Source organism: Megalops cyprinoides, chromosome 3 (assembly GCF_013368585.1).
Source record: "Megalops cyprinoides isolate fMegCyp1 chromosome 3, fMegCyp1.pri, whole genome shotgun sequence".
Classification (NCBI taxonomy): domain Eukaryota; kingdom Metazoa; phylum Chordata; class Actinopteri; order Elopiformes; family Megalopidae; genus Megalops; species Megalops cyprinoides.
The window spans coordinates 26,498,207-26,570,295 of record NC_050585.1 but is presented as its reverse complement, the minus strand read 5'-3'; the positions used below and the strand labels follow the sequence as shown (position 1 = coordinate 26,570,295).

Sequence of the window (72,089 nt, the reverse complement as noted above, 5' to 3'; positions counted from 1 at the left end):
GTGACGGCACTCCGTCACAGAGACCTTGCAGTGATGTTCATAACTGTGTGAGTGTGGTCCATTTTGTGAGCTGGCTGTGCTGCTGTGGTGGGCCAATCCTCCCTGATGTGTGGCTATGTGGGTGTGTGTGGTTGTGTGCGGGCTCCCCAGTTGCTATACCCTGCTCTACCAGCAGGGGGGGAGTTATGTGATGGTGAGGAAGGTGTCTGGGGAAAACCTGGTTTGTATTGCTGAGTAGAAATGACACACTTTGCAGCACCAGTGTGTGTAAAACGGAAAGTCGTAGTGGTGCGCAGTGTGTACGGGTTAGGGTGCACGCTTACCAGTGGCGGCTCGTCTGGGCAGTGATGGAGCTTCCAGGGAGGGAGAGAACAGAAGGGGCAGGGTCAGCAACAGGGACATCCTTCCTCGTAACAACTCTGGTCCTTTAAGAGCTTGTCATGAACCTATAGTTGTTTGTTCAGTGGTTCTGTATTTGAGTGAAAACTGGGATGATTTTGTTCAAAGGCAGACCCATTTTATATACTGCACACCTTGCTCACCCAGTCTGTTACAAGCAGCATCATCTTTTTTTACTTGACTAATTAAATTTTTAGGAATTGGGAGAATACTTATAAAGGAAATGTCCTGGTATCCACGGTAAGTTCTGGTTAAAGATCAGTGTTGAGAAGAATTGTCCTTCTCCACATTAAATTGTTGTTTTAGGAGTAGGGTTTGTCAAACTATGAACACCTAACCCTTTGGAGTCAGCATTTTCTGTGTTAGATGAACATTGTGTTGGTATTCAGCTACTATACCACTGTTTGAGTCAATATCTTCTTTCATGACCTACCTGAATGTGCCTGATGAAGTGTGCTAATTACCCATTCATAGCACTGTGGGGGCATAATTATGTAATTGGCCACAATAAACATCCCTCATGAATACTCAGTTTATTCTTCTGCACAGCATATGGTTTTCAGTTGTTTTCACTGACCCATTTTGGCCACCCATTTACAAAGGAGTTGTGACACGATGTAACTATGAAATGTGGCCAGATTTTCCAACAATAAAACTTCCCCAGCCCAGGCACAGGAACAAAATCAGACTGTAGAATCAGAATTTTGTGGACTCAGCTGGATTTCACCTTAGCCACTTTACCTTTGTGAATAGCAAACATGCACTTTTACGTTTCAATGACACCACTACCAATGCAGACTTGTAGTGTCCCACCAAAAGCACTGTGAACCCTGTCTGTCAACACTGTAACATCTAAACTAGACTGGAGGTTTCTTCATACCTCACTCTCAAGCTCTTTCAGTGCTGCGTCTGGATTGTTTCCTCCCCCTTTGTCAATGCTAGAGACAGGCCATTCTAATATTGTGCTCTCCAGACCTCTGCCTATTTAGGTAGGTAATTGGTAATGTAGTTGGAGATACTTTCTAACTATGTCAGCTATTTCACCATGCTGTGTGCTGTTGGAGCTAGCTTTGCAGAATTGCAGAAACTGAGTTGGGTTTAAGAGGGTCTATGCATGACAACTGAAATACTGAAAATGTTGCTGCACGCAGCAATCTTGCAAAGTGTGTCAACCTCTGGAGTCTTCCTAAGGGGCAATCGTTCCATTTTTGTTCAAACAACACATGATTAAGATGTCACTTTTCCAGAGACATGTTATACCCATTGCAAAAACACAAAACACAACATAATAGTATGTAATGATACGGTACCATGCCACAGAGCAGTCTGAGAAAATTCTGTGAATGGACCCACGGGCATATTTTTCTAAAATGAAATATATTGCTTAACCGCATTTAAACTAATTTTTTTTTTTCAGTAGAGTTTACCATTCAGAAGAAATCCAAACCAAATTGGAATCTCACCACCCACCTTACAACAACGCTATCTTACAAAGAACACAGAACACAGATCCACAAAAGAGCGAGCAGCAGATAAGCAAAATCCCCTCGCTTAGCAACCACTGCAAAAGGGAAGCAAGCACTCCAGAACCATGCACTTCTAACAACTGAATTAAGAATGAGCTGAGATTGATCAGATTTCCATGTTGAATGGGATGCAGGCTCTAGTTTCTTGGAGGATAGCCTATGGCAGTGGAAGACATGCCTAACACCAGGGATCGGAAAAATTGTCAGATTAAATTTATTCTGCAACACAAAACACAATTCTGTCTTATTTAATGCCTATAATGCTTAAATGTTCTGATAAAAGTTGCTTTTAGGGACTGGCCTATAATCCTTTGGCATTGTACCTGCCTTTCTATTTTATGGTTGATTACGGAGCCTCAAGCTGTATGCATGCTTCATGCTCCAACAAATTTCATGCACTAAAGGTCATAATTGAGTATTTTTTCTCTTTTTTTGCAAATGGGATATAATTTTTTTATACAAATGGAAATGTTTCATAAAGCACTGTGGTTTTAGGCTGGTGTGATTATTGTAATTGATGGTCATTGCTTCCACTACAGCAGCTGCCAAATGTATATTTATGTGAAATATTACCCTATATTAGATTATTTTCAGTGTGGTTCATCCTCTTGGTAATACATTAATATATAGCTCTACTCAGCAATAACAGAGTACAAAGCACAAATTGGCCTGCTGGAGATGCTGATTAGATGGCATGATTTATAACGTTTTTTGAGGAACCTCTGAAGAATACATTAATGGCTGTTGCATGTCAATACATCAATGATGCATGCCAATACATCACTCAGCCTGAGAGAAGATTCTGTGTGCTATGCACATGATTGATAATATGGCTAAAATCAAATGGCTTGTGACCAGAGGTTGACGGATATCAGTCTTTTAGGACATATATCAATGTTTTAGAGAAGACCTAGGCCAATGATCAGTATTGCACTAAACATGTTGCCATATCTGGCTTGTAGTGATATTTTGTGCTATCTTTTATATTCTCATTTTGATTGACTGAGTCTTGCAGTCCCTGGAACTGATTCAGTAACCCAAACGGTGCAAAGTGCCCTTGTATCAACATTTGTCCATGCTGCTTAATTTTCCACCATTTCTTCAACCATATTATAATGTTTAAGTTGTTGCTCTTTAGTTTTGTTGATGATGTTTTGGGGTGCGAGCCCGGTAGGGTAAATTGCTGAACAAAGAAATGTAGTAGACTACAGGTATTTAGAATGTTTGGCTAACACAGCTGGCAGGTTTAACAAAAGCATTTTGAATCCAATTTCAGAGCATTCCACAACACGGTTGTGAATTGTGTAATTTACAAATAGCCTAGGGCATGAAATACTATACTGTAACTTCCATTTTAATTGGCAGCAATTAAGCCCTTACACAGATTATACTTAAGTAATCAAGTAAAATCACAGAAATAAAATAAAAATGACCATTTTTATTAGTGTCAAAAAAATAAATAAACAAAGAGCTCATGGGATGCCATTTGGTGTTCGTAATATGTCAGCTTTGATAGGACTTACACTGATAGGACTTACACCTTACCTGCTGTGGCAACATGGTTGCAGATGAAGTCACAAGCTAAATGTATCTCCAGTCATGCTGCTGATGTCTACAATGACACAACTGAAAGCATTTTAACTTTGTTCCTGGTAAAAAAATCTTCACAATGTGGTCCAATGACACTACTGGGTAGGGAGGATTTACTTTTGCTTGAATACATCCAGCTCATTTTATTTGAGACTGCAGAAACTAGCAAGCTAGCTAGCAAATACAAATTGTTTTTGTTTTATTATAATACATTATAACATAAATGAATGTTATAACACTGTTGTGTTTGAAAGCAACAAGCAACTCAGCAGCTCAGCTGCAGCAACATTTGCTGAAGAACTGCTGTTGTACTCTTGGGTTAAATACTTCACCCACAGTTACCTCAATAAATATTCAGGTGTATAAATGGATAACATGTTAGAACTGTAACCTATGCAAGTTGCTCTGTATAAGAGCATCTGTAAAGCAAATAAAATGAAAAATGTAAATATAATGTAAATATAGCTGCATACAGAAAAAGTGTACAGTGCCATGAGAGAGCTGACAAAATTGTAGTAGGAAACTAGCCTCTAGTGGTCTTAACAACTATCTGGTTCAGACCATGGACCACCTGTCAGACTTTATCAGTCTCCATGTGTTTCAACCAGCTCCTCTATTACATGTGACGATACACAGAAGCCTTCATAAAATTTCTCCACACTTACTTTTAAATTAATCATTTCATGTAAAGAATTCAACACTGTGTTCAAATAGTGTCATTCTTATGGCTGGTTTGGTTTTGCTGTATTATTGACCTAATGCCACTTGTGAATAACGTTAGAAAAACCAACTAAGCACCCTGTGGAGTTTTTCCTTTTTAAAATAAATATTTGATACTACTAAATTTTAATTTCTACTATTTAACGCAGAACTATTGAAAAGGCTAATCTCAGTTCCAGGACTGCTTTATTTTCTGGAAGTGCCTGCTCAGCTTTCATCATTTAAGTCCGTCTAGTGAAACTACATTCTGCCATACAGAGCAGTGACACTGTAATAAACTCTCTCAGCCACCAAACTTTGGGTGGGAAGGTGGCATGGCATTTTACATGTATTCACATTGGGAAACTTTGTACCATCCATTTTCAGAGATATGCAGGTGTCTGAATTAAGTGTGATTGCCAAAAGCTGAAAAATGCGCAATTGAGGCTTAAAGTCTGAATTGGCCTCTCTGACTATACCCATACAAAAGATTTGTGTATTAACTGAAGACTTAATGATGAGGAAAGGAATTGACTGGTCATGCTGAATGGGAATTTTTACTGACGGGGCAAAGGCAAGACAGAAAATGAGTTTTATCTCTCATTAACAGCAAATAGTCAACCACAACCATCAAGAGAACCTTTTCATACCCTAAGCCACAATCATTGCTGAGAAAATTGGTAATAAGCCTAGCCTCAATAAAGTTCAGCCAAGACTTTTTACAACTCTGTGAACTGAAATGGGAAGTAAACACGAGACACTTCTAACACACTCATTTTCTCTGGTTGTTACACACCCAGAGTCCTAAAATGACTTTTTAGGACAAGAAGGACAAGAAACAAGAGTTAGGAAGTCCATCTTGTTACAGAAACCTTTACTAGTACAGTAGGTTGGTGTCAGAGGGTGTTGAATAAATCAGGCATCCCTCGGGACACAGACTCAATTCCAGGAAATCTCACAGGACCTAAACACATGCAGGGAGGTCTCAAGAGGGTTGTACTGTATTTCAATGTACAGTATCACTAAGTTCTGCCTTGCCTAGGCCCCGAAGCACTGACTGAAACACAGCATCTAACAGGTGTTGCGGCTGACTGACGTTGTCTGAGATCAGTGCCGCTGGGGCGGATGAACGGCCCTCACCAACCTGTTCACACATCCATCCTCCCCAGCAGGGAGAGAGACATCCACAGCCGTCTGCACTTTTCATGGTCACTGCACACACTGCACCCTGCACACAATTTTGAGAAACCAGCATTTGGCATAGACTCATTCTCTTGCCTGTGTGAAATATGATGTTTATCTTAGCTTTACTTTCAAAACAATTAACCTGACACTTTGATAAACCATACAAACTCATACCACAATGTTTAAAAAGGTTTTTGACTCGTGGTGGGAAGATCAACTCTTTAACTGCTTTTAAAAATAGCAACTCCTCTCTCTGCAAACAGAGGATATATGCGTGCTATATTCTGCTGAAATGAGTAATACACCTCAAGGTTTAAAGTACATCATCTGTTGCCTCATCCTTTCCATCCACAATATTAAAAAGGGTCAGCAGCACAATTAATAAAATTGTGCTGCACATCAGAGAACATTCAGCTATGAGTGACATGTTGGATGAGATTCATAAAACACACTATCGGGTTTTTTCATGAAACATTGCTTCCCAGTACACTTCATATTAATGGGATCAATGATAATAATTGATCCACTGCAACCACCCATTCCCCCCATCTGCTTATCATAAAGGTGATTCATGAAAGAGACAAAAAAAGGCCACATACTCGTGGTGGAAGGTATGGGTGAACAGTGTTCTCTCTCTGTCAGGGCTCCGCCCCCTTAAGCCGCAGTGTTTTGTTTTTCCATGTCCATGTGCTCTTGTTTTCCTTGTGTTCCATCCCCGCCTCACTCCCCGCCTGGTCCCCGCCCACCTGATTTCCTCATTGCCTTCACCTGCCTGCCTGCTCACCTGCATCCCATCTCCTCGTCACCCCAGCCCTATATCTTCCCTGCGTGTCTCTGTCTTGTTGCTAGTTTGTTTCAGTGTTTTCTACCTGTCTTGTCCCCGCCGTAGTTTTCCTGCACCTGATTACGATTTCTGCCTGCCGCTTGGACTCGATTGCTTACAACTCACCTGCCTGGTTCCTGACCCTGTCTGCCCCAACTCCCGATCCTGGATTTGCCCCCGGACTGCTTCTCTGTGTTTCGAACGCTGCCTGTCTCTGGTCTTATGAATTGCCTGCCAATTTCAATAAACGCCTGGAACTGGAATATCCTGTGGTCCGCGTGTGTGTCCCAGTCACCTGTGCAACACTCTCCTTCTATTAACCTTGATACAACACAAGGCATATGACCACCCCACTCATGGACGTGATACTAAAATGTAGAGATGACCATGATGTTTAATGTAGTGAGACGTGCAGCAAATACACACACACACAAAAAAAAAACAATTAAAAGCTGACTAAATGACACACACTAGATGGCAAAAGCTGAGTTGTCAAATGTCTTCATTAGATTTTACACTTCTTTTATCAGGTGAATCTATTTTTTATTGTGTATTTTGCTTCATCATACCGATGTGAGTAGAATCAAATGTTCATTGAATTGCAAAGCATATTGGTTTTGTAGAAGCTGAACCTTGTATTGTTCTGTAATAATTACATAAACTGGAAATCAAGCTTGTCTATATTTAACATGTCATTATTCTTATGCAATTAGAAAGAATGTCCAATGTATCAATGTATCAATTGTACCTGAAATATTTGCAAATGCCTGTATTGTTCATATAAAGAATTCATATTTACCATACTGTAAACACTTTCAGAATTATTCCTTTCTGTTTTCTATGAATGGTTGTTATTACATAGAGCCACCACAGTTGAGAGAGTTCAGAAATGTAAAAGCAAGCAGCAATGACTAAAGTCAAGCAGGAGCAAGGCCCAGCTGGCACTAAATCCGTTTACCAGCTGACTTTTGTAATCCATTAACATGGCTTTATCTGCTGGAATCTGATAGAAAAGATTTGTCATAAGAGTTGTCAGGACTTTGTAGTTAAGTCTGGGCCCATCTACTATTCAGAGATGGTTATCTTAGGGACAGAGAGTGTGATCTATTCATACAAAATATGCTGAGCATTTATTTGCAGGCATCATGCTTAAAGTGCATGTACAGCAGATGCACAGCCTTTGTACAATTGTGGTAGCTGTAAATGAGGGCAGAATTTTCAATTTGATTGCTAACATAAGGTTTACAAAAAAACTAGGCTATACACAACATGAATTTTTATATTTTATTCAATTAGAAAAATTGGGAAATTATCACTGATTACCCTACAGAGTTGATAACATCGAACATTGGCGATTTTTGCCACGATGTGAACATAAAGACATTTTCCTGGATTTTTGCCACGATGTGAACACAAAGACATTATTTTATGTTATTTATATTATTTTAAATTATTTATTTCACACTGTCCTATTTTACATCTAACTAAAGGTACTGGAAAACAATTTACCATGACAACATTTTCCATGGTTGATTAGACCCAATTTACATGTCTGTCTGAATGCTCAGTCAGAATCCCACAAGTCCTTGTTGCATTTCTAAAATATTTCAGACCAAACACAGGCAAATATACAATTGAAAATATGTGTGAACAATTGGTAATTCAAAGAATGTTATCAGGATTTCCCTGAATGAGTGAGGAGAGGATGATTGTAAAAATTTCATCAACACTCAGTTGTGGTCATTATTAAGTTAGTTATATCCATGTCACAGACCTTTGGCACACAGAATACTGTAACACTGTTACTGTATTGCACATATAGGTACATTCAGTAAGGAGTGTAACTGAAAGACAAGTCCTCCAGGACTTTTCTTATCCTTAGTCACAAGGGAATTTTTAATGCAGTCCACTGACTCTCCAAAATTAATGGTTTTAACTGAGGAGCAGATTGCTTGAAGGATGAGCAATAGCAGACAAAGAAAATTCAATGCTTGCTCTGAGCTTTGTAGAGTGGTTTTTCATTTAATTAATTCTTTTTTACCAGTTGGAAACTGTAATTTAATAAAATGTCAGTGCCCATGAAGAGGCTTTTAATGTCAGTGGCCTTATTAGATAAATGTGTACAGACTGCTACTGTGTGCACATGTGATGTGTTGTGTAAAACTGTTCCTTATAAGACTATATAAGAGGTATCTCCATGGATAGGTATCATTCAACTTCGAACAGTAGTAAAAGTAGTGAATTTACAAACCATTGGAAAACAAACAGCTATTTTAGCATTACGTTCATTGCCATTTTCACAGTAAGACATTTCCATAGCAGTGGTACAAAGGTAAAAAATGTGGATGTGTTGAATTAGCTTTGGAGTACTGGTCATGCAGGGGAATGTTTGTGAATAAACTTATTCATTCTCATTCCATAAGTACATTTTATGATCACCTCTGTGATTTCTAAAACCATTAGACTGTTGGTGATGTACTTGCGTTGCACAGATTCTACTCCAGGTTCCAAGTACAGGTTCCACCAACCAGGTTTGGTAGACTTTTCCCCACCCAAAACCTTTTGGCATTTATTCTGCATTCATAATTCCCCATGAGGCTGTGTTCAACAAAAGTTAATGTGAAACTATGCACCTGGTCCCTCTGTAAAATTTAACATTTACTACCAAACAAACAAAAACAAAAATCAAATTGTGTTTTCTGAATTCCCATAAACTCAGAAATTACCAAGTGTATGACTTAAATAAAAAATAAATAAACAATGTGACGTGATGAACTTTATGACATTTATGATACACAGCAGCGTGGTCGATTGTGCCATTGTGATGGCCTTACCATTTTACTGCTGCCTGGTTTCTCTGTAACAAACATCATCATAGAGATTGAGTACTTCATACATTTCGCAAAACTAAGAAAAACAATTAATTTCAACATTGAACAATGCTGTTTCCTGGTTTGAGTAAATGATGTTTAAAGGTGAGAGATCCTTGCTCGCCCACATCAAGAGATGTTAATGACTATAATTCATTTCGCTGAGAGTCAGTTTTCTCTGGAGCAAATTAAGTTGAAATGAATGCCTCTTGAATTTGAATGAGCTGGCACATGTTCATCCTGTGGGTACAGTGAGAGTATCAATGAAAGACAACAACTTTCTTCTCTTAAAATTTATCACTGTGTTGATTTCCTTTAACCTTTTTTATTCATGCAGAGAGCTAGCTATTTAGGTTGCACAGTAAACCAAATTTAGAATTATAATCTGGAAATTGAAATTAGTAAAATGTAACATTGCTTTAGCAGGCATATAGATGACAGTCACCACTGTCTTCTACCATCGTATCACACATCAATAGATATACAAGAGATTAATTTATTATAAATAAGACAGTTAAAACTGGCAGAAGTAAAGGAGCTAAAAAGGATTCAAATAAGGGCTACGATCACCTAAAATAAGAAACTTCAAAATTTCGTGTTCCATTCTTGCTTTCTTCTCTGCACCACCTTCACTCATTTATAGCGTCTAGTCTACCTAGTTGGGAAGTGTGGCTGATTAATTAATTAATTAACCAATGACCTGTCTGGACACACTTACCGTACGTTCACACCGGGAGCGGCGAGAGCGTCAAAATTTGCTCTGGCTTTGGCTGCCCTGCCAACAACGCTGTCGAAGAAGTGGACGCTCTGACATAGATGAAATAGGCGGCTACAAATTCGTTCGGAATACTTGGGCTTGCAAACATTATTTAAAGGAGCCGCAAAGCAAACAAACGTGTCGACCGGTATCTTTGTGCCGACTGACCAGAAGTAGGGTATAAGTTAACCTCATGAAATCTTTTAAATGTGAAGGTAAGGAATCGATCGATGAAGGAAAGAAATGAACAATTATAATTACATGCTTGGTAACGAAATAAACTAATTAAAAGCCATTTGTGTGGTGTGACTTTTGTGTTGATGCTAAGTGCGAAGTCACATTTCAACATACAGTTTATAGGACACGTTTACTAGCCTTGGTCTTTAATTAACATTAATGTTAATTTGTGTGTAGCCTAAATTAAAGTAAATGATGGGAAAACCTGCCACGGCAATGATCAACCTCTCCTCCATTCTTGGGAACTAATGTTTGGTGGGAACAAAAGTTTACACGGTTGTGTTCTCTAGAATTCTCTACAGAGGAGCACAACCAATTCCGAATGGTTGCCGCTGAACCACGTCATTACCATAAAGTTATCCAAACTTTATTCTGAGGCCCACGCCCAAGACGCGCCACCAACGGTCATGCCGCTGCTCGCCACCGAGAGACGCTGGCTCACATAGAAAATGAATGACTTCCGGTCGCTTTGACGCTCTCATCGCTCCCGGTGTGAATATATGGTTACTCGCATTCTCATGTACAAAAACTGACCTTGTTGAAAATGAAAAAAGTTTAGGTATATCACAGCTTATAAAATGAAAGCAGAACATACAAGGGCCTTCAGAACACTCACTTTCATACATCCATAAATTAAAACATTCAAGGAAGAATGTCAATGTAAGTGAAGTTCTTCATATTGGTCATAGCCATTTTACCTAAAATAAATTACTTCAAATACGTTTTCTATGATATAATGCGGCAGTAAAATTAGAAGGAAGAGAATGACAAAGAACATAGTAACAATGTCCAGGTGTGCATCCAAACACATTACATTACTCTCTTTAGCAGAAGCTCTTATCCAGGGTGACTTACGTAGGTTACATCTTTTACATGTTATCCATTTATGCAGCTGGATATTTACTGAGGCAGTTAACTTACTGGGTTAAGTACCTTCACCCATAGTACAGCAGCAGTGCCACAACAGGGAATTGAACCAGTAACCTTTTAGATATGAGCGCTGCTCCTTACCACTAGGCTACACTGTAGCTGATGAAATACAAGTCTATCTCTAGAGTGGAACTATTGGCAATATTAAGGGCAGGATATGTCTTTTTGGCTGGTTTCAAGTAATGTTTTGTATATATGATAATGCTGACAGGTTGTGGACATTAGGTATCATTAGGTAACTAGGCAGCCAATTTTACAGGAGGCTGGCAAAAACAAACATCAAATTCTTTGCATCAATAAATGTTATCCTACACTCATCAGCTTTTTTGCTGAACGCTGCTTTTTCGTTAGCCTGACAGAAAAAGATATTGGATAATTTGCTTGCTAACAGTATCTGAAGGGCTGCACTGTTCCCACTTGGCTGAATTTTACTGGTATCCAGTATGCTGCTTAAGGGTAGAATCTCATTGAGTAGGATTCCATTGGCAGATTAAAGTGCATATGCATATGAATTAGCAAAGTTTCAAACCATAAACTAATGCCAAAATGTAAACTGTCCAGACATCTGATGCACTGGTGCTCCAGGTCTGTGCTTGAATAAACATTGAGCTAAATATTTTGGACTCAAATGTAAACTTTTGGGAGGTCCCTACAGTATTTTTGCTTGGCCATGGTTCACCTGGGCCCAACGCTGTGTACACCACTGTTCACCGTGCTGCTCTTCCACAGCTTATTGCTGTGAAATTCAGTGTTAATATCTGATATATCTATATCATTAAGTCATTTTAGAGCTAAGAAAGATATATAAGAACTGGGATTTTGTGTAACTACACAATGTGTAATCTGTAAAAAAGCAAAGGCAATAATAATAATAATAATAATAATAATAAGAAGAAGAAGAAGCAGAAGAAGAAGAAGAAGAAGAAGAAGAAATAGCCCCTTAGGGTTCACTTTAGTAGTTCAGAACATGAACAAAGGTCTGGAAATAATAATATATTCATATCCAGTTTTCCAAGGTGTTGAGAGCCTTCAGGAAAATTGAATTAAAATGACATGAAAATGACACTAGGGCAGATATAGTCCGTTAAAGGACAAAATGAAATGAGACAAAAGTGCTTTAATTAACATAATTCAATTATAATTGCAAAATTTCTGAATAAGAGTGAGAAATATGTCTCATTTTCTTGTAACTTCCGTTCCTCCAATTTGTGATTTATTTTGCCTGAGAACTGAATGTAAACCTCCCAGATCTGACAAGAAAATAAACCTTTATCAGAAAATTGAGATTAATGCAGAGCTTGATAATGTAAATGTAAATAAAGAACCCCTGCCAAGGAAAAGAAAAGTTAAAACTGAGAAACAGAAAGAAATTTTGTAAATTGCAGTCATATTTTCTTTCATTAATTTCTATTACATTACAAGAGTTGTTGAAATTGAGGGATCCCTTATGGCAATTAATTTTGAAAATTACAAACTGTTCAAGGCTTTCCCAGTTCATGTGCATACATATACTTAGTTACTTTTAGGCTTCTGTAAAACTGATTATTAAAATATAGCTGCAAGCAGCAATTCCTCAGGGCGAGAAGGAGTGAGGTCTTATTTACACGGAACTGATAGGACAGCTTAGCTGTGTGACCTCTTCACACGGCTTTATCTGCTGGAACCTAGCAGGATAACATGGAGAGCTGAATAAATCTCACACAATATATACTGCCATACATGCATCTGAGGGGAAATAATAAGGCAAAGATTGAAGTGTATCACAGAATAAGTGACAACATACAGTATAAAGACCACATTTTTGTACTACTGCCACCCTGATTTTTTGCTATAGCACACAAAATTTCAGTATTATGCAGCTTATGTACTTGACTAAACTGAAATAGTAAGTGTAAACTACACACTGGTTGTGATGCACATTCATCCCAGTTATTCAAGGTTAGATAGGATTGGCATACAAATGAAAACAGATAGACCTAAATATAGAACCATATAGACCCTGTAGCTTTTGATTAATGCAATGGGTCTGGAATCATCTTGAACTGAATCCTGTTTTGCATATATGCAGTGATATAAGCATGTAATACAAATCAAAATCTCATTAAAGAAAACTAGATAAATACAGGAGTGAGTAAAGCAGTCAGAATATATTTAAATTTATTCACTTGGCAGATATTAATCTTGAGGAAATGTATAATTAAATATAATGACACAAAGTATGGTGTAAATATTCAGACACAGACTGCTTGGTGTTTCAGAAATGAGAGGACAAGAAGAGCAGTGAGACATAAGGCGTCATCATTGGACTGGTGATTATTCAAAGGTTGAGTGAGACAGTTCACACAAAGGATATAATAAAAAAAACTCTCATCAGGTTTTCTGATGTGTTCTGTTAACAACACTATTGTGCATTGTAGTTGATGGTAAACCCACAAAGATGACACATGGACTGAGATCTGATCATCAGCATGTTAAGCACTCCCGTAAGGTGCGTTGGTTGTCTCACCCGACAAAAAGTAGTTCTGAATTTACCCTGTCCCTGAATGAAAACAACAAACTGAAACAGGAGTCACCAAAACAAACTAAAATAAAGACCTTTGATGGAGGAAAAACTGCATTTTCAGACTTTCAGACAAAAATGAATAGGCCGCATTTGTGTAAATGTTTATTGTTAGTATTTCTTTTTCATTTTTGGTAGCCATGTGTTGAAGCTGTGATAGCGAGCTTTAAGATTATGGGAGGGGATGCAGTTTTAGGTAAATACAATTTATGTCTCAGAGGTTGGTTATGCAAGACGTTGATGCATTTGTGGACAGTACACCACTGCTCTTTCAGTTCTATTTTAATCATTGTACAGCATAATGTTTACTGTAACAATGCATTGCAGCCTATTGTCCCCACTAAAAGTTCAAGATAAAATTAACCGCTGATGGTGTTAGTGCCTGTGTTCATGCTCATTATTGAACTAATTATCTATTTCCTCTGTCCCCAAGCTCACATTTAAAATCAATAAACACTTATATTTGAAAAGGTCACATCCCCATATTTTCCTCATGGAATTGTCAGATCTCACTGTATGACCATATGACTGCAAAAATAAAACAAAGGACTGTATGGCTACTGGTGAAGAGATCATGGAGCAGAAATTATTGTATGATTGATAGCTGTATTTTAAAATATACAGTTAAAACATGTACAGAGAGATTACAGTCTACTTTATATGCCAATCGGTCTTTCCAATTCAAGAACCAGTAATTGAGCCACAGTAATTAGTGAAATGGAGATCTGGAAAGAATTGCGTAGGGAATTGCATGCACTTCTCTGCTGCTTCTGGATTCTACTCTTAGGCAACATGGGGAGCACAGAGAGGATGGAATATGGCCCATACAATGTGAATTTTGGAAAAATGACCATTAAAGGAATCATCCTCATCTCTTCTTAATTTTTTGGATTATACAAAAATTCCATCTAAATAAGTCAGTAAACAAAAGTAAATTCTTGGAATGAGATAATTCAAATCTACTTCATTGGCATTCCTTTAGATTTGTTCAATCCTCAAACCCAATTAAACACTGGAAATTAGGAATGTTCTCCCTGCGTAACTGTGTCATCACTTCTTTAAAGCAGTTACAAATCATAAACAAAAAATGTTTTAATTTTCACTCTCAGTGCATGAGAATTCTGAAAGTGATCATTACACAAAATATTGGAATGAATTGAGTCTCAAATTAGGTTTTGAAGATGCATCTTAGCACCACATTTTATTTTTACATCTCATATGGACCTAACTGTTCACTTATACAAAATAAGGGAGAGCAGACATAAATAGTCCTAGGGGTTTCTGTTGTGTTCTGTTAACAACACTATTGTGCATTGTAGTTGATGGTAAACCCACAAAGATGACACATGGACTGAGATCTTGTCATCAGTATGTTAAGCACTCCCGTAAGGTGCGTTGGTTGTCTCACCCAAAAAAGAGTAGTTCTGAATTTACCAGTTTAGGTAAATAGGAATTTCCCATTTTTATCTTGAGTGTGTGGGTGTGCCCTGCAATGTACTGGTCTCTGGTACTGGTGTATAATATATGATCTGACACTGACCCATTACAATGATATGAAGACTAGAGTGGTCAGTGAACATGGATAGATAAATACTATATATTTTATAAGGAAGAAATAAGTATGTCCCTTTTATTGACTGTTACACTGTATTTATTAATGTTGATACTGAGAATCCACTGAAGCCATCAGGGACATTGCTGGCAAGATGCACTTTGTCCTTTGTCCTTACATTACCATGAGTGTGACAGAGACTCTCTCAGTGTGTGTTATGTTATGGAACCTGTGATGTCATTACCAGAGCCCCTCCCTGCATTTGTCTGTCATATGACAGGTTATGTATGGTTTATTCCCAAAAACTTTCTTTTTAACAATTAAAATTATGAACATGAATTTCAATTAGAAAAAGCCACAGACAAAATAGATATGGCTCAGTTTGTTAATGTTGAGTGTTTTTTCTCATCTCCACCCTCTTTGCACAAATATTTTATTAATAACATTAAGAGTTTCAACATGTCCTGTGCATAAAAAAATGAATGGGAGCTCTTTTTTAAGTGGTTAAAAAAAGAAAAGACAGGAGAAGTTCAGATTGCCTTCATCTGCATATATGGATGAAACTTCAGATGCCTTTGTATAGAAATTATACTGTAGCCTCAGTGGAGCATGAAAAGACATTTACTGGTGCATGAGTGAGTATTAGTGACAGCATTAGTGACAGGGGATTTTAGAATCTTTACGCTTTCATCGATCCTTTTGTGTGTACTCTGTGCATGATTATCATAGCATGCCTCTGAGTGGAACATGCCATGCAATCCTAATAAATACTTACTGGGACATATTAGGGCAAAGAGGAACATACACATTTGAATGCAATGCACTGTCAAGTTAAACATCAGTACTGATATTAAATGATATTACATTAAACTTAAATCAAACACTGGGTGATGTGGCATGCATGTTGATTTATATGACTTACAGCCCTCACTGTCTTGTTATATGAAAAAAAAAACACTTTACCTTAACACAGAGTCTGCGTGATCTTTGTCATAAGAGAAGGAGATCTGCTGGTACCTTTTGGGAAATTCTTACAGCACGTGGTCAGAGTGGGAAAGGATATTGGATTTTTAAAAGAAGATGGTTATGATTGTGTGCAGGGTCCATTACATGTATGTATATATTTGTAAATGAAAAGGGTATTTGCTTGGTAACCAGCAGATAGATAAAGTTTATGTGGGTGGATTTACAGGGGAGAATTACTTTCCTCAATGTACAGTTACAAAAAAGCTTTAATACACAACAAAATAACTTTTACTTGGAAAATACCTTCCTAATAGCATAGAAAATTGCAAGAGACTTAAAATCTCTGTCACAAATATTGATTTTCTTTTAGGTCCAGTTGGTTTTTGTAGCGACGGTGGAAATGGTAGTAAGAAGCCACAGACAGATTACTTCAAAGGTGATTATGCCATCAGAACCAAATACATGAAAAAAATGGATATGTAATTGCATGATCAATAATACATAAAATAACTTTCTATGAGACAGAAATTCACAGAAAACCTCATCTTCCCCATGAAACAAATACATTTACTGTACAGATATGGGCTAGCAGAGGGATAAAAAACAAGGGTCACTTCTCATGGGAAGTACAAGAACACTTTAGACCATTAGAATACAAGGTACATTGGTTTACACTGTTAGAATTTTACAAGGTACTTTGATGTAAGAATAATGTTGGTAATGTTGGTTGGTTTGCTAACAGAGCTCCCGGAGATGCGATTAAGATTGAAACTGTTGTCCTATATCTCTTCTGGATATCATCTGGCTAAGCTTCATTTGCAGATGAAATGCACGCAAGTGAAATGAGATGAGATTTGCACCACAGATTGACTCTGATCAAAGCTAAACTTGTTTACATACAAGGGAAACATACTGCAATCAGTAAGGACAACTTTGCAATCGACATGTGCAATACTGTCATTAATCCCGTCATGGTTGCAACCCAGTGCAGAATGGTCATTATTGGCGCACTAAACCTTGATACGGAGACAAGGAATTGAAAAGACAAAGCAACCACATTGATAATGGTTATTGGTATTGAATGTTACTTGTGTGCAATCCACACAGCTTGCTATCTACAACTTTCACCACTGCACATAACACAAAACAGGTCTCCTAACCAAAGTTGCATGGTGTGACACATGCAAATGAGATTGCAAGACAAGACACATGCAATGTAATTGGTAATGCATGCAAATGAAGTTTGAAAATGAGTCCTACACAAATGAAATCGCAAGGGGAGACACAGACAATGTAGGTGGTAATGCACACAAATGAGACTACAAGGAGCCACACATGATTGATATGTAAGTGTGGAACAATTGATTTGTCATAGAAACATAGATCAACTGGTGTCGAATGTAAGGTAAATGTAAGGCAAGTGTCTCCCCTGGCAATCACATTTGCATGTGTCTCCGCGAGTCCTCATTTGCATGTGTCTCCACTTACAAATTATGTAACCTGCCTGTTTGATATACAGTTAGCTGGCGAATGACATGAGTAGTATTTGACAAAGTGACAGTGTTGTGTTGTGTTGTCAAATCTACAACCAACATGCTGATATTGGCAAATACAAACATTGATGTCAAAGAGGAGTAGTGTCACCTTCTGAAACATGAGTCATACTTTCAAATAAAACCATACAGATAAGGAAGCAATTGGTGTTCCTTTCAAACCAAATTGTCATGTGGTTCACAGGAAAGTTGTAATCAATCATTTGATTTCATGTCACCATTTGACACTGTTTCTTCTATGATGAATAAAATAAAAAATACAATGTTTTTGCATTCAGGGTAACTATTGAAATATAATTCAACATCTCCAAGTTCTATCCTGACTGACAATAGAGTGCAGGGAGTGTAAAACAGTGCATTAGTTGAAAGACAGAAATCACAATATAATCATTGAATACCAAGGGCATACTGTTTTGAATTTTGTCCATGTGCTTCAGATTAATGTTTGAGGTTTACATCACATTACCACAGTTGACAGCACTGAGGTGTTTCTGCTTTGAGACAGAACACAATTTCTCATTTTCCTGCTCCCCTTTGACATTTTGAAGTAATATCTCTGTCTTTTATGCATGGTTTTCCTTGATTATGTCTGCATCCCATCATTGGTTGGAGAATAGAAATGAATTAATCAATGCCCCCTCAATTGTTATTTCAAGGCAAACATTTAACTTGAAAACAAAACTTTTTTGACAAATGTAGTTGGAAAAGGCAGAAGTTATCACTTTGCTATCTTCTATCATAAGATACTAACAACTGAGGGAAATCAGTCCCTCAGATTAGTTCAGTCTATTAGCATCCCGTGATAACACACACATAATCAATTGCCATTAGATTTCAAAAGTTTGTTCAAAGCAAGACCCTGTGTACAGGAAGTGTCCCTTTTAAGTCCAGCTTTGCTGAAATATTTCCCATCCTTGAGAAAAGATGAGATCTGAAGTTTTTGCAATCTACCTTGTACACTTGAGGTAGGGCTATTTGACAGAAGCTGCGAAAAACACGTACCCAACATCACAACCACCACCTCTCTGTTCATGAGTGTAAGAGCACAACTTTCATTTCATTTCTCCTTTAATTTACTTTACCCGGAGGGTTTGTTATTCTGCTTTTATGTTCCATGTCTGCCAGATCAATACCTGGAAACATTTTATGGACCCTTGAAACCACACTGATGTGGGTACTATAATGCTTGGCCTGAAAGAATAATGGCCTCATGAAATTTGTAAGGAGTGAGCACAAAATATCTGTTTTCATATTCCAATGTCATGCAACAAGAAAGTAATAAAATGTCAAGGCATTGGCTCTTCTTGATTTACAATTCAGGTTCTCATTATAAATCAAGAAGATCTAACTTCCAAGTAAGAATTTAAAACTGAAATGAGGCAGATTGAGACTGTAATGTTTCAATCCTCCCAAATTTCTTTGGATTAGTGGGAAAATACTAAACAACTGTATGTATGCAATGAAAGGCACAATATGAATCATTAATATATGTTTACATTTACATAAAATACAGTTGTCATCATTTGTGATGAAGAAAACATTGTTTATGTAATACATAAGGCCTTTATTATTGTATAAAATAATCCCTATGTTATATTAAGGTGTATCCCTTTAGGATTATCTTTTATCTGTAGTTGTGACTATTGTTAAGATGCCTACTTTTGTAAGATCAGTTCAGTTTTTGACTGTAAGGGTCTCGGTGACATGGGAATGTAAGAGGTATTTATATTCCCATGGAATTAAAAAAAAACTAGCATGAATAATTTTAGGGACTACTGTGTATGTGAATGTATTGGAAAAGGCCAAACTGATTTTTGGAGCCTTTGCACAAGCCATGACAATAAAGAAGCAAACTAGCAATATTAAAGAACGTAGTGATCAATGTCACCATTGTAAATGGGTGTCCCTGGACTTTGACCATAGATTACCTTAGAGCTTGTTAGTGACAGTGGCAACCATAGGTAGGCTGGAAAGAATTAATGCTTAGAGAATAGAAGTATCCATTTTCAGTGTGAATTAGAAGCCTCTCCCTCTGATTCACGCTGCTACAATTGGTGTTTGCAGGAGGGATCCACATAGCTTAGTAAAATGTCAAGCTGCTGAGCTGGGAGCTAGTAAACGATAACCTTTCACTGTCAGAAGGAAATTTTAGCTTTGTAAGGAGACAGTGTATTTTTCATTCCAAGCAAAGTATATCATTAAAGAGAAAAATTGAAGTGAATGATCCTCTCAGGGGCTCCATTGATTCTCAACAGCCACTTCTGTCCCAACCTGTGTGTACATAAATACATTTGTGTACAAATTCATACCACGTGTGCAACAAAATACAGACTATTTCAACCAGGACCATTCAACTTGGGGTTTGGACCACTTAGCTGGTGATTCATTGTGAACTGTACAGGACTGCACAAGACCATTGCTGAAGTAGCTAACTTGCCAAGAACTACACTAACTATACCTTATTTTTTGAAAAGGTTTCTACTTATCGGCACATAAGAGGCACATTATGCTAAAACGGGTGCGATTAGAACATTAGATTGGAGAAATTCTTCCTAATTTTAGCTTTGAGGAAACAGCGATTTAACTCTAAAAATATAGCAAATGCTAACTGAAATCTATAAGAAACTTAATAACGCAAATGAAAACATAACGAACCACATAAGGTAACACGCTACATACCATAACAAATAAGTTACATGCGAAAGCAAAGGTATGATTCGTAATTACATCTATGTATTATAAAGAGTACTACATGCTGAGTAATTTCTACTGCATCAAACCTGACCCAACTATACCATGCCAAAATGGCCTGTGCATAATTGGGTAGTGAAGTACATGTTCCATGTTTAACATGTTAAAAAAAAAAAACCCAAAAGTCAAGGTTCACTGGCAGAATCCACATAACCTGGGGACAATCTTACTTGGTATGGCATGATGCATCGCTCCCTGTAACAGTCTGATACAAATGCAGTTCAGTATCAAAAAGAGGCCACACAGGGCTGCAATAAAACTGAAAACATTTTGAGCCAGTCACACTGATCCTAGAGATCAATGGCAGCTGGTGCCTCCAGAAAATGAGGAATATGTGCATGTGTACATGTGAGAGAAGGAGAGGTGAGCTAGATACAGCTGCATCCAGATGGTGTTGCCTGTACTGTTGCACTACCTTGCATTTAATTGACACTAGTGTCTTGCTAATGTTTACTGATACAGAAATGAGATATATTCTAGTATATTGAGAAATATGTTGCTAAGCCCAAAATAATTTTGCGAATACCTTAAAGATATATACAGTAAATTGAAATCAGAAATGGATTGCCCAATAACAGAAAACAGAAATGTCAATAATTTACATATTTTAAACATATCTTTTAAATGAGGATTGTTATATACAGTATAATTATTCAATGGTGTTTCGCTGTGAGCATTGACAGGGAAATTTGTTGCATAGTTTATATCTTTAAGCTTATAGTTTCAAGAACTTTTACTTCAAGATTGAAATAGATCTATGCTAGGTACTACATAGCTCAATAATTAAAAAGAATGTAGAAAGCCAAGTGACTTATTTTCCGTTCTTTAAAAACAAAGTTACCGCAATACTCAAACATCAAAATCACAAAATCAATTTTTAGGCATTGAGTTTTTTGTTTGTTTTTTTTTTTTTTTTATTTTGTCATTTTATTTCGAGTATATTATTATTTTGTATTATTTTTATTTTTGCAGTTTCTTATTGTCACTTTGCAAGTTGGTTTAAGATTTGGTTAAAACGAAGCGTGCAATCACAGTTCACAAACCCCAAGGGTGGGGAGCATGAGTAACTACTGAATCATTATTTAAGTGTTTCGACTGGGAATGGGCATCTGCTGTTTGCTTCATTTAGGGTTACAGAACCATGATGACACTGCTTAGTATTCTGGAAAGAATGTCTTATCATGCCAGTCGAGCACACTAATTAGCAACATTCACCCAAACAGATGAAAACAATTGAGATTTGCAGATGAACCCATTCTTATTTATGCTAATCGGGGCTCAATTAAATTGCGACACAATTTTTCTTTAAGGGCAAGAAAAGCATTATTCAAGTCTTCACACAGCATGTCTAATGAAGTCAATATGATATGCAAATGAGGTTAACCAGACATACCGGTAAGTTTCACTTCATACCACAGAAGGGTAATGAGATTCAGTGAATAAATTTAGGTTAATGAAACCTAATATTGGAGATACTCAAAACTCATGTAAATGTGTTGCCATTTTCATTCCAGTGACATTGTCTCTTGTTCTTCAACCGTGAGATTGACAGTGACACAGTGGTTTGGTGTTTCTAACATGGAAAAGACAAAAAAAAAAAACCAAAATGGTTACCAAGAGTGCACTGCAAGCCCGGAGGCGTGCTGTATAACAACCTCAGCATACCCATGTCCTCCAAACACAAGGTGAGTTTTAGTAAGCTTGTAAATATGAGTCAGTGTGCGTGACTTGTTCCAGCCTTTGCTCGTCTGTCAGGGTGACATACATCACTGGCCACCGTGCAAGCACAGCTCTTCTATCTGAGTGACCTACGGAGAGGCAGCAGGTCCAGTATTCCACCTGCCAATCTCTGCACACACGTGTTGACTGAAAAATTGCATGCAAATTCATTGGTTGTTGGTGTATATTCAAATACTTAAACACCAAAGGGAAAATTCTACTTCAGAGTTCTTTTCAATTTTCCATTTAGTGTCATTTATCTTAAAAGTAGTCCCCTGAAACCTCTTATGTGATTTCTCAAGGGGCCTCTCGTGCGTGCCTACAAATCAGATGGCCACTTAAAGTGAACAGCTCTTTGTGGTAATTCACCTGCATACTTCAGTCTTTTGGAGGGATCAAATCAAATCACAGACTGCCATCTATCCAGTCGGACTGGTCCCTGAAGGTGAAGGTCTCGATTACACCCGCGGCTGAATCCCATCCTAGACATCATTCATGCATGACATTAACTGTAGCTGGTATTGCTGAGTCATATCTCACTGAACAACCGAGCAGGTGACAAGTGAGCAGTTCTGTTAAAACAAGTTGCCTGAGAGAAAAATCAGTCATAACAACAGCAATTTCAATGATGGTAACAACCTGCAGAAGAAAGAACTGACACATCTGTTTCAAAAGGAGTACAACTGTTAGTAATGGACTGTTAAAATTATCTTGTCTAATTATTACATGATAACAGTATATAATAATAAATACATAATAATATATCTTATTCTAATACATTTAGTCTGCAGTATGTCCATTTTGTGCAGGATCTCTGGTATTTACTAAATCCATTTCTGGTTTAAGGAAAGCTAAACAAATACCTGTATATACACCACATTAACAGATACAAACTGTGGACAGTGTTGTGGGTTGCTTACTATACAATTCAACAAATGTTTCTGATGCTAAAATGTCTGTTAGATCTATGATGAGTATTTTTCAGAGTATGTTTCTTTCTTTTATGAGAGAATGTGTTCTTTGCACATTTCTTTGCACAGTTTGCATGGGCTAATAAAATGTTTATCGTTCTTAAGATGCCTTGCATTTTCACAAATTGCAGTTCACCATGTAAATTCACTGATATCATTAGCCAGTGTTGATCCTACATATACCTGCCACATAGTATCCGCAATCCAGTGGGATAATGTGGGTGTGAAAAGCTGATGGTCCAATGTTTCATAGCAGACAAACAGCTGCTCTGCTTACCTATGGTGCTCTGTTCTTTCCATGTACACTCTCAAAGCCCTAACTCTCTATGCCCACGGCGCACACGATGCCCATGATGGAGGGCAGGGGGGACAGAGGTGATTAAAGTTTTAATTTGACTAAAGTGAAGTGGGGATAGACAGGACGCATTTGGATGTAATGTCTTTCTGGTGTTATCAGCCAAATTCTGGAAATGTCCTCATAAACAGGCAGAGCCAGCTATTCTTCAGCTCTTATAGCTGATGTTACGGACAAAAGGAATGATGTCTTCACTGATACCCACTTCAGCTCAACAGAATATCAGGCTTAAATTGGGGCAATATATGAAGCATTAATACCAGATGCTGGTGGCATTGGTGAGTCCACCAGCATATGGTACGCCCCTGGCAGATAGACAGCTCAGAAGAAAGTTAGATGTGAATGGACAGTGACAGGAGATGGCATGCTGTTTCATATACTGACAATGAACCCAACATGGTAGAGTGATTGCTGTATGTCATAACATTTGTGATCTCTGGCCATATTGACACACGCCTTCCCTGAATAACTGGTGAAAAGCTTTTCAAAACAAAGTGCACAGCATTCAGTTCCAAGTGCTTTATGACTAGACTGCACTATCTAGAGATCCCATTGGCCACAAGCCATCTGGCTTCCCCATATGTCACACCAATCTAGAGGGGAAGCTTTCATAATTATGGTTGCCAGAGAGGAAGCATGAAAAAGCTGGTGCCATGCCAAATAATGCAATTTTCATATGATTAAATGCACTCCAAACTAGACTGAGGATGGATAATACAGATCCATATCCCAATCTTTCATACTTCTCGAAGGAAAGTCATGGAGAAATTCATATGCTGAAAGAGTAGATTTAATATAGAGAAGCTAGGCTAGCAGGGTATTTGTGTTTCCCTCTCTTTCCTCAGAATCAAAAACCCTACTTGCCATTTTAAGCAGAGCTGATTAGGAGTTGCTTTATCTTTGCATTTCCCACCATGCAGGTAGCAAACATCAAGCAAACGTAAAAGCAAAGCTTCTGATACATAGGTTTATGCACATAGACCTCTAATAAGACACTCATTAAAAGTAAATAATCAGGTTCCTGAATAGTTCAATGGTCAAAGTGACAGCAAGCTGAGCTCTGTGGCCTGGGTTCATTCCCAGTCGTGCCATCAGCTGATGATGACTGGGATCCCACAGTGGAGGAACAATTTAAAAACTGTTCTGCCGGGAAGGATATGTGGATGGGGTGGATATGTTGGCAGGAGTTTCTTATATTGGTACTCTCAGGCACCTGTGACTCATCAGGTGCCCACAGGTTGCTGGGAGGATGTCAGTGAAGCGGAAGCCATCCCCCAAAAAGCATGTACCTCACTGTATTGCACTGAAAGACTTACAACCTGAAAAATGTTATGTTGGCGTGTGTGTGTGTATGTGTATCAGAAGACTGCATTCACAATGCCCCACCCTCCTGTGTGAATGAAGTAGTCATTGTAGCAACAAACAACATGTCCAATTTGGGGTGTGCATAGATGGGAAAAAGCATTTAAAATATAAATAAAAGTGACAAGGAATCATTATGGGCCTAGTAGACTAAAATTATATTTAAAAATTGAACAATATTCATCTTTATGTATTTAAATAGTGCAGCAACTCTTACTGTTGGCTGTGTTTTGGCAGCTTTTGGATAAGAATGTTCTATTCAAGAGGGCTTTCAAGAGATCTAAAGTGCTTGCCTGTGAGACATAGCAGTACTGACATAGCAGTACCAATGTGCATTTTCACATGTGTAATAACACAGCAGTATGTTTTCCAGCATTTACACATTTAAATTCTAATGGGAGATCCATGAACTGCAAAAGATATCTTAACGTCCTGTACATGGAAAGACATTTATTTGGTTTTCTTGCATCTTATATCATCCTTTTCCTCAGTTTGACATTTTGAACCGTGTCAAATATTGTACTTAGTTCTAGAGTATGAAAACAATAAGGAAAAAAGGGCAATATCCACAAATCTTACCGTCTGATGTTTAAGAGCAACAGATCATTTCGAGACATTCTGTCATGCGTAGTCCATCAGGGACAACTGTGAAAACAACAAGTCTCCTTGGCAATTTGCTGGAGGGGGCAACATCCAAGACAGTTTGCAGTGCTTCAGACAGAATGGTGTTATCCTTATGATGTGATATGACAGTTTCCTAAGATACTTTACTTGATAGTGTCCAGATATTTTGGCCCACTTTTCCTGACCTTGCCCCACCAAAACCTCCTAGTATCAGACTCTTTGGGTGTAGACGGTGAGAGCCCCCAGACTTTATGTCACTCAGATTCTTCATTGGTTAATTGCAGAACTGACAGCAGACCAGGGAGTTCACTTTAATCACTTATCTCTTGTTGGATTGCATCTCTACTTGGATTTAATTCTTTAGTCAAGGAAAAATTGTATAATCGGAGCACCCTCTTACATGATTTTTAAACTATGCTTATTAAATCTTTTAAGAAGCCTTGAGGAAGTAAAAAAAAAGATTATATCAGCTGACTCAAATTACTATGATTGCAAGACTCCTTTAGGCATATACTGTTGTTCCTCCTATCATCTGTGGGAATGTCCATTTCCTTTTTATGAACTGTGTATTTATGATAGTGATAAAACTTGTGTTACCACTACTTAAATAAACACATTTATAATCATTCACAAAAATGTTTTGTCCTGTAAACTAAAACTAACTATTGCGCTCAGCAGTCTGTAAACTTCAAGGTCCAAAATGGATAAATAAGCTGGAATACTACAAATGTATGTCGATAATAAATATATAATTGTATTGGAATACTGCTGAGAGCTTCAAATATGACAAACTATGTCTAACCGGCATACATTCTCTGTGTGAAATATAGAAGTCAATAATGACTTGAGTGTTCATAAGATAGGTAGTACCTAAAGTAATGCCCTGAAAATGCCCATTTTCCCCCAGACAATATTTTTTAAAAATCCAACTTGACATGCATTTGCATACCAGTCAAAATGGCTAATTCTAAAGTTAAATGATGAAAGGTGATGTCATGGGGCCTACACAATGCTAGCAGACAGAGAGTGCATTCAGCAGTTGTGGAGCCAGCATTTTGAAAAAAAGAAATTGAAAATATGGGTAAGCACCCAAGGGAATGAAGGGATCATGGACATTAGGGAAAAGTGAATCTTAATTGTATGTATTATTCTTCAACTGGAATTTACAAAGGAGATTAATCTTTTTCTGTTTTCTAAACACTTCTGAAATCTTTGATCTGGAAAAACACATCATGATGACACATGAGACAATAATGATAGAAATGATTACCTTTCAAGAATTATACAATGTGTTGTAGATTGTAAACAATTATACAAAAGTTATCTTCTGTAATTAAACTGTCTGATAAACGATGTTTACTCAGCGAAATCTAAGGAGTCACTGGCACTATCATGATTGTCTTGCTGTGAAACTGTGATCATGATTTTTTTACCTTCTGTTGCAAGGACCATGGTACCTTGTCTTGCATGGAACTTGGGGATAAGGTAAAATGAAAAAGCGTAATTGATTGATTTGTTGAAACATTGTTAGTGTGATTGGTGTTTAATCTAAAACAAAATAAACACAATGCTCACACAAATACTGTAGCCAGTCCATTAAGCATTTACCAGTCATCAAACGTTACTGAATGTGATATTGTTGGCTCATTTTATTGCCAGTTTTTTGAACAGTAAAAACTGAAGGTATGATTTCACAGTAGATGTAAAAAACAGCACCAATCATTGAGAAAACAGTTTAATACAGTTTAATATCATATTTACTTTATTGTTCTATATATATAAAGCTGATATGTGTAACCACAACTCTCTGGTACACTGTATAAATAAACATTCACGTTGACATCTTTCCTCCTGATTGATGAAATGACATACATTTAAATAATGAAAACAAAAATACTGTAAAATAAAGGGAAGAATTGAACTTGTATTCTTGTTTATATTGTCCTCTTATAAATGATTATAAGTTATAAAAACATATATGATCATAAAAATAATTCATCTCATCATGGCGCTGACAGAAAGAAACCTGAACCTGACTATTTTTCCAGAAAAAATAGGCACACAGTGAGAAGTCATCAAACAAACAATAAAGCTCTATCAAAAACAGATTCCTTCCCAGTTGCCTGTCAAGTGAGAAAGTACTGTAAATGGAAAAGGCTACATTATTTTCATAAGTTCACTTCTGCCAAGTTGTTGTTTGTAACTGCAGGAGAGGGCTTGCTCTTCAGGCCTTCTGTCCCACATTTCGAGGTGTCCATGAACAGCATACGAGGGGTGCACAGTGCTAAAAGGATCCGTTTGTATTCCTTACGAAAGTTTTGGTTGAGCAGCCCGTAGATGACAGCGTTGAGGCAACTGTTAAAGTAGGCCATGAAGTAGCTGGTGACAAAGAGCCACTCAGGGATATTAGGAGCCACCCGTGCGGGGTCGATGGCCACAGCTAGGCCAATAAAGTTCAGCGGGCCCCAGCATACTGCGAACAAGACGAAGACCACAAACATTGTCAGGAAGTTTCTGAAGTCACTGGGCTTTATTTTCTGCTTGGTGTCAGGTTTCACCCGATGTTTTACCTGGATGACCAAGACCCAAATTCGTAAGTAGCAAAAGGAGACCACCAAGAGAGGTACCAGGAAATGGATAACCACAACTGAGATGGTGTAGTAGGAGCTGACGGTCTGGGCAAAAGTGCAGGAGAAGATACGAGGGTCATACTGCAGGGAGCCCACAAAAAAGTTTGGCACGGTGGCAAGGGCAGTGAGGAACCAAGTCAGACACAGGTAGCAGCAGGTGTTCTTGATGCTGTAGAGGCGGTCATACTGCAAGCTGTGGCAGATGTAGCAGTAGCGGTTGATAGCAATGGCGGTGATATTGAAAATGGAGCCAATGACGCTGAGGCCCATTATAAAGCCACTGACTTGGCAGTGCATATCCCCCATAGTCCAGTCATTGTGAAAGATGGCCATGAGGGCCAGTGGGTATGGGTACACTGCCACTACCATGTCTGCCACTGATAGACTAACCACAAATATGTTTCCTGAAAGGCAAAGAGAGAGGGATATTAGCACACTGGAGCTGAGAAAAAATAATAAAGTCACAGAGTCCTGACAATTCGTACAAGAAGAATTCAGTCCATTAGATTTTCTCTGATTACCAGTCCAGAAACAAGTAAGACACAAGTCTACTGTTTTTTGAGAAGTGATATGTAATGCTCAATACATTCAGTACTAAATTATCAGCTCTTTAAAAGGTCTTAAAAGAAGAAGACAGGATGCACCTATTTGGTCATATTCCTAGAGCAGTCCAAAACATCATTCTGTAGGTACTTTCATACAAAAACCTCTGTTTGGAGAAAAGGACTGATTATCTGTGTGTATGTTGCACTTGAAACGAGGGGTAGTGATTGTGGTTGATTGTTGTTCTGCCCACCACCACACTCCATTTCAAATTGTTTCTCCTTTGTTTGACTATGAAATCAGGACGTGTCCCGCCAATTAGACTGTCTCATTTCAGTGAACAAACCTCATTTTCAGTTACATGGACTTAGCAATTCCAATAAAACAGGACAATCTCATTGCAGCTTGGCTATTCTTTAACTATCACATTCCAGCTTTAATTGGATGAAGTTGCCGTGTTGTTGTATTAGGCAGTCTGGGGTTTTGGTCATAGAGAGTTCTATTGACTTGGTAATGAGGTGGCATTTTATTGAGCTGGTAATTGAGCTGGTAAGGGTAATCCAGAGGGATCAAGTTCAGCAGCATCTCATATTCAAGCCCAATGTCTGAGTAGTGCACCCTGTGGAGCATCCACTGCACTGTTTTCTCCATTTAATTTTATCATCTATTTGCTCTCATCCCATTTTATGCTCAAATTGACTTTTAGCCTTATAGCTTTTTGTGCAATTGCTCCAGGTAAAGACCATCTGTTGCCCATCAATTTCTTTTATGGCTGTGAGTACTGCCCAATACTGGGCAAAATAGATTTTAACTGAGGTCTAAAATTGAATTAAACATAGCCTCAAGGCAGTAAGTGTACTACCAATCATTTGGCAAAAATGTGACAAGTCTTAAATACATTTAAGTATAGTCTGCATCTGACAAATCCAGTCATGTATGTAAAATGACAAAGCAAGCATCATTATGTCCTTATGTGATTTCCACCTAATTACAGTCAAATAATTTCCTGCTATGCACCCATTCTCTCAGCCCACTGGCTTATCAAGTTTGACCCTTCTGAAAAGGGTCAAACTGTCTGTTTTCTATTCCCTACAGAAACCAGCATTTTACTTGAAACAGATAAACATCTGAATTACAGTACTCCAGGAATGAGCTGTGCACATGAAATTTGCAACTTGATCCACAATTACTCATGTTATTTCATTTAGTCAGACTGTGCTCCAATACCCATCTGACACAAATTAAAGAGAGCATTGCAAACCATTTACAAAGTAAAGAACTGTAAAAGTATTATGAATCTTGAGCAAGAGTAGTTGTATAGTAAAGTATTATGTAGCCAGATTAGCCAGGTAAATGAGACATTTTGCTGGACATAATTATCCATATGTGTTCTGCTGCAGGTCAGTTGACTATGTTGTTGATGCAAATGCATTAATTGCATTACCTTTACTACCAGTGAATCATGGACCGCCTGACAGCCATACCTAGTTTGAGAATCAATGTGACTCATCTGTACTTACTAATGTTATAATATAGTTCTGGGAATTAAAATTCACCACCCTTCAGATCCAATGCACTACCCACCATTCCACACATATGCCTCTATTAATGATCCAAAAACTCCAAACAACCATAGCTTTGAAGAGAAACCCATGAGACTCATTGGACAGTAGTGGGAGGCTGACCCACAAACACATTGTAAGACATCATTGAACCATGGACACCTGTGATTGTTCTGACTTAATATGAGGCTAGAATAACTGTTCATAATATATTTAGCTACACATAAATTAATCCATGGTCTGGCCCTCAGCTCAACTGTCACAAACATGCAAACATCTCTGAATGAATTCCAAAGATATGCATGAAGCTGAAGGCAGGGATCTCACACATGAGTCAATACAGCTTCCCAAGGTTCTTTAGCAGTTATGAATTCTTAGTGATGACACAATAGACTCAACTGGAGAACAGAACAGAAAAAAACAGAATAAAATGAGAAAAAATGGTTCCAAAAGTCTTCTTCTTATAGGAGTGAGGTTCTACCTAGGGCCATTTTCATCTGAAGAAAGGGATCTTTAAAAGGCGCAAAAATTCCATCAAGAACCCTTTTCATTCAAAGGGGAAAAGGGAAAGAGGTCTTTGGAGGGTAAAAGCATTCTGCCTTTTCTATTGTAAATTGTTTGTTGATAAAACATCAACATCATTAATTGGTAATGAATAATTTTAATATATATGAAGATGAATTTTAAAATATGAGTGTTAGGATGAACTTCTGACCCTCAAAGACAAATGTCTGCCTATGGTTTACACTGTATTTTAAATGTTTTACATGTGTCTGGGATCCCCATATTCAATTCATTTTACTTCGATTCTGCCATAATCGATATCTTTACCATCGCTTCATCCCAAGCAATACAATGAACTCTTCGTTCATGTAGTCATGTGTGTCTGCCCTTCATATCTGCTCTTGCCTCATTGATCGTCTTCTGAGTTTCTCCTGAATTTGAGAAATAATACTGCCATGATATTATGATGATATTATGATGTATGATTTAGATTACCTTTCTCTGATGTTTCTTAGGTTTTTCAGTCCAGCTTCTATCATCAGTCCTCACAGGTGACCACACCCTGTGTTCCAGTTCTCTGTGTTCTAAAGTGACCCTTCCTCTAATTCTCCACCCTTCATTGATTTAAAGGCACTGGCCTGTTGTATGGAATATGGAAATGGAGTATTGAATATGTGTGAATGAGGAAGTGTGCTGAACTGAATGCAGCTCTGTGAATTGCTGTCTGCTGGGGTGGATTGTTAGTGTAGCTGATAAAATAGATGCTTTCGGAGCTGTACCTCCCCTGTGGTGGCAAGCCCACATGAGCTATACATTTCTGACCCATCTTCTCTGTCTCCTCTCTCTCTCTGGCATGATGCTCCATCCACATGAAAAGTAAAGTGTTTGTTCAATGGACATATCTTATACAGAACAGAATGTGTTATGAAGGATTGCCTTTTGAAAACACAGTTTGATGACAAATCAGAAACCAATGATGCAGACACAGAATGAATTCCTTACAGTCTGAGGAGAAAATGTTCCATTCCATCATAGATGTAAAAGTTCAAAGCAGTAGAGATCCAATACAATGTACCACTGCTAAGGGTTTTGTACAAATTTGGCTCAGATATTTCAAGGCCCCACCAAGCAAAAAAGATAGCTCAATGTGTACTGCTGCAGATTGTGGAACATCAGGATCAAATCCTGGCTGATCTTTTTTTCTTATTATTTATGAAGCATCACCTGACTTGGATTCTTAGTTTTTCAACATGATCTTAAGGTTCACAAATTTTGAATCATACCATTGTTCCAATGTTTTAATTTTACCACGCTGTTGTTTAAAACATCGTAGTTGTGCAACACATGTGTACCTTTGTGTCTACAGACTGTGTCCTGCAGCTGGGGTTTTAGGTTTGATTCCTCAGCTTGCACGCTACTACTGCTGTGGGGCCAGCAGTCCAGAGCAACGTAACTGGTCACAATCTCAGGGAAGGCAACACTGCTGGGTTACTCTCCTTCTTCAGCTGCCAATGGAGCACCTATAGAGGTGTGATTATTACATTGCTTGGTAACGGACACAGTGCACAGAGTCAAAAGAAGCTGCAGCTGGCTTTAATAGTATTGGAGGAGGCTTGTCCTAGTCACATGTTTTAACTGTGCTAGTGCATGTTTACATGGAAAACTGTTTGAGTCTTTGAGGTTGAGGATTTCACCCTAACATCCATTTTTATTTGTTTATTTATTTTTTGTCAAATTACTGAATCTTGATGGTGTTGAAATTTAAAAACTCATTTAAAACAAAGCCCTTATTAAAGCAAAATCAACTGACAATTTAAAACAGAAAAGGTTTATTAGGATCAAAATGGTTATATACAAAACCCTTTTGCCTTCTATGTAGAATCCTTTCAGCCTCCAAAGCATCCTTGAAGAACACTTTCTTCAAAAAAGTGTTTTTCAAATGAAGCACTTGAAAATGGTTTTAGGCAGAATCTTACCCCTCCAAGAGTAACCCTGTTGGAACCCTTTCTTCTAAGATGGTAGCATGCTATACTAGGACCATATTAAATCATAAATTAGCCTAAACCATATTAACAAGGTAGTGATTATAGCACAGGTCAACAATGAGCAATCATGGTAGCATCTTTCTGATATTACGATACATAAGTGAGATTTCTGTAGATTTTTTAACGTCTGTTATACTGATCATGGTAGGCATTCATAACCAACAATAACCTATTCAGACAAAAATCCATGATACTGGCTCTTAGAATAAAAGAGGTGATATTCCAAAGGTGTCTGGAAAGCCAAGTGTGGGTGAATTTTGAGTGAGAGAATCCATATTCCATATTTGATTTGAGTGTACTGAATCCATATTCCATATGAAGCAGCATTTTAAAGGCTCCAAAAAGAACCATAGAAATTGCAGCTGGAAACTAGGCAGATCAAAGAAGATGTTCCTTCTAGCTTTGTAAATTTCATGACATGATGAACAGCTGTCACATACTTTAATACATAAATGCATTCAGGGACATTGTTCTACTTGTTGGGATGAGCGAAATTTCTCGGTGAGATGCCTGTGGTTAAGACTTAGATGTCACCATCATTGTACCACAGCGCTGTGATAATGAACTTGAAAAGAGCCTGCTTTGCATCAGGAACTGACATTCAAAGATGACTTAATGGTAAAAAGGGGAAAATGTTGGCCTCAGCATTGTCATGAAACTCTCTTTCTCTCACTCTCTCTTTTCAACCTCTGTTTCCTTTACCTTTTCAAACCACTACATGTTCTATAATTCATGTTTGTCAATTAATGTTATATCTGTTAATGAACTGTATTGACTATTCACACAAAGTAGAGCTCTATTAATTTAAAAAAAAATCAGATTAGATGTCATTGATTTATTATTGTTGTTATATGCTAAGCAAACAATTTACATAATGTAATTACTTGGTGCCCTTTAAATAATAAAATATCCAATATCGCTCATGCTACAGTGCAGTAGACATGATTTGTTTTTCTCAACAGACAATGCTCTGGACTGTACATGACTTTGATTTGCAATAGTAAATGTGGGGCTGATTTGTACTGATGACAGAGGGAAGAAAAGGGAGGCATAAACCAGTGGCTGGATGAATAAAAATTGTTTGTTAACACATAACGTCTGTATACCCAAAGACATGCTACTTAGTGCCTTATACTTTTTGGTCATGTGCTGCTATATGTAAAAAGAAAGCATGTTTTCCATAGCTTCAAAAAAGCATGTTTTTGTCAGAATAACTAAGCACTAAGCAAACTGGGCAGCAAAAACCCTTATTAAAGAATTTCTAACATAGAGCTGCATGATCTGTAAAACAACAAAGTTCTCATTCTTATGTTAACCAGGTTCTATCTCTATATTTAAAATGAGCGCACATATAGCCCTGCAGTTTCCTGGAAAAAGTTAACACAAGCATATGTCAAGTCACTCATACAGTAGAACAATCAGGCATCTGACAAATGAAAATCTTTTAAATTTACGGACAATAATTGATACGATCTCCACAAATACCCATTATAAGTGCTGTCAATTGTCCTTTATGTCTTCAGCTAGTCATTGCTGTTGGCAGACCTGTCACTATGCATTATTGCAGCCATGAGGATTTAACGCATCCATGCATCTGTGATTGTGCTTCCCTTCATTTTACATTCTGACATTGTGTAGTGTCTCTTTTCTCTGATGTACAGGCATTGAACAGAGTGAACTATATTCAGGTCAGATCATATGCGCAGCGGGCTTTGTTCCAGCCCTCTTGTCTTACCGTCAATATCATTCAGAACAATTTCCATCATGCCAAAGACTGCTGCCACGGTGCTGCTGACAGTCCCAAACTTTATGTCATTGAGCTAAACCTACTGACATAACGTGTTATGAATCTAATGTCTCCAGCAGCCGCAAACGGATCTGGAAATACTGTACATAGTGCCTTTAGAATCATGTGCACAGAGATACAGCCACAGGAATTTCTTGACAGAGAGATGTGAATAAACAGAACATTTCACAACCTTACTGCTTGTCGAGAGGGTTGCACACTCGCTGACATCTGCCCTATTTGCTGACAGCTATGTGAGCCATTAACACCACAGCGTGTGAGTAGAATCACATGCCACTGGGGCAAGTACACACACTCCCGAGTTGCCTCCTGCATTGTTGATGTGACTAAGAGCCTGTTAATCGGGCATCTGACGACCAGCAGAGTTTGAAATTTGGCTAGTGCAACATTCTCCTGGTCACGCCTTCGTCCAGCTGGTCGGAAGTCTCCCCTCAGGCCTGCCCCAGGTCTGCGTGATGGCCACATATGGTACGCTCAAACCAGGTGCCGGGCTCTGAGTTTATTTCACCTGCTGCAGCCCCTATTACGGGAGCCTTGATAACTGCTTCCATGAATCCCAGGTTGTCATAAAATACTAGTACCGAATAAGCATCGGCACAAGTTCTACAGATCTTTTTTTTATGAAGCTGTTCATATGTTTCAGTCACTGTTTTTATTAAAATGACAGATTTTTTTTTGCAATGACTGCAGTGACAGTAGTCTGCCCCTAAGAAATAGTTAAAATTTGTGAAGACCATGAAGCAGAAAGCCTGTTCCATAGATAAACTTCTTTATTGGATTATCACATTTCAAAATACACTAGTGGCCAGTCTCTGCTCAAGGCTGATTTTATGATGTGATGTCCCTGTTTTGGTTCCAGATATATGAATATTTTGGCAGACTGCTGCTGCTAATGGTTCAGTAAAGATAGGGAATAATAAGGGTGATTAAGGAGCAACTGCCTTATTCCTCAGAATAATCCAAATGGTTGTGATGCGTATCCAATGTATAAATTATGATTGGCCAGCTGGCTTCATCAAAAGCCTTTGCTGGATCTGGAGAAAGACATGTTGGTGTAATATTCAAATTGGAAAAATTGATTGGGGTTAAAATGCTGACTCATATTGTCTGATGAATGTTCATCTCTAATAAAAACAATTTAATATAAGTGTATTATCAGTGGGGTGACATAACTGTCTAGGCTTTACTGATTGAGAACGGTGTCTACTCAAAAGGAACAAGGGGTGATGACTGGAACACAAAGTAGTGTTTGTTGAATTTCAAAAGAGTTATTCAGGCTGAGTGCATTGATTGTGGATTTGTTCAGGTAAAAAATACTTCTGCTGCAGCTCTTAGAAATTATAATGACATTGGAGACTGGAGGTGTTCAGAAAAATTAGCTGGGCATCCGTCCTGGCCAGGACATTTGATATTTTAGTTGAAATAAAGCTTTTTTAAGGTCGGTTAACAGGGTATCAATGTAATTTGTGTGGTTCTCAGTCAGTTTAGATTGTCATTTGAGAAAGTAGGTGATTATCTGATTTACATTCATGCTTTGGTTTGGAAAGATCTGAGTAAAATACTCAGTAAAATACTCAAATGAAAAATATGTTTCATTAATGCTCTTGGGTTCATGTTGTATATTAGCTTGCAAGTCCTTGGTATGTGCTGAAAGTGATTTTTCTTCATTTTATTTTCAATTGGCTTGACAGTAGTTTCCCCATATTTCTCCCCAAGTTCAAATTTCCTCTGCCTCATTTGAATCAATCTACATTTGGTCTTTTGGGTGAGTATATTCATATATACTTTGACTCATTTTTGTGAATGTACTCATTAGCTCATCTGTATTGTATACTTTCAAATCTGTTTAAGAAAAGATATCTTCCCATGGCTTCCCATAGCTTCTTTCGTTATCCTGCATCCCCACTGTGCCCTGCAGTGAATGGATTAAACCCCCCCATTGTATTCAAGCCAGCAATCCCTCAGCAATTGACTCAAAAGTGCACTACAAAGGACAGTGGTCAAAATGGCTAATGCAACTGATTAGTCTTCATCATGTAGTCAGTGCTCTTGCCTCCCATCCTCCTTAACTGCACCTTAATGCCAAACCGCCTTGGCAAAATTCCCTGATGGAGAAATATTTGTCTTTATGAAGGCAAATTTGAAGCTCCTGATTCCTCAGCTGTGAAAGTTCCCTGTAAATATTTTTAAGCTATCCAGATCTGAAATGGCAGTGGAAAGTATAGCTAGAGAGAAAAGGAGACAGAAATGCAAAAAAAAAAAAAAACATATCAAACCTCCAAAAAGTTGAAAGACAGTGCTCTTAATATCCAGGTTCTCACTGCTGACGGAAACTGATCACCTGAGCTTTGAGTTATTTCACAGCCTCTGACTCAAACCATTCAAAACTTTTTATTAGATAGCCCTGTTTATGAGGTAGGATTGTAGGATTTGCAGTCATTATCTTTCCCTGAGACCAGATACAGTACATTGTGAATATCGACAGCATCATACTTAGCACGTCAAGAAAATTAGAACCAGATATAGATACATTCATGCGTATGAGAAGAAGGGATGAGTGAGATACACAGCAGAGATTTGTTTTGTGTTAGGGGTGTGGAGCACTGTGAAATGTTATGTGGGCTGAGAGATCACAGGAGCACTGTGTTGACTGCTCACAGACAGGAAGCACAGTCACCCAGGCCTGAAATATATGCTACTTGGTGAGCTCTTAACAGGAGAAGTGGAAACATTTTGAAAGGACTTTTTGCCTGTCACTTTCTACCTCCCTTTGTGCATCCTCTCATTAGGTGATACAGTTAGCAAACAGGACATTAACTTTGTATTGAATTGTATTGATATTATTATATAATAATACATAAATTTGTCTGATTGAAAAAATGTATTTCCTACCATTGCATCTATCTTGATCAGATGGTTTTTCCTGTTAGCTCCAAGAAGTAGAGGGAAATAATTATTTTGGATTCTCTGATATTGAGTCTTCTTGTCGCTTTGTATTTGCATGAGATGAAAAGCCAATGTCAAATAAAAGTACTTCTTTTGCAGGCAATATTTGTCTGAGAAAAGAACACATACATTTGTCCCATATATACTGCAATGTCATACCTCAGTATTGATGTTATACAAGTTGCAGCATACCCAAAACAGCAGCCAGAATATGGTCAGCAACAAAAACGAAAGACAATGTATATTTTCAACACATTGACATCCTGCATATTTTGGGTTTGGCTGTTTCCCAAGTTCTCAAGAACAGAAGGATATGGCCAGAGACCAATGTTTTACATACTGTGTAACATGTGATTGTTTCCCACAAGTGACCATGAGACAAACCTGGGAAACACAACTGTTGTAGCAATTATATACAGTGGTTATTAAAAATGATTTGAACTCTTTATCTTAAGATTCTGATAATTCCAATGGAAGTCACTAGTGTCATTAAAGATAGCAACCTAAGTGACTTGTTTCACCTTCTTTTAGGACACTATCACACAATTGTGTGTTTCTAACAACCTGGAGTTGTTAGCTGTCATTCTATAGCACATAAACATAGAAGGTTTGACCTTTATTGTGTCTCAATGGCTTTGATCTATATTTTGGTCAGTAGACTTGCAGTAGTCCCCATCAGGCAATGATTGATCCAATATAGTCATCATAACCACTAAGCTGATGTAATAACAGTGGTCCTTCCAAGCATATAAAGGGCTAAATGTTTGTCAGTGTGGGCATTCTGTGTGAGGTCAATAAATTTTCATACAATTTTCATAGTTTGACCCATTTTGATGGTTATGAAAGTGTACTGATATTTTGTGTTGAAAAAATAATGCGGCACAGACCCAGATTTTCATGGTGTCCTCCTATCTGTACTGTGCTTGCAGTACTATAAAGAAACAAACACAGTTCTCCACTTTTGTAGTGAAAAATAGGTCATCTCCTTCTCACAATATATTGAATAGTATAAGGCATTTGTTATGTGGACACACATGACAAAGCAAATCATTTCACAGGCCACAGCGACAGTGACCCAGGAGAATCCTTTTTAATTTTAATTAGATGCTTATCACCTGTGTCACATGAGGACCCTTGTAGCAAAATAGACTGGGAACTCAAACCTGGGAGCATAGTGACACTTTATGCGTGAAAAAATTGGCCCACACAGGGAATTACGAAAGCACATCATGTTGAACTTTGCAGGGCATAATCATCTGACCGTAAAAAGTTATGGCTGAACAAAGCATGTATTGCCAATTCAGTTTCTGACAAAAAGTGATTGTGCCCCTTCTGAAGCTGACAAGGATTCATTAAAAAGCACAACAAACATGTTATCATTAATGTTTACAGATCTTATCTGATAAAACAAATTGATGGAAAGAATTTTTCAATGACTTGATACAAAACATAAGAAAGGGCTTCCCAAACAGTGTGGTTTTCATTATACCACATTCTACATTTGTTACTACATTCTGAATTTCTCAATTACAGGTGGGCCCTGACTTACGATGGCTCGATTTTCTCGCAATGCTGGGCAGATCCCACGTGATCATGAGGGTAAACAACCGATACTCTACAGTGTAATGTCTTGCCAGTGTTTTTTGGATATTGTGTTTCTGTTTTTCACTTTCAGTACAGTATTCAATAAATTACATGAGATATTCAACACTATATTATAAAATAGGCATTGTGTTAGATGATTTTGCCCAACCGTATGCTAATGTAAGTGTTCTGAGCATGTTTAAGGTAGGCTAGGCTAAGCTATGATTTTCGGTAGATGAGATGTGTTAAATGCATTTTCGATTTACAATATTTTCAATTTACGATGGGTTTATTGGGACATAACCCCATCGTAAGTCGGGGACCACCTGTATTTCAAGAGCAACATCAAGATCACCTATGGAATAGACTAATATCTAATCAGTAAAAGCTAACTAAAAATTAACTAAAAAATAAATCTGTAAAAAACCTGTAGTAATTATCACAGTGTGTTTATCAATCCAACATTTATTGACCTACAATGTGGATGTGGGCAAAAAATGGGTTTAATGGGTTGAAACATTTAATAAATGTTACTCATATAAATGACTTTAAGTGTAAAATAAATAATTTTGTTACAACATATTTCATCTTTTGGTTTGCAATTTAAAACCTTTGCATCTGAGGAAAAACCTCAACATTTTAATATGTAATAAACTGTTCATTTTAAAATGTAAAAAATATTTGGATTAATGAAGGAACAATAGGTTTAAATGGGTTTATGTTGCACTTCGTACCCCAAAGTGAATCTTCCAAAACCTGACAATATTAAAAAGGGAAACATGTAAAGCTTTTCCCCTTCTGATATGTACATTCATTATCATACAATTGCTGTTGGGAATAAACTTAATATAAACAGAAATGGCTTGTTCTAAATTAAAGCTACTTGTATCCTTTTTATCTAGTCACACCCCGCTCCAGGGTAAAAATGATTCACTTATGATTGTTTTTGGATAGTTTGTAGGGTGGGGGGGCTAATCACACTGAACATAGAACCTTTGTGCTGCTGCTTAATCCTTTTATGAGGGTGATCTTTACTGAATATCTCCTTTACCACAACCGTACGGCATCATCTCCCTACTTGTCTCGTTTATTGATATGGATGTTGAAAGTAATCACTGCCTTTGGGCTCATTTTTGGCTCAAAATAGCTTTTTGGTCTTGAGCCACTGAATAGGAATCTGATTTTAAGGATTACAGCTGCATGCATGTAAGCAAGCTGCACTTCTTGTTCCACTGGTTGGTCTCCTGAAAGCTTATCTCAATTCCTTTAAAATTAAAGATATCTTATTTTATGCTGTCATGCTGCTTTAACACAAGAGGGCATAAGCAGAGGCATGCCTGTTTGATGGTCAATGAGCACTGTATACATCTTGAAGTTGGGTGTAGGAAAGCAGATTACGAGCTGCTTTGAAATGCTGCATGACAGCTGGTTTGTCACATGAAGAATAAACAAAAGAGACCAAAGAGGTCAGACCTGAATGATATACTGCCACCTATAGATGCAAACACATGCAATTAGAGGGATTATATACATCTGCATGCTTATGTAATAGTTTGTAACTATGTAAAGAATAACCGACGGCAAGATGTGCTGTTGTATTAAAATAAAGCATGACAGTGTGGAGTGATGTGGCCCTAAGGCAAAGCCACATGCTGTTTTTTTATGAAAAAAGAAAAAAAAAAACAAGATAAGGTCTACTCTGACATAAGGGTTTAAGGCTAAAGACTTCTAAGTAAAACCCAAAAAATTAATAGAAAGTCAAGCATTGAAAAATATTGTACTGTGACCATTATCTTTGAGTAATTTTTGTCAATGCACTACTTATACGCTACATTATTTTTGAAGTTTGCTATCACCAGCTGTATTGTCATCACCAGCCGTATCCCAAATCATCCCTCTCTACCCTTCATGTTGAGGCTTCTCAAGTGGAACATTTTTGGTCATCACAGAGTGGGCCAGGGAGTCAATGAAATGAAACAGGAAGGGGGAAGGCAGGAGATTTAAAATGTCCACTTGGGACACCCTCTGCCCTCACTCTTCTGTACTCTACTTCCCTACACTAGTGCCAATGGTATTTTGTGACAGAATTGTGTGAGAGGAAAAGCACTGCTCATATAAGTTAAACATTATGTGTTTGGTTGTTCATCCCTGCAAGCATTAAGACTGAAAATTTTTAAACTTAGCAATCAACAACGGGCAATCATTAGCCCAACCTGTTACCAACAAGCAAAGCTCTGACTGTTATGTTATCCACTGTTTTAAGGAGCTGCTAGTTAATGGGCTAGTTGTAATAGCTAGCTTGTCATTACATGTTAGCTTGCTGGTAAGTATCGCCAGCCAACTCAATATTATATCATTATGCAATTATGGCTGTGTTTTGTAGCTAGCTAGTACAAAACACAGCCATAATAAAAGTCATTATTGATGAACACTAAGACTTTGCTCTGTGCAATACTATTAAGATTAAAGTGACATTTTAAATCAGAAACAATTATGCAATATGTATTTTTCTTTTATACCATATTTTTGTTCCTATACAGTAAAGGGCATGTGTAAGTATGGATAGCTCTGTATATTATCACCAAATATAATTTTATGATCCTCTGTTCACTGGGATACTCCTGACTCAATAGTCTGGAGTATCCCAGTGGTAATCAATTTTGTATTATGATTTTTATTTGTCCCTTCTAGCTATAACTATCTGTACATTAAAGGTTTTTTCCCCCTCCCAGAGACACCATGTCTGACCCCAGAATGAATACAGTACATTAATTAAGAGCGCATAAAGCTAAAACGTCTTATAAAAACTATTAGAATATGAGGTGAAACAAATGTGCAGATGATTTGATCTGTCTCTCTGTACCACAGAAATTATGTATAAAGAATCAGCTCAAGTAAAACATAAGCTAATAATGTTATAACAATGACTTCAGCTGAATAATTCTTCTGCTTTTGTATTTTTAATGAGGAATGTGGTACATAATTCTGCTTTATAGTGTATACTCTTAGTGATCTTTAATATGTAAACATTTCTGATGACAGACTGTCTCTTGGCTCTTGTTAGCTATATGCTCCAAAAAGTGCAGAATGTGACAGACATAGTTAGATTGTGCTGAAGCCCATGGCAATGCATTTTACGAGCATGCTACATTAGGCCTGGCCGACTCAGGGCTCTCCTGAGTATGTGAAAATAAGCCAACCAGAAAGCGCTTGGCAAAAAGTGCAAGCTTAATGAGCCTTGTCACTGTCCAGAAACTGCCATATGGCCTGTATAGTGTGTTCTCTAAGCACAGACACATTGATCAACAGAGAAGAGTAGGTTTACAGAGTTTAACATTCATATTTGCAACAATCTGATATCAGCTGTTCTCGGGTCACTGACACCCTTAACAGCCTGTTGCCTTGTGAGCCCCTTTTGATTTTGAGAATGCCAATTTATTCAGTATACACTGTTTAAAAGGATATCACCAAAAAATTTCAGCATATCAGTGAAAAGTTCTTCCAGTGCCCTGTGGCAGTCTCTGTCACATTCTCAGTCCCTCATTCATTATATAATGATACTAATCCTTAAAAATAAAACAACACATTTTTGAATACAGATGTCCAAACATGTCTAATGCAGTTTAATACTACTAGTATTACTAGTACTAGTACTAGTACTACTACTACTACTAATGTAGCTCCCCCTCTAGCATCTTACTCCTGCAGTGATAGATGAATTGGATGCTTTGCACAAAACCGACATATACGGTACCACAGTTGTTTAGGTTTCAGTTTTGACTCACTGAAACCTTTTTGTAATTTCACTCTTTGCTAAAGTCTCTCAGCTATGTGAAGATATGAAGAAACAGCATACCACTTTTATCAAATCAACACAGTGTTGTCTTAAATCTTAAGTGAATTCAATTAAATACTGAAACAATGCAACAAACATGTTTATATTCTTTCAGTTTCCTTGGAGATTTTTAGATTTTTCCAAAACACCACGCACCAACATTAACCTGCAGTCTCACAGGAAGATTTATTTCACTTTATATGTGCGTCATTGTCTCCATGGTGTTCTCTCCATGTATTTTACTGAGTTTTTCACCAAGTACAAACTTTATTTCACTAAACTAGAAAGAAAAGGGCAATGCTTCCAAGCTGGTCACATTAATCTTTTTTGTCTTCTCCCTTGAGGCATTCAGACTCAGAAAAGACAACAGACTTACATTGTTGTCAAAATATTAGCATGCAGTTCAACAGAGGACACTATGACATGATAAAAAATGCATTAATTTTTGTCTTTATATTTTCTACATAAATAAAATAATTATATAACATAATATAATAATTGTATAGACATGATACATATGCAGATTGTTATACCTGGTATATATTACTATATATAACCTTTTACTAATATTTTATTTAAACATAGGTAGTGGTCAGTGTTAGGCACTGTGAAACAGTAGGATTTAATGGGAATTTATAAGGTGTTATTCCTGTATGGTCATTCTCTGTGATACTTCATCCAGGAGACAGACAGCAACTGCACTCAAGTGCTGGAGACGGAGGGGCCTCAGCACTGCTGAGACCCCCATATATGTGTTGCTATTTGGAGTTCAATTCCCAGTCATAATAGACAGAATAATCTATGTGTCTCCATAGGGATTATGGGGTTTGCATCGTACCAATGGGTAGCTTAGTGGCCTGACGTGGAAAGTGTTTTATTGAGACATGCCCTGTTGAAAGCAGTGCCTGCCTGCTGGAAATTTCTGTTCCAGTTTTACCCGGAGCTAGACAGAGGAGGAGGTGGTGACCAGAGCCAGTTAAAAAAATACAGTCACATTCTTTAGGAGTTGGCTACAGCTAAATGCCCTTACAGAGCCCAGACAAAACTATCCTTTTGCTTTTGGGGTTTTATATGGGTTTATATGCATCCTTTCCAGATCAATGTCTCTTTGAAAAAGCAGGGAACCATGGCAGCCACTGACACAACACTGATAACCACACACAGATTTTGCACAACATTGTGGACAATACTCCTTCCCACTTTATTGCCCAAAAAACATAATGTCACCAATAAAGACATCTCAGAATTGAAAGTGTCAAGCCCATCCATTTCTGGAGACAAAACAGCTGCATCCTCATCTTTGCGAAATTGTGCATACCTAACTAGTCAAACTCTCTATCTCTTGGTCAGTGTGTAGGTGTTTCAAAAGGTTTATACAAGAAACATTGATTGATCTGTTCATTTGATCATTTCTGCTATACCTTCCTCACAACTTTATGCATTGTTCACATAGTGCAGATTAAATGTATGATTTTCATGCATGCCAGCAATGCAGAGCAGATATGGTGTAACAGCTTGGGGTCTGTTCCCAGTGACCCGATGCTTAAATCTACTGTATAATAGCTGCCTTCCCCCTTATTCCCTAATGCAGCACTTATTGGCCTGAAAGCAACAGTCTCTTCTATTGGTCATTGTATAACTATAAGTGAGCACATGTTCCACTGCAAATTGCTGCAAAGTCCACTTCAGCCATCCGTAGTGTACATATGGGGGATCATATTCTTTTGGACTTTCAACCTAATTGCACCTTGGAACAAAATGTTTTTGTGCATTTGGGTCACATTGTTATAGTGTTTTACCATCAGGATAGAAAGTGGTGTAATGCTCTTAAATAATGTTGCTGAATTACATCAGGAGTTCATATCTGTATCCCCTTCATCACTATGTTGCCAGCCATTTGTTGTAGCTGGGGCTGGATGCCATATCCTGACCCCTTTGTTATCACCCACTTTTTTCAGCTGCCACTTTGTGGTCAATAAATACATGTAGAGGATGAAATAGTAAACAAGGAAAATGGAGCTAGTTCGTAACAGAGCCTATCATAAATTAAACTGCATTTAAAAATGTAGACACATTGCAGAGTCCCTCTGCTCCCTCATGAATTATTGGACATGCTGGATGGAGTGCACATAATTACATTTGCTGTGGAAAAAAGAGACAGATGCATTTTGACATTTAAGTTCTGACTAACGTGCAATGGAGCGAAATGCTTCACTGATCTCTAAGAGGCTGAAATCTCATAGCGCCGGACGCAACCAGGGCTGCGTTCTTCTGTCTAAAAAAAGAAAGAAAAGGAAAAAAAAACCCAGAATATTTCCTTTTGTGATTTAGGGGATTTAAAATCCTCTATGATGCCACTGGAAGCTCGACTGTGGGACTGCATCATTTAGAGCTCTTATTCAGAGAGATTCATCAGCCCACGCACTCAAGTGTAAAGACAGAGGTTGATGGTTCTCTCCTAGAACATTTCCACAATGATGTCATGCAGAAAAATAAAAATGTACTATATGTGAGCACTCCTCGGAGGGAGGTCACCTTCATGGAATGAAAGCATACACACTGAGTATGTATCATTCTCTGTAGATGACAGATTATGTTACTTTAAAGAGTAACTCCTCACAGATTGTTATGACTGCATACCTGTAAATACGGTGAAATCAGTGAATTGTTGCATCATTCTTACAAGAAACATTATCAATGGGGCTGTATAAATAAACAACACACCTGAATCGAGCAAGCGATGGCGATATCATAGACAAAGGTGCTCTGTCATAAGAGTTTGAACTGTGGTGTTATTGAACAAGCATGTTATTTGATATTCAATACTTTTCATCCATTCCAGAACCGAGCTGCACTCCAATTACACTTCATTAATCTCCCATGGGTAGAAGCCAGTAAGTCAAATGCAATCAATTACATCCAATCAGCACATATTTGTATTTAAAGGCTTTAAAACCCAGACTAGGTAAAAGAGGAAGCTCAAAATTTAAAGGGTCTAAACCCAACTTGCTCAGTTAAAGACAGGTCTGCTTTACAGTATGTGCTTTGGAAGCATGATAGTGGCTGCACCAGCAAATTTTTTGTTACAGAGTTGCAGCACCCTTTTCCTACGGTGTGTGAGCCCCATAAAATTCTCCTTGCAATGTGTATCGCAATACTGAATTTTACACTGTACTTCAGAAAGCAGTTTTAAATACAGTATACAAATATTCAGACAGTAGTAATAGCTCACTAATATTTGACTTCATTCTGTATTTATCTAGAATTCCTTTGTGTGAAAATTTAGATTTCTTGCCAGTGTGCAGGACCTTCACCTCAATATGGTTTAAATATGGAGTTTTCAGCAATGTACTGTGTTACAACAGTGTGGATCTTCCGTGTATATAATGACACCCAATGCTTTTGTTCTTTGTTTTCCCCTAAGGATTCAGAACCGTTCAGTTACATATTGTATCATATAAATTCATATTTCATCTGAATTTCAGTCCAGGGATGCAGCCTCTCACCTTTGTGGTACAGGATAGAGGGTGCATCCCTGCAGAGGTGGTTATAGTATATAATCAGACTTGTTGATGACTGAGCCATTGTCAGTTAACTACCCGATAATTGTGCTCCCATAGTTGAAAATTTTGTTTTATGCTTTGTAACTTCCTCTCTTGAAATTAGTGCTGACAAAACAAAAGATATGATCACAGATTTCAGAAACAATGCAGAGCCAACCATAGCACAATGACAGGAGGAATAACAATTTTGGCTATTATCAGACATCAAATTATGATGGGAGGAAAACACAAATGCTATATACTGCTTAGCAAAACAACAGTGTTTATTGTTTGTAGTGTTTAACACTGATAAAGAGTTGGGTCTCTTGTGTAAGGAGCTTAAAGGGGGGTCATTCATAAAAATAACCTTAGTTGCTTATCAAACCATTAAACAATATCAGAGTAACCATTACCCTTCATAGAAGCAAAGTCAGAATGATTCCTCTTGTGGTACTAGGTTATTGCTATGACATCTTGGCCGTCTGTTTAAATAGTAGATTTGGAAATGTTGAAAGAATATAATTCTGAAAGAAAGCCATAATTCTGAAAAAATCTCCTTAGTGTCTCAGCGTTAAATGTTGAACTGAATGAAGCCAGCAATTCTGAAAAGATGTTGCTTTGTTTTTCACAGAGCCTCGTTTGATTTAAACTGGTTTAGCCCCTTACAATTGCAGAGGTATGTCTCACGATGGATGACTGACTCTCTTTATAGCACTATCGTGTAGACGAAATGAACCCATCTTCAAAATAAAACAGACATTGGGATGGCACCTCTTTTATGAATCAACTGCATATTCTTTAGGAGCAGGGAAGGAGCTACACATCTGCCCTTTAGCTTAACTAGGCTTTCTGTTTCATCGAAACACCTGTAGAACAATCAGGCCATCTTCAGAAACTTAACTGGAAGGGCCACTCTGCCCCTTGCCCTTAGCTCATGGTCAGTCAGATATGTTAGTGCATTTCCTTTAAGTCTGAGGCACTCTGAAGAGCAGAGAGCAGAGTAAGACAGGCAAAGGCCAGGAACACATGTTACATTATCATCTATACATGCACAATACAATATAGTATGCAATAAAGTTATGTTTTTTGACTTTGCATGAATTATTGACTCCATTGCTAATAAAATATTTCCTTAGATTTGTTCAAAGTTTAGAAATTTCTCACTTAGGTAGATGTGTGAGAAGCAGGTGTGTCTAAAAAGAATGCATCACTACTTCTCAATCTGAATGCAACTAAATATGGATCAACATTTGTGTCTTTCATTTTAGACAATAACAGAAACAGCAATGCTATACCTGCACAAACCCTGGAACAAATATATTTTTATGTGAGAAAGTCACCAACAAAGCTGAGGTATAAAAAATCCAGAATTGTATAGAATACACTGGTCAAACACAATTTAAAATCAAAATAGTGTGTTCATACGTTTTAGTAAAGTACATAATACTTTTAACCTGCACAACCTTTTAGTGTTCTTTATTTTGAATTCAGATGTAGCAAGATCAAATAACAGTTATATTAAATTAAAATCACCTGCAAATTGCGATGTTGCACAGTCATGTAACTGAGAAATTTAGCAGCATCTTATGAAACGTGACTCTTCAACATAACACTGTCATGTTAAAATCCATTTTTATGCATTTATCATTTTCATCATTGTTGAAAAACAATTATTAGCACGGTAAATGTCATGACAATGACATAGCAAAACAGTGGTATATTTAGAATGTCAGCAGCCAACAACAACCAGATGAGCTAAGCCATACACACTTTATTGAGTAACATAACATATATCAAGCACTCTCATCATGTCTGTATCACTTTCATTTACTGTATGTATAAATACCTAACTCCTTGCCTTAATAGGTTTAATCTTCGTACATTACATACATTACATATACTTTTAGTCTTAATCACCTCTCTGTATGGTGCTGTGCAAAATAAAACGTGATTGATACTTAGTTTTGCTTATATTGTTTACAATATTGGTTACATTAGTGCTTTGGTAGAATTGTTTTTGCTCGTCCTGCCAATAAAGCACCACTGAACTGAAAATTGAATTGAGAAATTGACTGATGTGGGGGTAGTGTTTTAAAAATATCGGTCAGTCATATCGGTCTACTTGGCACCAATTTGGTACCTCAGTATCATTTGAGAATCCATTTTACCAACTAATACAATTTAACAATTTGTATAATTCTAAAATAACACTTCATAATGGGATTTTGTAATAAAATACAGTACATACACTATATCACACTAAGCTCCTTCAATTAAAACACAATGGACTTGTTTTAGTCAGCTTTCCATGACCAATGTGAGGATTAAATATGGCTAGACCTCATTGTTCCATTTGCTCTGTGATTATTAAGCCATTAGAGTCAGGAAGAAGAGCAGCTGAAACTGACAACCTTTATAAAGTTGTCACTCACCCAAGCAGAGGGTTTAAATTTATGGACTTATCAGCTTGACAGAGAAGCTGTTCATGCCTCTGTGTGAGCGCAAACACCTGCAGTTTCCAATTATGCTAAGCCCCATTACAAGATATGTCTGCTCTGGTAGATACTAAAATACACTGCAAATACTGCAACTCTGACACAACATCAACATCAGCTTCTCTTTCAGTAATTGTATGTGTGCTCAGATTCAATATAATAACAATATTCTTTCTCCTTTCAGTAACATATGTGAGTAAAAGTATAACACTGTATTCTTCTTACAGACTCATGAGTATGACTCACTGAAATAAAAATGTAATAGGAAAAAGTATCGCTGTAAATTAAGTTAATCAAAGTTCATAACAAAGGACTATATAGCTTGAATCAGGGTGTAAGAGAGTTCACAGAGTGAAATGATGATAGTCCCTCTGCACTTGGCCTGTAATAAAGAGGTCAGTCATTTCCCAAGGCAGGCTTATCAGCTGCTCACTGTGACATTTCATTTCCGGATTCTGTCCTTCCTTACAGAGAGATATTGTACAGAAATCAACTCCCCTTCCATTATTAGGGTGTTAAACTGAATGCAAATAAATATTCAAATCATATACACTTGAGCTCAGTTCCAGTGTAAATGACACACTAGTCTGGAAGGATGGCTCTCATTAGAGGAATTTAAAGAGACTAAATGTTTTCTCAAGGTCAGTCCATATTTCTCAAATGTTAAACTGTAACTACTGGAAATGGAGTCATTAAACATGTCTAGACTATGAATTTCCCCTGTTAAGATATAACATCGCTTCAGTGCTGTCATTGTACTAATGTTGTTCATTTCCAATTTTTGAGAATTAGAGTGTTAGACAGTGGAAAGGAAAGAAGAGGCAGGCAAAAAGAAAGGGATCAATTATGTAAAGTAATGGTTTAGTCTTTTGCATGGATGCTTCTTTTTAAAAAGAATCTTAGACATTACTGCCGAGCTTTCTTACAAATGAGGGTACGCCATGATTTCTGGGTCAATGGAAATCATAATGTATGGGCAATATTACAAGTCACCAAGTTAATAAACTCACTGTCAACTTTGTCATTGTCAGCTCCAATCATATGAGGAGTGGTGTTTCTATTTTTAACACTGCCTCCCCTGCAGTATACAGGGTTGTAGTGAATTGTACAGCTCTCATAGTCTCATGAGGGAAGACCCTCAGCTGACAGTAGCTGTATATCAAAGCTTATCAGGAACATAAACAACATTACATCACTGTGTGCTGAATGTTTACAAGTCTCACAAGGTCAACTGAACTCTCTCAAAAGAGCAACGTGGAAGATTTATGGAGCCATTCATAGGAACAGCTCTTTTGTTTGGAAGATTGTTGTGTACATTACACAAATTTGATCATCAAAAACCTTCAGACACACAGAGAATAAGGTCATAAAAAATTACCTCATAAATGAAAGAAAAAGGTTAATACAGAATGTCTGGAAGTTGACTAGAGAATAATGATGTTCCAAAGAGTTGTTAAAAAGAGTCAAACCCCTCTCTGTGTGCCCTGTATGAGCCAGGCTCTGGTTCCACATGCACTAACCTCACTTACCAAGTGTGTGTCAGGCCTGACTACACACCTGGTGACACCCATGCTCATTAGTGAGATAAATGGCAGGTATGGTCCCCATCTGCAGAGGACAGCAGATAATTAGCCAATTGTCACTTATTTCTCTAACAAATGGTCAGTGTTTGAGTCAAGGCAGTGATTCATGCTGGAGGGTCAAGGTGGAGTTCCATGCACATGAAGTCAGAGACATGTGACTGGAAATTGTGCGTAAAAGGCACAAATTCCCATTTCACATAGTCTGTAAACCTTCATTATGAATATCAGGTAATTAAATGATTGGATTGGTGGGCCAGATAGTTTATCTATTTTTCCCATTAATCAGGAAACAGTCTGAATAGACGTCACAATGCAATTAGTGATTTAATATAATTAATGATTAATTAGCAGATTAACAATTTAAGAGAAAAGAATTGTAAAGGTCAAATTGATTGTAAAGGTCAAACAAATCCTCTCCATTCTCCATCCTCTCCATGGTTTTACAATCACTGGAATACATAAATATATAAAAATGGACTTGCTGCCAACCATAAGGGCCGGTTTTGAAGCTTTCTGTTAATCTTAACTGCACAAAAAGTTACAGTTTAAAAAGTGAACTCTGGACAAATGCCCATTAAAGGCTGATTGGGCTAAGTGATTGATAGGAACTTTTTGACTGATTAAGTATCCTACCTCATTATATCAGCACTGGTGGAGCAAATCCATGCTCTTGGTCTAATCAAATTCAGGCTAATAAGTGGAAATCTTTAAGAATAAACTCTTTAGAGAACTCTTTTAGGGTTCAGAGGGACCTGGGTTGATCCTGACGGCCAAAAACTTTCAACCAATACTTTTATTTTTAGGTCAATAGTGCCAGGCTGGAGTTAGTGCCAGCTAACTCCAGCCTGTCTCTCTATGAGATTAATAGGTAACACCCAGAGGTGGAAAACTCCAGCCCTCAACAGTGGAAGAACTTGCATGTATTTCTTCCACCCATTACCTGAGCCAGTTGATTTCACCAGTTTATTTCCCCTTCTGGCTGAGGAGCTGTTAGACAATCCATGAGATATGATCAAATACTGCGTACTTCTAGTTTTGACACCCAGACCTTTCCTCCAGTGGAAACTCCAGTGAGGACAACACTGCACTAGGGATGAAGACCAAAACCTGGGCCCTCATTTATCAATTTTTGCAGAGAAAAAGTTCTAAATTGTGTCTTACGATATGAATGAAATTTAGAATACTCCCATGCATTAGAAAATTGGGATTTATCAAATACGCAAACACCGGAAAGCAATCAATACTGATAAATATGGATTGTTCTTAACCTCCATGCTCGTACATGGTCCAGGTCATTTGTATATATAAATGCCTCAAATTATCCATATATGGTAAATAAACATCCCTTTAAAGCAAACATGGAAACACACTATAGCACCTAAACTTTGAAATAATAGCTCAGAAACACTTTTCAGAAACAGATACAGAGGTGTTAGTAATTGAGATTGAGTCCAAACAAAAATGACTTTTTGGCACAGTTATCACAGGCATAACGAACAAGTGTAAAACTGTTGTGTGGAAACATTGCTTTTGCAGGATTTGAGAATAACAACACACTTATTTCTATTTAGGCAAAATGACAATCCATACAAATTAACACTGAACATTTTTAGATGTTTATGCATTAAAAGTATCTTGCATCTTTCTGTTCATTTGCTGTGTTGAGGTTTCTCTATTCGACCACTTGGTGCCATTGTAATGACCACCTTTTATTGTAAAAAACTATGTGCATGTGCAGAATTGTTCTGTCTTTGAAAGAGAAAGGGTGAAGGGAGAGTAGAAAGTATGCCAAGTTGTCCTAGCTGTATGAATAGTAACATGAAAGGGCGTGTATTGTTAATATCGTCATATCAGATAAACACTATCGGTCTTGCCAACTAATACCTGTGTCTGCCTTGGCCATTACTAATGTGGGCAGAAGACAGGAGAGCACATTTTTGCCCACATCACACAAGATACAGTATATGCATGGTCAAAGCTGTGCATAAATTTACGCATGATCTCAAGCAAACACTTAAATGTACTTATGAATTTTTACTGAAAATTATAAGTAAATTATGTAGCTATTCTTGTCTTCGACTACACACAAGGGGATCCACATTTAGTGAATAATACCGGGCACTGTTTAATTGCCTAACAGAGGGCAACTGCCCTTCCATAACAATCTCTTTTTTTAGAGATGAGGTCATTTAAACCATTAAAGAGATCTGAACCATGATGTTTGTTAAAGGCAAGGGGTACTTTTTCTGTTGGTCTCAATCTCAGTTTGTAAATGGAGTCTAATGGAGAGGTACTACTTTTAAAATAGATCAACTGAGCTTTATATTTTGCACTGGCAAAGGTACTACCTGAAAGCCTGCTTGCTCTCAGCACAGTCAAATTCCTGTAATTACATAATGCGCAAGCAAAAACTGTAGTCATATATTTTGACATTTGCTGTTTATAATTTGCACAAAGTTTGCATTGCCTATTCTCTGTTAGATGCATTTGAATGCACTGAAAGCGATGTCCTTACATGAGCTTTAAGTCAACCTGACCCCAACAGGATGTGTTGTTTAGATTGTGGAAAACAGAACATGCTGAAAAGGAACAAAAAATGAAGTCCTAATTAGGTCATTTGTATTTTTTCTTCTTTTAAACTATGGATGTTTATGGTAGTCACCAAATGGTCAAACCACTGCTGATGAGCTCAAAAACCCCATAGAAAGTTGCATACAACTGTGCCCTTGCTCAGTGATGAAGTATACTATTGGTGTGCAAAAAAACTCGTGGATGTGTTTAGGCACAGCAGAAAGCATGCTTTTGTACACAGCTGAGAAAGTGTGCAAGATCTCATTGGTCTGCTGTGTCCTCCACAATATGGCTATGAAACATGGCATTTGTCTGCCTCCCCTATGACCCCTATGCCCTAATAGCTCCAGAGAACTGGGCTACATTTTAGAATCGCATAGTCACATAGAATTAACTAAGCATCTTTGACTCAAGGTATTAAATCACACATAACTATGCACCTTTACATCTGTAAAGTCAACTCCCAGATACTTTCTATGTGTCAGATGCAAATTTCATTGTTAGACAAGACAACATATGGACAAGCTTTCCCATGTAAAAAATAATTTAGATATTAGATTTCTGGCAAAGTCGTGCTTATTTGCAGCACTAATGTACAGTTGTAGCTAGCTAACTTGCAGCCTGCAAACCTGCTTAGCTAGCTATGCTGAATTCATGATCTCTCTGAAGTTTCATAACACCAATCTTCAGCATGTTCATAGATGAGCCTATTTATGTCAGATACATCTAGGGAGATTAACATGTGTCCAGATTATTGTGGATGGATAATATAATCGGAATGATAATATACAGTAAAGTCCTACATTGTTTTGTAGTGGCTACCTTTTAATGCTTTATAGTGAATTATTGTGTGTGAGGTTTGCGTCCAGCAAATATTTCCTGGCCATTAGTGAGCGATCCTCATACAATTAAAGCAACATATCAATAATGCTTAAATTCACAAAGAAAATGTTACCATAAGTATAATTTGTAGTGTTACCAGTAGTAGTATCAATATTATATTTAAACAAAAATATTAGAGTTGTCAAGGGCAGTGAGGGAAAATGAAATGCTCCACAATATGTGGCTTAGATTGGTTAGACTCACTAATTAGCCGATTGCACCAAATGAACAGAAAAAACAGCTTATGTTACAGTGATTACTGAGTCATTCAGTCATTAGCTTCAGTGTACTGAAATCTGTATCTCAGAAGTGATAAGCTACTGTTAGTCAATTTCACCTACTACAGTATGTTACATTACATTACTGTCATTTAGCAGGCACTCTGATCCAAAGCAAATTACATGTTATAATTTTTACATGTTATCCATTTATAAAGCTGGATATTTACTGAGGTAATTCTTGGTTAAGTACTTTGCCCAAGGGCCTAGCAGCAGTGCCCCAGTGGGAAATCAAACCAGTCACCTCTCAATTACGCGCCCTGCTCCTTACCACAGTGCCACAGTGCTGCCATATTAACACCCCAACAAGTCTTAATTTGAATTTTGAATACAAACTGAGCTGGGTCCCTAATATCACATTTGTCATTAAGATTACATTCATATTTGTATTTGCAGACACTTGGGAGCACTTGACTGCCCTTTGAAATTAAAACTGAAGAAGGGCGCCTTCAGCTTTGCAGTGCTGAGGACCTGTCATCTCAAAAAAGTAACAGAACAATCAGAATGCAGTGGCATGAACCCAGCTGTGTGCACCTGCTAAATAATGATCAAAAACATCAGAAAATCAAAAACAGAGAAAGATACAAACCCTAGAAATAATCAATCTGTAGGCATTACAAACAGGTGGTAATTGTGAAAGAGGTATCTGTATTGACGTCCTGATTGGAAACACCAATTGTACATTACGATTGTCACGCTGCAAGAACATCTGCACCTAAACAGGGATGCTGAAGTGAGACACATAGAGCCAATGGCCATTTTTCACATTACATCTCACACAGTGCACCACAGTGAAGTGGGACTATGGGCACAACTCCACTGATATCATCCAGGCAGCTTAGACATTCCTGATGAATCGTAGCTTGCCTCACAAGCAGTAAGATGAGGAAACCCTGGTCAACTCATCCCTATCCCCAGAGGAATGATGCCAACTTGTTGCGCTGCTGTGGGCTCAATGTTGGTGAATACCACTGGTGGGTTTGAACCCAGATCATGGGTTCACCCTGCACTCAAGATGAGCACCTTGCTGACTCAGCTACTCAGCATCCCTATCTATTACTTTAAGTCAGCTCTCACCTGACACCACAGAGCAATTTGTTTTTTTTTATAATATTGTTTGTAATAAAAATGGAATATGTGTGTTAAATGAAGACAGAGGCCCTCATTCAAGCAACTGTAATGCAGTTCTCAATCTCAGAAGATACTCTGTGGCACTGTTATCCTATTCCTAAGGGCATGTCTGAATGCATTTTGGTGTTTAAATAGGGCAAATATATGTGGTTTTAAGAGCTGGGATCACTTCTTTCACAAGCAGAGGGTATGACGAAGGTGTGTCTGTGCGCTGGCCAATCAGAATGCCAGAATAGGGGCCCATGATGATCTTTCAACACAGATAATTTCTTTTCAAATCAGTTTCACGCTATTATTTAAACCTGGGTTTTTGAAAAGATGTTATGCAGAAAAAGAAAATAGTTTACATACAATAGCCACTCACATAAAAAAGCCAAAAGTAACAAATAAAATGTGACATTGGGTAAAATAAGGACACTGCAAAGGGTAGAAAGCATCTGAATGAAAAACTGCCAAAATGAAGCCAACTTCAGCTTCCTCAGTGCTTGGGTCATTAAGGTCAGTGCGTATTCCACAGACCTGATATACAAGGGAACGGTTCCTGTTTTCCCCCATACAAAGAACAACCAAAGTGATGGTTCACTTGAACTGCGAGAATGCTACACTGTATGGATAAAGCTGCATACATTGTGTGCATATCATGATTGCAGAGCTACACTGGTGTGACTGACTAAACTTATAGAGGCAGGAAAATACTTAAATGATGACACAAAATAAGTTTGGCTCCTCAATTTTCTGTGTTGTCAATGTCCGCTATATTTCTGCCGACATACATTTGACCCTTAATTGCAAATAAAGCTGAAAAACAAAAGCAAAACTGTTGAGACAAAATTCATAAGTAAAATATAGCAGATTTATATAAATATAGAAAACTACCTTTCAGAGGCAGGCTTTTAGGATAATTTAAATACTGTTGCGCTGGACATTTGTGCCATTCTACACCCCAAAGGTAATGGTCACATTCTGTCATACCCACTCAGTCAAGCACCAGGAAAAGCAAGCTGGAAAATAGCAATTTCAGCACAGCTGTAATCTTTCACATTTATGTGGTCCCAAAATAACAACATAGCAAAATCACAAATAACATGCTGTTTTGTTACTATCCCAGCTATGAGTGTCTTTTAAATCTGGGTCTCTAATGGATGATGTGAACAGAACCCTGAGAACAGCTATAATAGTCATGCAGTGGACAAAGTTAACCATGTGTATTGATCTCAGTCAGATTGCAATGGATCAAGTAAAGTATTTGATTAAAATAATCAAAAATTATAGACTAATCATCTGAAAAATAATTATTGGCCATTCTACCTAACAACACACTATGTTGTGACCTGCCTAATTCCAGCTAACAGCCAGTCCAGATAGTAAAAGCTGTTGGAAACGTTGTGAATTTGTTGACACATTAATTAGAAAGCAACAAACATTCCAAGGATATCACAGATGATAAAGGTAGGGAAAGAGGGCATAGCCCAAGTTGATATAGAATTGATCCCATCATTAGCAGGGGTTGCAGCTCCATAGAGTGCTCCATGTAGTCACTGCTCAGTGTATTAGCTGTAGAGTAGCTGTCTGTAGATGCCCTCTAAACTACCTACTCAAATTCAACATATTACTCTTTGTCCTCTAATGAGTCAGACATGCATTTGTCAAAACAGCCACCAAACCAAATTATGATTACCCGTTATGCATGACTAGAAAACAAAATAGTCAAATTTTGAATGCAGTCAGTGCAATTCTAAGACTGTGGAGCATTTGTAACACATGGACAAGTGGTAACCATACGTCCCCCCCACTCAAGGCCTTTCATTTTGCAGAGAAGCAGTTAATGGTGGTCATTGGTGTACTTGAATACGTGTATAAATACACACAAGTTTCATTCTGATTTGATTGTGGCTATGTCATATTATGTATGTATTCAGATCAACAGGAAATAACTGCAATTTCAAAAATGTACAATAAGCATGCATTGTTGCTGCACACACTATGGTCATGCTGACAGTACATTCATATGATATAAACATTTATTTAGGATCTTTAACAAAGACTTTAACATGGCTGAATAGAAAAAAATCCATTGGCAAAGTAAAAATGAATTAATTTGTAGTAAAAAAAAGTTTAAGTAAAAAAGTAAGTAACTAATTAGTAGTTAATTAGTAAAAAATGAAATATCACAAACAAGTGTAGACAGCATTTGTTCAAAATCACATTCACCTTGTGCTCTATGTTACAGAGGAAGGAACAGCACAATATGGAACCATGATAGCTCAATGCCCCAATTATCGTATCAAACTTAACTTGTGCAACTCCAGCATTGGCTAAATACATCCTTTTTGGTTCGGAAAGGCCTTCTGAATCATCATTCCTGCTATGAGATGAACATATCCTTTGTAATGCCAAGGTACAACTACAAATTATTTTGTTTCAGGGCACACATCAGAGGGTGTGTTTGACTCTATCAGCAGAGTGCTCCTCTGCAGCTGTTACCACTGAAAGCATTATCACCTGCAAGCAATCATGGTCTGCTTCATAATCCATGTGCCTTGTGGAAATGGAAGTGGCATTAACTTTAATTGATTTGGTACCAAACCTAACCAATTTGCACCAAGGAAGTGAGCTTGATTGGTTACAGGAAAGCCATGCAATAACCTTACGGAGCAGAGACCCACCCCCTGCTTCCCATTAATTTTATCAGGTTGGGGTTAGTGCACAAGATTCAAATCAGACGAAATCAATAGTAACCATTATTCTGTGTGATCAGGAGGCTAAATCAATTACTATCTTTTCCACAAAGGTCATCAACCGAAAAAAAAAGCAAAAGGCTACATACAGACCTGATTATATGGGACAGAGGTTTTTTTTGTGTATTTTTTTTTTACAAAAGGGAAAATAATAAGTTGACAGCAATCTCAACATATACTGTATGCTCTAAAGAGTCAGATAACATTTATTATCTTTCCTAAAAAGACATGTCCTACAGACATTAGACATTTTTTTCTCCCACAATATGTTGGTAGAGACAACCTGAACAATCCTTGCTAATAGCATTGTAACAATAGTCAAACAACACAGATGTTACACAAGTACTGCCAACAAGAGACATGCAGATTTTATATTTCCTTCAACAGACCCTTTTTCTGTAACTTGACAATCGCAGTTATGAAAACATACACAACAATTTACCATAGCAGTTTCATTTTAGACATGGGGCTGAGGTCTGTTCCATGTCTAAAAGAGTAACACAAAGGGAATGCTCTGTGGTATCCTTGACACACTTAAAATAGCAATGAGGTAATCTCCAGAGGAATGATTTAGTAGGTGCTGAATGACAAGTAGCAGCAGGAGACATAACATAGGACAGATGACCATGTTAAAGGAGGGTTAGCACTGTTTAACAACCTGTGCATGGCTTGCATTGAAAGAAAGAAGAAAATAAACCACTTGCTTCATCACATAACCACTTCTTGTTATTATCATCATTTGTACATTTTAATGCAAACTTAAATGCATTCAAATTTGTATATTCTGTATTTAGTATGAAACAAAATAATACATTTGAATGTTTGCCCTTTCTTGTTATTTTCCCAACCTGTTTTCTGTGGTAAAATCATGTGATAACATTGACTATGGTTTGTATGAAACTTGGTGAGCTTTGTATCGCTAATGCATAGTATTTAACAACAGCAAATATGGCTATATACAGTCTTTCATACAACATGACAACATTGTGACACTGAAATCAGTATATACCTATAACCGTTTTCATAAATGGGTATTTGTAGCCCTCTGGCTCATTTGCTCTGCCTGTGTATTTTCATTTGGAATGCCCAATGCTTTCTCTCTTTTTTCTCCAACTTTGCAATACTGAAATGTATCACAGAGATGCTACTCATCCTTATTAATGCATCCTCAGGAAAGCACAGATAAACATGTACCATCCTCCAAAACATGTGATGGCAAGTGCCTAGAGTCAGATGAATACACTTCATTCACAGCTTTATACAGGCAGACTATGGGCGTCTGATTGACCAGTGGGGATTGCTGGTGTGCGATGAGATGGATAAACCCTGGCCATCCTCCCGACCCCTTTCTCCAGCAGAGTGAAGCCAGTTTGTGCTGCTGTGGGCTCCTGGTCATTGTCAACTGATGACACAGCTGGGATCAAACCCGGACAGTGGCATGGCTTGCATTTGAGGTGAATGCCTTGATCACTGAGATACTCAGCTGTGCATTCTGTCTATCCCTGATTAGCATTCCACTTTGTATGTGTGTGTGTGTGTTTATTTTTTAATAAAATTGTATTTTGTGCTACAGTAACACATTATTCAGTTACTAATGACTTGCATGCTCAGATAAAGTCTTGCTCAGATAAATGTCAAATTAATTGTGTGTTCATTTTTTCACACCTCTTGGTAAAGTCCAAAGTGACAACACACAGTGACAAAGTACCCACTCATAGTTACATGTTTTCCAGCCACTTGCCATACCACAATAACAGAGGACTCTCTCTTAACTCAGAGCAGTCTGACCTACTCTGCTACTGAACACACACTCCCCCTGTATGAAACTGAAGTGGTGATCACTGCTCACCTCCAGGAAAACAGCATGCACAGTGTGTTAGAGATTCTGTCATTACGACTGACTCCCCAGGAAGGAAAAATTGTTCTCTCTTCATCAAGGCACATTTCCTGTGTAGACAGGTACAGCAATGTCAATACATTCTCATTCATCCATGCCTTATGATTTTGCCCATTATTACAATGCCAAGAGATAATTGGAATATTGCCATGAGTCCTCCATTATTCATGAGCACTTGTACACTGTGGAGTACGAAATGGAGTGCCACACAATTGAAATGTGACTTTGAAAACACTGAGGCTGATTAAAACCCTTCTGATTTAGATTCTGTCAACAACAAGGAGCAGCGCTGGTGGTCCCTTCTGTCTTTATTAATGCAGGACAAACAAGGGCGTTCACATCTGACCGGGCTCTCAGCTGACTCTTAAAGACAAATAATGTTGCACTAACCCCCCGCCCCCCCACCCACACACACACACACACACACACACACACACACACACACACACACACACCTACAACACCCGCTCCCCCAGCCCCCCCCCTCACATCTCCCTCACTGCAGGAAAAACACGCTTGTCACAGTATACAGAGGACGTGGACAACCTGCTCACAGTCCCATTCATTGGCAAGTACTACTATGCCAGTCAATGACACCAATGTCCTTTCCTTTGTGACTTTCCTCTGTGATGGCACATGGCAGAACGCATGTCTTCTCCCATAAAGGGCCACCACATTTGGGGTATGTTGCAAATTACCCTTTTCTACAGTGCAAATATATATTATGGTGCTCACTGGAAATTATATTTTTCCTTTGGGCATTTCAGATAAGAGGGACATTTTGTTATTATCCAGGAACCAAAGCACATCCAAGGCCTGTGTATGGGAATGGAAAGCTCAGATAAAAAGCTTTCTTGCCCTGGGTGTTTATTTGTCATGCCAAAAGTCTTGATCAAGGATTATAATTTATTGCGGCTCTTTCCAAAAGCGATGAACCCAGACAAAAGAGATGCTATTCACTGTGAAAAAAGGAAAGCTTGTGGAAAACAGCTTTTTTTTTACCACATTGGGAGGACCTCTTGGGGGTTATCTACCAAATAACATGCCTGAGCCTTATCTCCACAATACAATTAGTTTGATCCACAGGGAGCAAGTTCTGATCCATCGTTTTCTAGCACAGGCACGAAGGTCCTCAACCAAGCTATGCAACACACCAGATGTCTGATATTCAACCATTTGGATTTCAAATATTATATTGTTCATAATATCCACACACAGACAAGTAACTAATGGCATTCATGGGTGCCAAAAAACCCATTTTCCCACAACATCACACAAGCAGTGCCAATGAACTGAAATGAACAGCCGCAGAATACTTGTGCACCCTCAATAACATTTGATACAACAAATATCTCAGGCATCAGCTTAACCCCTTCAAAAATGACAATGTTGACCAAAAGGTTTTGATTGTGACATTTAGTTTGGCTTTTAAAATCACATAACATCTCAAAAAGCTGTTGCTCAATGTACAGAGAGGGTGAGAAAAGAAAGGCAAGTATTCTCTTATTACACCTAATCAGCCAGTTGACAACAAAGTCTACAGCCCCTCAACTCAAACAAGCTTGCTGGATGTTTCATTCTGAAACATTGAGTTCCCAGAGCCAAGTGCAACCAACAAAGGATTTTTTTTCTGACATTAAGCCATGAACTTTTTATTTAGCATTGGAACGTAGTGAACATATTAACAACAGAGCCTCAATGTAATGCATTTTCCAAAGTTTGCATTATGATTGAAAAGTTAAATCATGAATATGTGTTCTTATAGTGTCAGTGCACTAAATTCAAGTTCTGTTTCAGAGACAGCACATCACCGATGGCTTGAAATTCTCTGTATTAGACTCCTTTCCTTGGAAAGGAAACTTAAAGTAAGTTTAGACATTGACCATTAAGAAATAATGGAACAGGTGTATTATTCTGGGGCTGACTCAATGGTAGAGCTAATGATAAAGCGAATAATTAAATGAAAAATTCTGAGGAATTTCATTTTTGTCATTATTTACTCTGTCTTCCTTTAAAAAAAGGGCTGTCTGAATTCAAGTTTTACTGACATGGTTTATACCAGGCTATATATCAATTTACCATTAACTAACACAAACGTTGATGAGTTCTACTCTTTACTTGTTCATATTGTTGTGACATAGGTCAGGATCAACATTTCCTTCATTAATACTCAAAAGGACAAGAAATGTAAGGTTTTCTTTCAGTTAAAGAAAGACTTACAGCTAAAACACTCATTACTTCTCAATTACTTTGTAAAACTATTTAGCATAGCTACAGTGTCGGCCTCTTAAGAATTTTAGTACACTTGCTTGTGTTTCTATGTATAGATCGTTCAATACTGCATGGCATTTACAAAACACTACAAATCTGTGGCAAAATGTTAAGAGAACCCGGTGCTTGAAGCTCCTTAAATTCCAGGCCGAGACTGGCTAACAAATTATGCCTATAACATTTCCCAGATTTATAACGATTTATAATCTCAGTAGAAATTACGCAAATATATTAAATATATTCATGAATGTTAACATTAAAACAAAATGAGTTTACATTTTTTTCCTAAATGTCTTACCATGACCATGTCTAATTGTATCACACAAATAATTTCCTGCATTTCAGTAGTAATACATACTGTTGAAAATTGTCAAGCTATATTTTTTTCCGTCATTACACTAACAAAAGTAAAAAACACACAGACAGACACACACACACACACACACACACACACACACAAATATCCAGGCAAAAACAACTTTACTTTTTTCCACATTCTTTCTCTCGGATTTTGTCAGTCGTATACTGCATTCTCATCACTATTTCATTGGCATGCATAAATTGACTTCACAACACCCTATATAAAAGGCGACTGAAGAGCTGACTTCATTCTGGTTGTAGCTAAATATGCGGAACGACTCTTCCGGATGGTGAATGAGTCGCAGTATTGTCAATTCTCCATTCTCCATTGATACATTAAAAACGTGCATACTAGTTACATTTCTATTAGTTTGGAATTTCACTGAACCAGATCACACGTTAAAACTGAATAGTGGATTAGGCTACTTAATTAAATGTCCAGTTAGAACTGAATGCGTCGGCAACTAAAGTGATCGAGAAAGCACTGTAATCAACTGGACTGCAAGATTCTGGTCTCCCAGTCTTACCGGCATTCCTGAGCTTCTTGTTCCTAAACACTGATAAAATGACAAGAAGGTTTCCGAGGATGTCAACGACGATGGTGAAGATCAGCACGCTGGCTAGCGCTATCGTCACCCCAGCCGATGCCGTCTGCACTGCCAGGCTGCTTTGATTCGGACCGTGGGACATACAATCAATACAGCTTACGTTCACTTCAGATTCCATATTCACAACAAGTACGATGACCCATCAGAACTTTTAGAGCAAAACAAAACCTTCAAACCAGTGCTCGAAGTCCAAAAACGGATAACTTTTCCCATTGAGTCGTGCAAACAGAGACCTCCTCGGGTGAAATATGAGACAGCAATCGTATGTCTGGTCGGCGTTTCCCCAGTATTAAAGTAATTCACAGTTTAAACATTATATTGCAGACTGAGTCCATATGCATCTCAGCTGACGTCTCTGTCTCCCTTTTCTGAGTTTTGCACGCTTTATCGCTGACGAGTAAGGATCATATTGCATCTTTCCTTGTATCAATTCACTATGACAGCATATTAGAAATCAAATAAAAACTTTTAATGTGTATTATCACAATTATAACAAAAATATTCTAAGAGTACTCTCAACGGTGTTCTTTTCTGTGGCTTGCAAACCTGCAGCAGTGGTTTCCTCAAGTAAGTTAAAAAAACAAAAACAGATCCAAAGTGTAACATCACTGAACGCTAAAAATTCCGTAACTGCCCTCGTACAGCAATATGCACCTAGTTTGCTCATAGTCTTTTTAGAAGAGCAGTTGTTGTCACCAAGTTGAAATGTTTTGTACTGTACAGCTGGGGATATGCATGCCACGTTCATTTAGTCACGTGATACGTGCTAATTTCGTGCCATTCACTTGTGGCGCAAATAGCAACAGCACATGTCTGCCTTCGGGATGCGCTGCTTTTTGATTCAGAATGAATATGTAGGACAGGGATGATTGGGTCATTCTGTAAGGTTAAAAATAAAACAAAACAAAAACAAAACACGCTTCACAAAGTTGTTAAGTGGTAAAGTTGTGTTCATTTCATAGATTTCACGTGGGCCATCGAGTCGAAAAAAAAAACAAACATTTAATTTCTCACACATCTTCCTTTGACAGAAACATGTTAATGTATTCCAAGAAACCGGGCGTCCGTGGCGTATTGTTTTACAGCACTGGAACCTTAAATGCACAATTTAAGACACAAAGAAAAGACATCCGTAATTACCGGTTTTAAGACCGGTAAGCAATTTGCCTGCATCGTGTATTAAATTACATGTCCTATTGCACCGTGCGCGATAATGGTGGAGTAGATTGACTGAATTGTAGAGGTAAGGACAGACTATACGATGAGTTCACCACATCGGTCTTAGTGAAGAATAGCCTACGCAATAGTAGTTACAGCAACACACATATTTAGAATTTCAGAAGTACGCTACACATTGCGCCTGAGAGTGTGCTAAGTATAAAACAAATGACATGAATCCGTTGCGACGAATACAACGAATCCCATGAAATCTCCGCGCTCCTAGTATCATTCACTACCAGTGAACGATAGAGATGAACCTTCACACTGAGGAGAATGTGATTTTTTATTCCCACTTTTGGGTAAAGGGCGCCTCCCCTTGACATGCACTTGGTATTGTAAAACAATTTAATTACTGACTTCAGGTTATTTTAAATTATAGTTGTGATCTGGTATGATTGCATAACGTCATTTGAATTGGCCTATTTATTTCAAAGACATGCATCATCAAAACGCACAGAGTAGCTACCCTCATTTACACAGCACAGTGGCGAATGCGTTTTAAAATCAGCTATTCAAAGGTTTGTTTCGGTACATTTTATGTTTCTGCATACCCCTCTGTTTTGCTCTGTGTCTCCCTCCTGCCAAATCTCCATAGATAATGATCTTTACTGCACAATGCCAGGATGCTACTTGTCTGTGTGAAAACCACCTCAGATTAATAATCTGTCCTGCACCCTGGCATGGCCTGTGGTCTGGCCCATAAACAGACTGCAGGAGAACTGTACAATCCCTAGTAGTAAATAGTTGCTTCTGATTTGCACTTGTTAATCTTTGCACCTATGTTTGTGCATTTACTATTTGGGACACCAAAATGAGGAGGTATGTCTAATATACCAAAGGATACAAAAATATTACAAAGGTTCATAGTTGAGACCATTCACACAGGTTTTCCGGGCTACAATTTATTGCATCAAGTATGTATATCAAAGCTTATGTCTGCCATCACGAATGTGAGTCACCTACACAAATGTGATAATTACATAAGGATATTAGGGGAATTTGCTTTCATGCATTTCTGCATAGACCTACTGCACACAATACAGCTGCCATGCCATCTAATGAAAGATTAGAAAAGAAAAAAAAAACTATGCTCACCATATGTAAAATTTCCACCAAGGCATATGGCAGAGCTAACTGTAAAATCTAATGCACTCACCATGTGAAGGCTATGCAAGTGACAGAACAAAAGAAATTCCCATTAGCACTGCTATATTCATCATATCATGATAAGGGGTGTGGCCACATATAGGTGTCAGTCCATGTAACCCAATCAAGTATAATTGTTAAACATTTATCACGTTCATAATTTTAGAAATTGCATCCAGACAAGAAGGAAAACATTGCAATCATTTCAGCCTGCCAACTATGATTAGGTAGCCTGCTGACTGATTATCTAAATTAGTGCTGGGGCTGTATTCAAGGGGCAGCTGAGTTAAATGCAGACTGCATGTCTGAGTGGGGTCAGGAAACTAGCTTCTTGGGCCTACATTTAGTCAGCCTTAAATCTTATAAAATTACCTTATATTATACTATCCATACAGACAAAAAACTATCTCCTCATAATTTGATGGGCTAGTTGAACCAGCATTAGCACACTTTCTGGTTGATGACTTTATCTCACAACAAGCTGAAAACTGAACAGCAAAATAAGCATGTAAGTCACTCTGTGTAAGAACAACTAACTGAAAATGTAAGTGAACTGTTTAGATTGGTCTTAAACAGTTTTATGCAAACTGATTAATGTAGCCATGATGACCACTAAGGATACCAAGGTCATGACATAGGTTAATTTCCATGAGAAATACTCATTTGAAATTCATTTGGTGTAGCTATTGTTAACATTTTTAGCCTCTGATATTTCTCTGATATACTTTTATCCTCTGATGATTTTTTCTGGGCTACCTATATATGTCTCTCCCTTTTGAGAACGTTCCTGTAAATTTGAGGTAACTCTCCTTATTTTATCCTTATGTTTCCAGTTTGAAGATATTACTTGCAGTACCTTTCAGTACATAATCAGCAATATCTTGAGGCATACTGTACATGAATGTAGTGCCACTACAACAAATGCAGTATGTAAGATGAAAAGTACATTCTAAATATGTGCTGCTGATGTAGCCTGGAAGTCATTCTTACAACAGGGAATTGTGTGCATTAATGGTAACTTTGATACCACTGAAATGTTGTAATTATTATCATTGTATTATTGACAGAATACATGTATAGGGTGACACATTTTGGTGACATTATTTCTATGTCAGTATTGAACGTCCATAACATGGTGTTTTAGAAACACAGTTGTCGATCGTGTCTGTAAGTGTGAAAATTATTTCCGTTTAAAGTTAAACATTATTTATTTTATGTTTTTGACATTTACTCCATTGGTAGCTTAGTTTCAGCGCATAGGTCATTTTGTCAGATTGGTCCGACTCCGACAGTCTGACCAGCAGCGTAGTCCATCCTAAAGAAGGAGCTCAGATTTTCAGAACACTGGTACTAAAGCCTTTACGAGAAAATATGACAAATCTGCCGTTCTTAGTTTTCGCAAGTCGCTCTTTGGGGATTTGTATTGCTTTGTGAACGGCATATTCTTTGACTTTACTGTACGATCCTGCAAGGTATGGGTAATTAAAAATGATACAAGGGGATTTCGCCATGAGAACCAGAAAAGGGGAAACATACTACACCTGGCAACCTTGATGACGTCTCGTATTTACACACACTACAACTCCGCCCACATTGTGTAACTTGATTAATTGTTTGAGGAAGGTTTTGTAACAAATGTAGTTTTTCAAATCCGGTTCAAGAGTTGCATCGAATTTTTGCAGTAGCAAGACAGATAGCTCTTTCTTTGCAGGAAGCGAATACGTAGGCTTAGCGTTTTTTGCTAACAGCGCGAGTTTATCTGGCTTTCGAACAGTTTATTTCCAGCACTCTTTCCAACATCACGCACCGATAGCAAACTAAACTTCAGCCTTAAATACGATTTGTTTGATGGACACTAAAATGAAGAAGGACACATCAAACAAAAAGCACTCAAAGAAACGAAAATCTACAGACACGACAGCGTTGAACAGCTCTGAACTCCCAAGCAAGAAATCGAAAATTCAGAGTAATGATGTGGGTGTTGCTCCTGTAAAGAAAAACGATAAGGGGCAGCTCGTTTTCGAAGGTATAATCATTCGTAATGTCTGTTTTGTGGTTTGCTAGTACCTTCAGAACCATTAACGTCATACGTTTTCCCTTTCCCAACAAGACTTTCCGATGTTCAGGCCTAACATGACACCAGAAGAAGTACTCCGAGCAGGCAGTTTCGGGGGCACCTACTTCAGACCAATTTATTCCAGTATAACAAGTGAGTGTAACGGCGCGATCTCCAACTAAACCCCTCGTGTGTGTTGCTCTTTTCCCTACACAAAAGGAGAATGGTGGATGAAACTGGACGAGTTTTAACCATTCATAGAAACGCTACATTTTCCGTGTCAATTAACATTCTGTGATTGTGGTTGAATAAGATGGCACGATATCAAAATAGAAGGATGTATCAACCAAGTGGTTTCAGTGCACTGCATGGTATGATTCTGTGTTAATTCTGCCTTAGTATTGCTGAGTATTGATAAATCAGTGCATGTATCAATGTAATGTATGTGTTCTTGCCACATTCCCGTTGTATTCATGTTATTATCTGTGCATTAGTCTAAAACACTTTGTTCTATAAAATGATATGCATCTGCTTACCTGTGTACATCCTCCTGACTTAAAGATCTGTTGGCATCAGAGATTCAGGGGTTACCCAGAGAAATTACTCATACTTAAAATGGATGTGTTTCTTTTCTCTTTGCTAAAAGATGGTAGTCTTCTCGTGCAGCTCAAAATGACCCTTTCGATACATCTTTGCCAGTAAGATGAGGTGTAAATTGTTTATTTTACAAATCTGCATCAACAAAATACATTACCAGATCATTGTAACGTGGCATTGTTTGGGATGTGAGTTTCTTTTTGTAGTAAAAAGTTATTTCATTGTGTGGAAAATGGAAATCATCTTGTTCTGTCACCAGCTGAGTGTATAAGCCTCATGTTGAGAGCAACTGCCTACAGATTCAAGGTAGTGGTGATCCTGTCAGATGCTTGAGGTTAAAATGGACTTTAAGCCTATTTATAGACAACTGTGACATCTCCAAAACATACAAAGCTAAAACAAGAGACTGTGCTTCAAGCATTCGTAAAGACCTCCCAAATGCTTTCCAGAGTTGAACATTAAACACTGTGGGATCCAGTAATTCAGACTGGATCATAGTAGTTTCTCAGCTAATCATATTACTACTACAGGTAAATGTACTTGAAAGTCACATGTGAAATAGCTATAGCAGTGGGTACAACACCAGAAACAAAGTTGTGTTTTCATGTCATCCTGTGCTACCTGAAAATAACAACATGCACATAAGTCCTTGCAACTATTTAGCATGATACTCTTTGTTTGCTGCACAGTACTTGCTTATCACCATTGGTTCCAATTTGGTTATGACTAAACCCCAACTACACGTGTATATATATGGCCAGTTTAGGAGCTGTTGTATTGTTGCCATCTCTGGTCCAGATTTCAGTCAGCATCCAAGTATTACGATCTTTAATCAGATGAGTCTGATGTACATGACCCTTGATTAAATTACATCCTAATAATATCTCACCTTCATTAGGAGTAGTCTCTCAGGCAATATTTTAAGACTCGACCTTGACATCGTCTTAATTAGAAGCCATACTCTGGGTCAGGCACGCAAGAATTTTCTTTCAACTTTTCCCTGGCCTTTTTGTGTTTTAGCAAACCTTTACACTCATGGTAAAATGTCAGGTTTTATTTCTGGTGTTGAGAAAGTGGATATTCTTGCAGGGACTTCAGACCAGTGAGACAAAGGAACCACATCTCCAATTAGTTCTTTTATTTGAAAGCGCTTGTGCAGCGTTTTATATTTTGTTATCAACAAGAAAACTAGTTATCTGCTTGTTTTAAATAAGTTAATTTGTCAGAAAAAAAGAGGCAATTAAATTAACTGAGAATTAAGACCTGACATTTTTCTAGTCTGGAAAGTTTTGAGGTGGAAACACAGATAATATTCCCCGCAGTGCTTAACACATAGAAATAACGACCATATTGATGAATTCTGTGATTAAGAAGAGCTTGGCAGAGTATATGTCTGTCTGATTTCAAGCTGTCAGTTTAACACTTTATTAACCAGTTATTTCAAGCAAGAAATTTAATATTTTCTTTTTATGTATTACATTTTAGTTCATACTGTCTGGAGGAAAGTAGTTATAAAGAATCCAGTTTAATGCATTTATTTTAAACATAAGTCTACTTCCAAGTTGCTGCTTTGACCTCTGAATTGATAATAATCGTTAGGCAATGTTGTGATAATTTCTCAGTATAAAGAAAGCTGTTAACCTCTGCAAACTAGGGTGACTTGTTAAATTTGCTGAGACGTGCGTGGTTTTTTATTCCTGCACTAATTGTGAAGATTGAGAAGATAATGACACCTTTATAAGTCAAGGGCAATTCTTTAGGTGGATTACTAATGTTCCCATGCTCTGTTTCCTGTCATCACAGAACAGCATTATAAAGATGTCTGGAAGGAGGTCCCAGAAGATTGGCTGAACGGTCTAGACATCCCCAAACAGGTAATACATCATGTTTGAGCCCGCTTTCCACTGATGGGAAAAATGGCCTGCTAAGTTTGTTTCAAGAACCAAAATATAAGCATCTGTGGCAATGCTTGAATAACTTGTAACAGAGTTATATGTCATTAATTTTTTTTCCATCACTGCCCACCTACTCTTGCTGTACGAATAACTATGAGATTGGTTGCTGGTAGGTGGCCTCATCCACCTACAGGGAGGACGTCAACACATACAAAGTGAAGTGCGGAGGCAGTCTGGAGATGTGGGAGAGCAGTGGGTGGATTGTACCACAGGACCCGTATGGCTGGTTCCAGTGGTACTGCAGGTACGGAGTGCAGCCATTTTACAAAACTAAACTTGAAACGGGTGCACTGTGCAGGTTCTCTGCAAATAGCTTATTCTTAAAACAACTCACTCTCCATCCTTTCATTTTGATGCAGATGATGCCAGCTCAGGAAGGATCCAAAACAAAACAACAAAATTTGATCTGTTACTGTGCTGGATTATTATGCTACGTATGGCCATTTCTTTGTATTTTGTCAGACCAGAACTTTCCATCAGTGCACAGCTACAGATGAAACATCTTAGGATAGGTCAGTGAGGCCAGAGAGGGAAAGTCAAGTGCTATCAAAGCTTTCTGCACAAATACAATCTTGACAGCTAAATAGATTCCACACTTCATTATCTGACTCAAGTTACCATTAAGGTAAGAAAACATACGTTAAAAAATTAAATACTAAAATACAAATGAGAGCATTAAGTAGTATAATATGGTATATGCTGAATTTGAGACACCCCTGACATCTAGCGGTCAATTTAAGTATTGCACATTGTTATGTAAAGATGAGCAACTATCCTAAATGGTGTCTTTTCCTAGTTGAGCAAAATCATTTTATAGAGAGAAACTAAAAAGATGGGAATCTCAGGAGCAAAGTACTTACATTTTATTATTACCCTTGAAATAACATAGGATGATTATCAGAACTTGGTGCATGATTGTGCAGTACAAAACTGGTCTGTCACTTTCCCAGGTTTTACCAGGGTCGACGCACAAAGGATGATGAACGTCAGGTGGCACGGTGGGCAAAGTGTGCAGGAATAAAAGGCCGTTGGAGGAACAACCTCATTACCAAGGTTGTGCGCTCAGGGTGCAGCTTTGAAAATCCAGCAGTGTCCCCTGTGGTTCGTCAGACTCTGCAGCATTGGGGCTACAGGCTAACTAAGGAGGACTACAAAGAGGGTGCCAAGAGGGTCAAACCAAAATGACCTCACCTCCAGTACCCTCCCACTGGTCTCTGCCTTTGCAGGAAAGACCTGCGTAGATGGTCTCATAGGCATTAACACTCAGTTCAGGGAATTCTGAATGATGTACCTTTTAACAGTCATGCTTCTCATTTCCATCTTGAAAAAGTATGTAAGTTGTTTGATAGTTTTATGAAAGTGTTCATCTGTATAAAATGTTTTTTTCAGAGGTTTTTTTTTGAGTGATGATGTTGCATGGAGCAACTGTACTGCAATGTTTATCGTTTTGCTAGTGCTTTTTATGTGTGAGTCTTTCTGTAAAATGAAATGTTGCTTTTTACAATGCCTTCTTGGTGTCATGATTTCTCAGACAATTATATATAACTATAGTTACTATAATTGTACATTTAATATGGGTTTTATTTGGTCCTACCCTGTCTATAAGTGGTTTAAATAAAGCCTGCTTCATGAATTTATTTGTATGGTTGTTTGCTGTTGTACTTTTGTCGAAGCTGTTAACCAGTCTTTTCAGCGCACAGATTAATGGTTGAGAAAATGGTTATGTTCATTATTCTTGCTTGAAATACATTAATGTCATGTAGCAGTAATATAAATTCAAGCAAGAAAAATGAAATTGACACACCTGGGGAAATAAACCGAGTCTTGTCGTGACAGTAACAATGGCCTTGCTTGAGTTGACAAACCTGGGGAA

The 72,089-nt window shown here is 37.8% G+C and overlaps 2 protein-coding genes across 2 annotated transcripts; one reads left to right on the top strand and one right to left on the bottom strand.

Moving 5' to 3' along the window:
* Positions 1–27,597: 27,597 nt before the first annotated feature.
* mtnr1c (melatonin receptor 1C) lies at positions 27,598–63,359 on the bottom strand. Its single transcript, XM_036524352.1, has 2 exons — positions 63,161–63,359; positions 27,598–28,463 (listed from the first exon to the last, which is right to left on the bottom strand). Exons 1-2 carry the CDS (start codon positions 63,357–63,359, stop codon positions 27,598–27,600), a joined length of 1,065 nt encoding a protein of 354 aa, XP_036380245.1.
* A 3,846-nt stretch (positions 63,360–67,205) lies between these two features.
* Positions 67,206–71,633, top strand: zgc:113208 (uncharacterized protein LOC550591 homolog). Its single transcript, XM_036525492.1, has 5 exons — positions 67,206–67,634; positions 67,719–67,817; positions 70,065–70,135; positions 70,330–70,460; positions 71,167–71,633. Exons 1-5 carry the CDS (start codon positions 67,457–67,459, stop codon positions 71,399–71,401), a joined length of 714 nt encoding a protein of 237 aa, XP_036381385.1. The 5' UTR covers positions 67,206–67,456; the 3' UTR covers positions 71,402–71,633.
* The last annotated feature ends 456 nt before the right edge of the window (positions 71,634–72,089 follow it).

Bases quoted from the DNA above. Each gene is read 5' to 3' on its own strand.
- mtnr1c (XM_036524352.1), bottom strand. From the start codon at position 63,359: ATGGAATCTGAAGTGAACGTAAGCTGTATTGATTGTATGTCCCACGGT. The intron at 28,464-63,160 runs GTAAGACTGGGA...TTTGCCTTTCAG, and splicing joins CAAGAAGCTCAGGAATGCCG to GAAACATATTTGTGGTTAGT.
- zgc:113208 (XM_036525492.1), top strand. From the start codon at position 67,457: ATGGACACTAAAATGAAGAAGGACACATCAAACAAAAAGCACTCAAAG. The intron at 67,818-70,064 runs GTGAGTGTAACG...CTGTCATCACAG, and splicing joins AATTTATTCCAGTATAACAA to AACAGCATTATAAAGATGTC. The intron at 70,136-70,329 runs GTAATACATCAT...GGTTGCTGGTAG, and splicing joins GTCTAGACATCCCCAAACAG to GTGGCCTCATCCACCTACAG.